This window comes from Alosa pseudoharengus, unplaced genomic scaffold (assembly GCF_046254945.1).
Source record: "Alosa pseudoharengus isolate Yale_2024_CS ecotype anadromous, Long Island Sound unplaced genomic scaffold, YU_APseudo_1.1 YU_APseudo_1.1_scf_11, whole genome shotgun sequence".
In the NCBI taxonomy this organism is placed as follows: Eukaryota; Metazoa; Chordata; class Actinopteri; order Clupeiformes; family Clupeidae; genus Alosa; species Alosa pseudoharengus.
Genome location: NW_027468576.1, coordinates 22,053,497 through 22,125,585, shown reverse-complemented (window position 1 = coordinate 22,125,585; position 72,089 = coordinate 22,053,497). Strand labels below are relative to the sequence as shown.

Here is a 72,089-nt window from a genome sequence, read left to right as displayed (position 1 = left end):
GTGTGTGTGTGTGTGTATAGAGTGTGCACTGTATGTGTGTGTGTGCTAGGGGGGAGCACTGAGCTCATTCACAGAGCTGTCAAGGCCAATTGTGATAGAAGATAATGTAACACAGGCTCGCCTGGCTCCCTGGAGTCGAAGGGGTGTTGAGACCAATATAACACTCCCAATCACAATGTTAACGGCTGGCACCTGGCCATAATGTTTACTCACACACTTACACACACACCTTCACACATAGCCACAAATATGCACACATGCTCTCTCTCTCCCACACACACACACTCTCTCTCTCTCTCTCTCTCTCTCTCTCTCTCTCTCTCTCACACACACACACACACATCCACAATGTACAAATATTCAAACAAGCTCACACACACACACACACACTCAAAGAAAACATACACCCCTACAAACTACTACAAACCCATACAAGCACAGGCACTGTTTTAAGCACACAAATTGTACCCTACAAACGTTTGGTTAATCCTTCATCCCCCTATCTCGGTTTCACTCACCCTATGTGATAAACCCATTGTAAAATTTTGAAATCTGTTCTTTTTCATGTGGATAATTGTTGCAGTCCCAACACCTCGGCCTCTGGCAGCGGACCTGCTCATTCGGAGTCAATGAGCTGTGATGTTGACACACTGCAGAGAGGGACACTGTCACATAATTATTATTGTAGCCATTCCTCACGCTGGCGTTAACTACAGTAATTAACCCTCCCAATCGCATGCTCCCCAGGTTAACTAGTCATTACTCAAGTAAGAGCTCACAAAATTGACCACATGCCAAATGCACATACACACGTGTGGATACTCTCTATCGGTCTCTCTCTCTCCCGCTCACACACACACACACACTCACACACTCACACTCTCACACACACACACACACACATAAATAAGCCAGCTGGACCCTTTTGAAAGCTTGTTCTTACAAAAATCTGCTCCTTCTCATATTATTAATATCTAGCTGCTATCAACACTTAAAATTGCTGTGGTCTATTTGTTCTCTAATCTCTCCCTCTCCCTTCAAAAGGACAGGTTTAGCCCTGTGAAGTATTGAAGATTCCTCAGCATTGGCTCCCCCTTGTGGCGCTATGTGGAATCGAAAGCTGGGAAATATTATTCGCACTCTCCGAGTCGTCTCCTGCGCCGGGCTGACTTGCTGCGCGTGAGTGAGCCTGTCTGCCATTTGTCACCACACCAACAGCTCCTTGACTGCTCTTGTTTGATAGTAGATCAATGGAGTGTGTGACTGCTTTGGCATCCTTCTTGAATATTCGACGACAAAGGGACACAATATTACCCCGGAGCAGAGTACCTCTCTCTCTCTCTCTCTCTCTCTCTCTGTGTCTCTCACCCCCACTCTCAATTCTGTATAGATTTGTTGTTGTTTTTTCAGTTGGCTATTCATCAGATTGTGTGTTAGTCAGTGTATGTCAGTGTTATGTTTTGTCTTCTAATGATAATTTGATCACAGAGTCCACAGTATCAGACTCAATGGTGAAAATTGAAAGGATGAGATATGATGTGCCTGTTAAATGAGGTCAACATATTCCTAAAGGTCAAGGCATCTTTAACCCAAAGTGTATTTAAAGTGTATTTAAATTCAAATTTAAACGTAAGCATTACTTCTAGGTCAATGTGTTTTGAGGACAAGACCCTGTCCATTTCGGAAGAGAGGGGGTCATTGAGATCAGCTACATTCATAGCCTTCAACACAATAGCAGCTTATGTCCTGTGAAATGAAATGTGAAATGTTCTGTGGGTTCTGTAGCTACTGTGCATGTGTGAACAGAGAAATGAGCTCCCATATCATTATTATATTTGTTCAAATTATAGCTCTTTAACCGATTGTTTGCTAGATATAGAAACCTGATGTGACCGGTTCATACCGGTGAGATGTGCAGACTACACTCTGAAGGGTGCTTGTACAAGTAAGACAGACCACTGACAAAAGCCAAAGTCTGCATTCCTATGCAATGCTCTCCAGTTTAGCAGTACAGTACACACAGACACAGACTGACACACACACACACACTGACACACACACACACACACACACACACACACACACACACACACACACACACACACACACACACACACACACACACACACACACAGCATTTTTGCAGCTGGTTGTACAGGAAGTCACTTGGCTTTTTGTTACTGCAAACCATCCCAGTACGTGTACGTGTGTGTGTGTGTGTGTGTGTGTGTGTGTGTGTGTGTGTGTACTGGAGGATTTGAGCCGAACGGTAGGGCTGAAGGTAAAGTGTATGTATACTGCAAAAGGAAAGAGGTGCCCAGGAGTGCTTTTCTGAGAGAGGTCTATTCAACAGGCCAGGCATCTGAAGATCAACACTCTGTACTTACAAACAACTACAAAAGAAGGCCCTTCTACAAATATTCTCACACACCACACACACACACAAACACACACAATAACACAAGTTCTCATATAAAGACACACACCCACACCCACACCTAAACCAACACAAACTGCAACAGACACTCCAACAGACACACCAACACAGACACACACATGCACACACACGACTGCCGCCTGGGCAGTAAATATTCTCCCGCTGTGCAGAACCTTGTGCTCTCTTTCTGCCTAAAAAGGCCTGAGGATGGCCTGAAACAGGCCCCGCTCGTACACAAGTGCACTCCGGAATCCCAGCTGGATCGTCTCCAGCCAAGGCATTCCGGACCTCCACTAAACAACTCCCGAGTAAATATGTTTTCCAGCGAACCATGTAAGGCCTGTGTTTGTTGGTTAGGGAATTAAAAAAAGGACACTGAAGAAATAACATGGCCAGTTTGATATCTATCGCATATCCAATTATCCAAGTTGACAGCTTGCTTGTGTACTGCAGGTCTGCACTGTGGCAAAACTGAGGGCCCTCCAAAGGATTAGAACAATATAACGATGCTGAAATGACTGAGATTACGTGCTAAGGCTCATGCGTCAGATCCACCAGCAGCAGAACGCTCTGCCAAAATGCCCGCTAAATTTCGTCAGTTCTGGAGAATCATTAGAGCGGTCGAAGAAAGCCGAACGCGACATCACTAATTTCCCTGTGGAGTGATTCAATAAAACACAACAAACACCCCCCCCACCCCCCAAAAAACAAACACGCAGAGCCAAAATTAGAGCATGCATGTGACATAACAAAAGGCCTCAGATGTTGGCGTTCTAATTATTTGTGTCTTTGCACGCAATTTGGCAAGATTTCTTTGTGGAGTCTTTTTGTGTGTGTGTGTCATACAGCAATCTTTTATCCAACCTGTCAAGGCAACTACATCAAAACCCCAAACCCAAATGGCTGCCCCCCCCTCCCCAAGCCCACCCCTCTAGCGCCTAAAATGCAGCATCTACCAAAGGACTCAATTTGTTTGACGGCCTTGGCCACTAAATTTCCGCCAGCGGTCTTGTTTCGGACTGGAGTCGGCTGGAACAGCAGCCCAGAAGCCCAAGTGCACCCTACCAGCATCTATTATTCTTTTGTAATAATACATTAAGTAGAAAACAGCAGTGGATCATACCCAATTCTCTTTATAGCATCTGCCAGAAAAGCACAAATAGGTTTATTGAAATAATGAGTGTGTATATTGGGCAGAAACACACACACGTTCACACACACACACACACACACACACACACACACACACACACACACACACACACACACACACACACGTGCACACACACACACACACACACACACACACACACACACACACACACACACACACACACACACACACACACACACACCAAACCAAAAAAGAGGAGACAAATCACAAGATATTTCTCTTCCTTTTGAAAGAGAACAAAGAGATTAGTGAGTTTTGAAAGCATTCGGCTTACTGTTTTACCAGAGTTGGGTTGTTCTTCCTCAGAAAGGCTCTTGAAAAGAAAAGAAATGGAAAAAAAAAGTCTTTAACAAGCTGCACTCATTTCTAGCGAGCTAAACTAATCAGACTGAGAAAGTCGCTCAAGGTCTCTCATTTCTGATGAGTATCATTCAGCCCCCCCAAAAGCCATGAAAGGCCAACATGAAAGAGCAAGCCAGTCAGTTAAGAGGACGGCCCCCACTCTCTCTGTAATCCAGCTCAACCAAGTGAGCGCTAACTTGTTTACTCGAAGATCAATTCGTCCTCTTAAAGAAACAAAACAAAAATAAATGACACAGCCATGAATTATTTACTCTGTACAATAACTTTAAACTTGATGTAATTTGGCCACAAAAGGCCTCACTTAATTTCTCTGCTCTGGAGAGCGGTCGCAGGAAATCAGTCACAGAGCTGTGGTGGGACCTGGCTAAAGGCGAACAGAGCGAGCTCCATCATTACAACAAAGTTGCCTGTGCCTCTGGCCCCCTTCGCAGAAGTTTACACAAGTTTTTAGAGAGGGTTGCTCCATTGTCCTTCTCCGCTCTGGCTAACCAGCTCCATATAAGGGGATGAAATCAGCCCCATGTCGGGATCAATACTAGTGGATAAAACAAAGGATTTCATCATGGCGTTTGCAAATGGTTTCAAGCCCGACTGGAGTCCACATGCATAGACGGCTGATCGATTGCTCGCTTGCTTGTTCACATCTGAAACGATCCGAAACAAAAATGGAGGCTTCAGACATATAAACTGTTGATTTTTCTTTCAAGGGAGAAAAATGATCGTTTGAGGAGCGGGCTGAAACTCAAGGAGCTGAAAAAGCCTCTGGCCTTGATACAGTGGTTTGAGCTTCCATACAGCTTAGAGACAGAGACAGAGACAGGGAGAGGGAGAGAGAGAGAGAGAGAGAGAGAGAGAGAGAGAGAGAGAGAGAGAGAGAGAGAGAGAGAGAGAGAGAGAGAGAGAGAGAGAGAGAGAGAGAGAGAGAGAGAGAGAGAGAGAGAGAGAGAGATACAAACTTAATTTCCAGAAAAGTCTGGGCTATGTAAATGTAAATCAGGTCTCTAGGCCAAGTTTACTGGCATATACAAGGAATTTGGTCCCTGCATTTATCTAATCCGTGAATTAGTGAACACACAGAGAACAGAAGCACACACTAACCCGGATCAGTGAGCTGCATTGCTACAGATGCGCTCGGAGAGCAGTGAGGGGTTAGGTGCCTTGCTCAAAGGCACTTCAGCCATTTTACTGGTCGGGGATCGAACCGGCAACCCTTCAGTTACAAGCCCGAAGCCCTAACCAGTAGGCCACGGCTACCCTAGGAGGCCAAGGCTGCCCCATGTAGAATATTATAATGACAAGAATGTATGATTTGTTAATTGTCTGTCCCTTTATTAAGCTAATAAAAAAATTAATTGTTTTGTCTTGCCAATTTGATTATATTTTTTGTAAATAAACATATTTTAACGTGATGCCTGCAACACTCTCAAAAAAGTTGTGATGGCCAAAGTAAGAGTGAGATGTTTATGCAATATCCAAGTTACACCTTTTCGAAACATTCCTTAACAGGCAAAAAGGTAACACGTAAGAACATAATGTTTGGGTGTTAAACAAGCATCACAAGCTCAGTAAGTAAAGCTGGGTCATGGTTCACCAGTTTTTGCCAAAAAGCTAGATTGTATGTCTTTCAACTAGATAATACTGTGAAAAGACTTAGGGAATTCAGATAAATGTCAGTCTGTATGGGGCAAGGCTCATAGCCACTGTTGATGCACATGACCTTCAAGCCCTCAGAAGACGTTGAACGAGGCACCGTCATGCTCTTATAGAGAAATCCATCACCTATGCGGAAACTCGGCCAGGTTCTTTTGAATTCTCCTATCAGATGGATCAAAATACAGTGGGCACATGAGTCCATGTTTCAGATTGTTTTTGGGAAAGAAAATGGCTGTTGAGTTCTCTGTGCCAAAGATAAAAACAAGCCATCCAGTATGTTATTAGCAAAGAGTACAAAAGCCAACATCTGTCATGGTATGGGGTGCATCAGTGATCATGGTATGGGTGACTTGCATAATATGTGAACCATTGGTGTAGAAGTGTATATCGGGATTTTAGAGACATACACTGCTATCATGGTCCATGGTTATTTCAGCATGACAGGCCTCAGTTTTCATGAGCTACTACATGTCTTCATAGACACCGCGTGCATGTGTTTTGAAAATGTGTAGCACATCATGAATGGAGACCATGGCCAGCTGAGCAGCTTGTTTCAAGCAATAATGGGCAAAGATTCAACTTGCAAAGGTTCAAGAGAATTCTTGCTTTTATTGCTTTATATAAAATGTCCTTTTTTCAAAAATGGGGTTTGTAGATTCTTACTGTTCAATTTTCACTGACATGATCCCTCTCCTGGTGCATTTCCCCCAGTCTGAGGCCTTTGTGGACACTGGGGAGTGTTGGAGCAGGCTGCCCCCCCCCCCCCCCCCCCCCCCCCCCCCCCAATATTCAAAAATGCTCAAAGCCCACCATGGAATTACTACAGATTCATAAAAAGCAGTTGTACGGATTGATAATTATTTCTGAGAAATTGTGCACTGCCTTCTCTCTCCGGCCTTCGTCACCTGTAGCATTTTATCAGTGTTCTTTTTACTTGCTAGGGTAGTGCTTAACTACTAGCTACTACAAAGTATTTTGAACTATTGTCTTATGTTATGGAGAAGGCCATACATGATCTTATGTGGTCATGTAAACAATATTCAAACCCAAACAACTGCACCCTAGACTAAGCTATGACACTTTTTAATAAGTCAGTTTTTGTTCCTTTACTCACCCCCATACCACCTTCATTTGTAGATATAATAGAGTTGCTGGAACTGATTTCACCCACCATGCACATTTGGTCCCCCTCAAAGTTAACTCCATGGCTACAGGCTTGTCACCCACTGATGCAGAAGTGGAGCCAAGAGTTTCTCACTTGCTCAATGGGACAAACTATGTTGGCGAGTCATCCTTAGTTTGGGGTAAATCTGATTTGCTCCAGCATTACCCTGACCAACAACATAAGCAGCACTAAGCCAAAAAAAGCTCCTTAGATGGGCTCCCAAACATAGCCCGAGTCTACTTTCATCTTTTTCCCCAATTCACTTTCTTGGCATTAGAATTCCACCAGACTCACAGGGATAGCGTTAGATGCAGACAGGTGAGCCTTTTTCAATGTCATCCGATCCAAGTGGGTACTCACTGCCCAAGGGTCACAGAGAAATAAACATACTTTTCTACAAATACGGTTCTGTTACAAGAACTAAGTTTCCCATACAGTACATTAGCCTCTTACATAGCAAATCCACATTGTTTTCTTTTCGCCTGCGCATCACTTTGAGGCAGAATCAGAAAGGCTCTTCAATACTTTCTATACTAGTAGAACTGGAACTACAGCCTTTAGAGGCAAGCCAAGACAAAAGCATAAAGACCAGGTCCTGAAAGGGAAGTAATTTGAGCAGAAACTAGTGCACAGTCAAATGGCTCATCAGATGAGAAAAACAAATGACAAAAGAAAAAATCTCAGAAGAATATTTGAATGAAAGTTCAGTGTCTGAGAAGTATTTGCACCCCTGGCAAATCTCTACAGAATGATACTGCCAGTAGGTCACTGAACCTTACAACAGTAAAGTATCACTCCTAAAGATGTAGAATGCAGAAATGGAGCGCCTATGTAGATCCAACTACGTCAGCATCATATATTTCATGAGATCAGCAAAAACAGAAGAGAGTGGTCACAGTGTGGAAGCAGATTGTTTAAATGGGATTCAGATCTGTTCTCACTAATAACACTGTTGGAAACATTTTCATTCTTTTTACAGATGAACTTGATGAACCACAACACAATCCTGGCCTGAACCAGACTTGATGATGACTCCTGATTTCTCCTCAAACAAGCTTCTTCACGTCCTTTTTAAATGAAGAGGAATTATGAGAAATTGTATCACAAGACAAAACATGCCATCAGATTGCAGTGACCCAGTTTATCCCGTCACAACATACACTGTGAAATGAAGAGATACAATGCTAAGACTTAAACTGAAATGTTTTAACGGCCCTTGGACTACATAACAGGGAATATTAGACAGCGAGTTCAACCTTAGAGGTGTGGAAATTACACACACATTAAAGAACCTCACACTAAAGAAGTTAGGAAGTTAAATATTTGATGACACAGAAAAAATAATAATTGCAAGACATGGCAACCATTCTTCAAAGGAGCAGAGTTCAATATCTGTGATACAGAATTTCAGGTTTTAACGGATTAAAGCAACCACAGGTATTACTGAATATTTTAAAAGAGATTTTGCACACTTGCAAATAGTATATGTATTTTTGAAGTTGGTTTTACGGTGGTGAACGGTCGGGGCTCTTTTGATCAGTTTTCATGTGCCCCCTTGTGGCTTCACTGTCCACTGCAAAGGATGGCGCCAAAGGGGCATTTGTCTGCAAAATCTCAAGTGTGCTCAGGAAAGAGAAGTCTACATAGCGAATTGCTACCTCAAGGGAGAGTACATTTGCTACTTTACCTATTATGTTTCCAAAGATAAGAATCTGCATGGTGAGCAGTGTCTCTTTGAAATGTTAGCAAACAAAAAGGCTTGAATAGCTTCCAGACTTCCACTATGGCACTCTGGTATGACTGTTAGATTTTAATGCACATATAAACACAAATTGCAGTTGCAATTTGTGCAAAGCAACCTCAGCAAACTATAATGTCTTTAGGCAGAAATCCATGAAAGGTAATTTGCGGTCATGTTCTTTACTTTAGTGTGTGCCTGCTTGATAACTCCAGTGAGTTTGCCCACAAAGGTTGCTTTGTTTTTTTTTTATGTTATATAGGCTTGGTTGTTGATTGGCCACTGTGAGAAATCTACCTACAGTATAGCACAAGGAATTTAACACCTATCATGTATATCTGAAATGTGGTATCAAAAGTTAGTTAGTAGAACATACCTCCTTTGAGAATGTGTTCATCTCCAGATAGACATTAATGGCTATGCCTGTATAATGAATAGATTTCATTGGTTCCAGGTACCTTTAGCAAGTTACTTATTTAATGAAATTAGTTTTATAGGAAACAAAACTAGGAACTATGTGAGTTGTGAACACTGAAGGATGCCAAGCAATCTATTTGAAAGCTGTTGGGTGAATACGGGAACTCTCTCTGACAAGGTCTCCCGTCCTTAGCCAAGGCCATGTCCATTTATCACCACAATAACAAGTCTCCAACAAAGTGGCATTTACTGTCTTCCTCAGCACATCCCCAGAGCATTCAACACAGCTCAGACGGTTTAAAACTCGCATTTACAAGGCATATGACTGCATACGTCTCAAGGACCAGCTTTTAACCATTCAAAACTGGGGTGATGAGCGGTCACCAGCCAATCATCTCTCTTCCTCAGCTCTCCCTTCATCATTTTAGTCAATTTGAAGTGTAAAAAAAGCAAAATGAGGCAACGTGTTTGGCCCTTGGCATTGGATTTGCAGAAGCCTTGGAGTCACAGGATGATCAGAATGTGATGAGGCCTGGCGGTGCCATGGTGGACTACATTTTTTTTTCTTTGAAAGGCACTAGAGGATTCCCTGGAGGACAGGTGGAATATGTACAACCACACACACAATAATAGTGAGACCTTGTATTAACGTGGTACAGCCAGAGAAACGGAGCAGGCTCAGAGTAACTGGAGTGACTGCTGAAAGAGTAAATCGTGCCGGGGAGAAGGAGGGAAGAGAGGGATGAAATGCACGAGCATAAGCGTGCTGCTCTTCCCCAAACGCAGCATCCCGAGGAGGGCACAAAAAAAAATAAACCCTCCGCAGGTCAGAGCAGTGAACTCTGTAATCTTTTGTGTTCTTTCGCGTGCCCCCATGATTTAAACGGCTGCTCTGCCTCCTCTCTTTGTTAACAGGCTGCAGCATAATGATGTGGTTTTCTGTGATGTTCCAACGCCATGGCTCCAGGCTGCAGCTTAAGTCGGCAGCACGCGGGATCAAGAAACACAAAAAAACGGGGGTGTGGAGGTTGAGTTTGGGGGGGGGGGGGGTTGAGGGTACGGGGGAGGGGAGGGGGTAAGACAGTGAAAAATGGAGAAAAGTGGCTCACTCTACCCCAAGGTAGGAAATAAATTGCAGATGATAACTAGTAGCATGAGGTACAAACAGCATAATAAATCATCAGAGGTTTTCTCTCCCCCCCCCCCCTCCTACTTTTCTGTCGGTAAAAAAAGAAAAAGAAATAAAAATCAAACTTGGGGCATGCACGCTTGGCAGGCAGGCCATTAAAAAAATTACTCTGTGCTCAGAAAACAGAAGCCCACTGTCACTTCATATCCCTCATTCCCCCCCAAAAGACAACACACTCTTCACTCTCTGTGCACTGATGCGCTCTGCTGTTTCTTAGCGTCACACATTGTTTGATACGGACATGAAATTTCATTATGTTTAATTTTATCTGCAGTTACTTGGGTGAACATTTGTGCTGAGAGTATTGTCATATATACAGCAGTTCCTCTCTGATTAAATGTTGTTAGGGGTCCAAGCAGTGAAGCTGCTGGATCTCTTTTGTTTTTGTTCTGATTCTTCCTCATTATTATTTTTCTGCAACAAATGTGGCAAAAACAGACAGAACATTTTCACCATAGGTCCCAAATCAGTGCATGATCTCACACAACTGAAATTACCCATATTTGTACATAGGAGGCGCTATAATAAACATGTTTACATTTTTGCTCATATCTTGGGAACCCGATGGAATTTTTGAAATTTATTTGCTCTTGTTCCTTGAGAGCCATTGGCCAATGACATTTCTGTCGGGTACCTGAAAAGTTTGAGTGTTTAATTAAGTAATAAGCCCCGAGAGGCCGAAGGTTACACTGATTTTAGAACAGCTAAGAGGTGTTGTATGACGCACAAGCGGACTCGAGCGGCTTATTGCTTTTCTAAAACGGTTACTACATATATCTGGCAAGATTTCATAAAATAAAGGCACAGCAAAGAGAAATGTAATGATTTATTCATATTTAGTTATTCTTCTGCCAAAATATATATTCCTCAATCAGAATGGTTGCCAAGCAACGTCAAGAAGCAGCTACTCTTTTTTTGTCAAGTTGTGGTAGCACAGTAGAATATAGAACGAAATGCGCTCTATGTTTATGGTTAGGTGTATGTTTGTATGTATGTACGGCATCAAACGCGATTTAGCCAAACAAGGACCGGAACTATCTAATTTAGAAACTCTACAGTGGTCTATTTGCCCTGACTAAGTATGTGTAACATATGGACCAGAATCTGTATTGATACAAGCACCAATGTTTGTCTAGAAACCTTTTAATCACATACATGTTTTCATGTTACAGCTGTGGCAGCCTCCCCAGTCTTACACAAAACACAAACAGGCTGAACTGATTGGTTCTTGCATGATTCTCATTTAAATAAAGTTAAACTTTCGGCAACTCTGTTTCGCATGGCTCCGCAAATTCGCTCATTTCACCCAATCAGAGCGATTTTTGTCTCCATTCAACCTCAATGAGAACGAAGCGAAATTTGTGTAAATGGAAACGCACCGTTATACCTGGCCTCATTTCATCAAGTCTCAATTGATTCACTCTTCAAAATGTCAGCTAACAGCCAATCAATTTCAAATTTCAGCTGACAATGCCATGTTAATTGCTGATCCCCATGAAACTTCATATGTTAATTTCTAATGCCTGACATAATAGCTAATCATTGTAATCCAGCATAACGGCCCGGTGTTGGCTCAAGTAAAACATCAATCAAATTTCAGGATGTGGCCCATTTTACCCATATATTCCCATATTACCACTATCCTATAAAGGTCAAATCATAACCAAACTTGGTACACACAATTACCAATACACACCATGGACAATACATTTTGTGAAATTCCATACATAGGGGATGCTACAATTGCCACGTCAATAAGTCAAGAGCCGCTTCACAGATACATTTGGTGTGTTTATATTTTGTCTCATTTCCCTTAAAGCAACACCAAAGAACTTTCCCTCTGTCGCACACACGCTATTTGTTTATCCAGCACCGGCTTTGCAAATAACAATGTCCACAGACAAGGTAGAATATGTTGCATGATTTATGAAAGTACGATGTATTGCGACATCAAACGCAAGTCAAATTTGTAGTTTCTTATGTCTCATTCCATCGAACTACAGATCCGCTACCCGATCTGGCAAACTTACATAGTGCGGTTATAGCCGATAGAGGGCTGCGAAGCGAATGCAGAAGTGCCGTTCACCCTGTTACAAGTTGATGAACCACTGAAACGATTTTGGAAACCTTATTTTAAGGTACAAAAAACTCTTTGGTGTTGCTTTAATCCTTCCATTCTCCTTGGACCTGGAAAATCACTGCATATGGTTATATTTACTTACAATTTTCTCTGTCATTTTGGAGTTCATCATTATCATATATGATCAGATTTTCATTTAAAAACACTCCACCAGGGTACATTCACACAAGAGCCTATAGTACACAGTTCATTAAAGGTGCAGTCAGCAATTACACATGGCATTCATTAAAGGTGCAGTCAGCAATTACACATGGCGTCACGTTTGTTTATGTTTGTGTTTATATTTAAACTTCTTAGCAGACGCTTTTGTCCAAAACAATGTACAAAACATACCAGAGAGGTAGCTCACTCCTCCGTTCATTATTCCCAGAGAAACTCCACATAGGGTTTTGGTTTTGTTTGGGGGACAGGCTGCCCCCACTTTCTTTGTTTCCAGTTTTCGGAGCCTGGCCTGTCTACATGGACTGTTTTTTTACAGTGTACTGACGGGATGGGCAGCGAACAGATTGTGAGATGTCCATTGCATGTGTCAAAAAAATGGTATGGGCTTGAAATCGCGTACAATCACAGATTACCTTTAACTTAACATTATATTAACTTAACAATGTGAAATGCAAGTGCACAGTAATGACTGAGACATACTGTATATTAGTTAAATGCATATTTATAGTGTCAGACAAACATACTAGAAAACATTACATGAACTGGCTAACAAATGTTTTAGGAATAGTCAGCTACAGTATTGCTAGAACACTTTCAGACTGATGTCATGTTGCTGCCCTATAAATTAGGACCAATAAGTGCTGTAAAATAACTTGTCTTGTGTCTACAGCTTGAGCAAGGTGACTGCAAATGAAAGAGCTCAATGGCATTTCTCATCAACAACTCCTTTTTGCAGTAGGGAACAACCAGCCAAGCACCATACTGCTGAACTATATGATGCACAAACACATAAAATATTGGAAAACAAAAACTGTGATAGCATGGATTCAAATCCCCAACTAATTTCAACTGTCATCCATATGCTAATTTGGTGCCATTTTGTGATATATATTTAAATGACTAAAGCCTTCCACAGATTAGACATTTGAATAGGGATTTCTAGATCCATTCTGACCTGCATGAGTAGGGGGAAGATGTGGGATAAACCAGTAATTTTCTTGGTATTACCGATGTAATTGCTCATGGCAAATGCTGTGATGGGGATTGTTTAACGGTAATTGAGACACAGTAAGACATATGATATGACTATTGAAGAGAGAGAGAGAGAGAGAGAGAGAGAGAGAGAGAGAGAGAGAGAGAGAGAGAGAGAGAGAGAGAGAGAGAGAGAAAAGGAAAAAAAAAATATTAAAATACTTTTCTCGAGTAGTGATAAAATGACACCAATTTGAGCTGCAACCTTGCCACTGTGGTTTAATGATGAGACATGAAGCTGCCTCAATGGCTACTGTCAAAGGAAGATTTACCTTTGGAATCCCGACTAATGAGGTTTAACGATCAGGTAAATATGACTATCAAGGGGTGAATGATTAAACATGAAATTCAAATGAGACATATGAAATCCAAGAAAACATAACTAATTTATCTAGCCTATGTTACCGCTCTACCTGAAGACCTTGTCAATGGCTCATTTAGGGGGGTTTATTGTATTTTCAATTTCTCTTTTCCATCTCTCGTTCATTATTCCTTTCATCCTTGTCTGAGTGACAGATCTATAAATTTGAGAGCATTGAGAGCACTGCATGTACTTGTGGACTTATGGCATTTCATGGCAGACAGCATACTGCTGTATAGAATACGTTAATTAAAATGAATAATGTTTTGCTGTCTTACAAAGTGGGTCATCTGTGTAATACCAGCTTGTACATAGGCCGTGATCTGACACAAGAGGTTTTCTAAAAAATATCCAATAGCTTAAATGTGAAAGCACTCGATGCACTGTTTACTTATACATAACAACGATGGGATTGGGGGCATCTGCCTAGCAAATAAATAATGTAATAACATCAATAATTAACTGACAGTGTGTTATCATTATACAATTTAAATGAGGGTTAAAGCTGTCTGGGATGCCTGTTTGAGCGCCTCCTTCACAGCTGAAGCATATGTACATTTGTTCACTATTTCAATACTCAAATTTTTTCATATGGAATATTGAAGATATGTTTGAGAACTCACTAGGACAAATAATTTTGTTCCTGCTCTGCCCCAAAAGATGACAGCCACCCCATGCTACATATTTTTCTGCTGGTTGCTCTATTGTGCATTGCAATTTGCAACCTTTTGGCATTTACAAACCCACTGCGTGGGTAGTGTGGGTTGGTGGGACGTCTGTGTTTTCTCTGAGAACGGCCAACAATGTCCATCTGTTACACCATAAGCGGCTTGCTGAATAACTCCCTGCAACCAACGTAATGCCAAGGCACATTCGCCAGTGCAGCGTGACTCCCTGTCACTGGGGCCTGACAATTTTGACAGTCATTTCCTGACACCCGACTCTTGACATAATTGGTGTTAAAAAGTTCTGTCCCATTCAGAGGGTGCACAGGTACAGCAACAGTGGCCAGTAAGGGACTTTGGCCCTGGCTCTTACTACACGTTATACTTATATCAGAGTCTCTCTCTCTCAGACCTCCAAGCACCTGATGTGGACAGAGCGCATCGTCTGTTTGCCCTCACCCCAATTAACAACATCCGTGTGACGCAAGGTCTGGCCAGCCGTATTGCATCAGAGTGATTGCCTCACACTGACCACACCGGGCAAAAGAGGGGTAGAAACACTGATGTGTCCAATTAGAGCCTAATGGTCACAGCCAGGGCAGGGGTAACCATGGAGACCCAAAATGGACACTGACATTTGACTTGGCTTAAAAAGCATCACCACCTGAGAACAAGGCCTAACGTCTTGCAGTGGCATTGCGAGAGAATCGCTTGTGTGCAGTCAGCCTCTAATTTCAATGCTAAAACTTTTGGGCAATTATCCAACAATTAAAACATGTTGAGGTACCCAAAGTCAATTGCTATACATTTTACACCACTGCAAGGTGAAGTGGTCATTTCAAGTTTTAGGATTTGCATATGAAAGTGGTGACAATGGGACTTGTTCACTGTATGTCAATTTTACATACCGAACTGCTGGTAGTCAACTACACCAAGGTAAACAGTTTTACATTTAATAACTTCTTTAATTGTCAATTCTATTCAGTCAGTTGCTATAAACATTTACATCAAGATTTATCCTCTACATCGGTAACCCACAGAGCAGGTTGGTAGGGTGGAGATGCATCCAACTTTTGGCCGGACAGCTCGGCTCTGGTGCCCTCTGTCCATCGTCTGGCCAGAAGTTGATTTTCAAACTTTTGACATCTGAAATATTTTCAGGCTACAGCTCAAAAGAGTTAGCCTGGCCCCGCCCGCCTAGTATCTGCGCTCGTTTTCATTACACTGAGATATTATCTGGCTCCTATCAATGCAATAACGTTTCCTGGATGGTGGGCCAATCAGCGTCAAGAGGGGAGTTTAGAAATAGAAAATACTTATCCTGTATCACATGTAAAAATGCCATGTCATGTTACTGGGGGATCCATATTTGTTTTCCGAGCTGTTCTCATGAACACACTTTTTTCGGAGGTCGGATTTTGAAAGTCGGGTCCTCCAAGTTTACTGTTGCCATGAAGGCGGTGTGCCAGTTTGGCTGGTGATCATGTTAACTGGTGATATTTGCATAAAATCAGTGAATATTCAACAAGGCCATGCCTACTTCTTAAGAGCGCTCTGCTCTGCCTCTGCCCCGGAGTGCCAGAGGTTCACATTTTCACAAAGTGTTTGCAATTGAGACAACATAATGGATATCGCTGAAAACATCACCAGTTTATGTCTAATACATGCCCGTTCAAGCATTATCCACACAAATACTGTGTAGAAATACAAGTCAACTGATTAGTTGTGTTTAATTTCATTAGATCCATATTAGGGTATGTCTGTCCCGACCCAGAATTTTGTCCTGTTTCAGTCCTCTCTAATTCCAACTACTGCTGCAGCCCACATAGCCTAAATTAGACACTTGCAAGGCCATTTGCAGGTTAGGCTACTATGCTCGTTCAGCAGCCTGGTGCAAAACATTCACTTAGGCTATAGCCTACTTGCTATAATAAATATAGATCTTGGTGTCGGTTGACAAAAAAGCTGTCACAACAAGACAACATACACACTAATTTAATGTGAAGACAGGCTACAGAGAGAGAGAGATACAACAATGACTTCACTACTGTTTGATTGAATCAGTGGCACTACTGGTAAAAGCTGTGTCTGAATTACTGATGACTGTTCAAAGATTGCAGTTTTAGTTAGCGGTTGGAGTCCCACAAGTGACTTTCAGAATTTTTGCGCATTATAATCATGATTAATGAACCCCAAAATGAACAACGTCTGAAGTTGTTCATGCCAATTTGTTGTAGGCTAACTGTTTTGGTGTGAGGCAAAGATGAATCTACACTGTATGTTGAGGCTTGCATTCGATGTGTTTGCTCATGTCATGGGCTATCACCAGTTAACTTGGACATCAGGATATCAGTACGTATAGTAATACTACGATAGACTATGTGATGATGTCAGCTCTCCATGGTGAAGTGATATCACTGCTTATTTAGAAGAATATTTTGCCTCCGCAAGACTCCCAGCAAAACCTTTGTTGCTTTCCTGTTCGCACAGCATTCTGTGTGGACAATGCTTGAAGGGGAACTATGCTAGCCTGGCGGGCCATCCTATATCATTGAAATGTATAGTCTGGCATCGAATCATTCACCTCGTTTAATCCAAGGGGCGGGCAGAGAATTGTCTTTCAAACTGCCTAGGCATGCAATAGGCCAGCGCTACGACCATATCCGTATCCGGTAGGCAAAACGGCAAATACATCCTTCCACTTAAGTGCATTGTGTTGCTCAACTTTCAAAGAAAAGCACAAGTCCAACTCCTCCAAACTTGACGCCAACGCCGATTCAAACAACCGCTCTTCGTTCGCCATAGCCACCTTCCTTGTTGTTCACCTTCACAGGACTGTCGTTATCCTGTTAAGCCCGCCTTAAGACTCTCTAACGAAATAGAGCGCTGTGATTGGAGAACATCCACGGTGTTAAGCCAATAGAAATCCCTATGGTTTGCTACTAGACGTACAGGCTGAGCAAATTAATTTGCCGCCGCTAGGGTGCGTCTAGATTTCTAGGCTAGAACTATGCAGTTTTTTTGGTTTAATTTACCTTAACTGAACAGCTTCGGAGTCATTGGAATGGTTATATGACTTTTTTTCGGGTTGAATGGTGGCCGTCTTGCTTGCCCCTAGCGCCTGTAGGCAGAACAACCACTCTTGCAACTTTGGGCCGGCAGGCCAATGGCCTCAGAGACAGAAAGTCTCGCAGCCTCGCGATGTAACAAACTGCTTTACTGCACTAGACACAGACACGCTAGGCACCGGCTAGAGCAAGGCAGCGATGGAGTTTCTCACACATTTGTCATGGCAGAACCAGCGGGAAGAAGCAGAAATCAAGTAAATCGTTGTCGGAGGAACAAGGGAAAGAGGAAACGGCAGGCTGACCAATCGAGGTGTATCATATAATATAGCCTACTCTGAAGCTGTAGGGGGAGCTCTGCAGAGAAACCTCCGAGCAAAATGCGAGAAAACAGCGAAAGAAATGGCTAAAACTGCATAGTTTCTCTTTAAGTGGACATGCATTAGACATGAACCGGTGATGTCCATGTTTTCGGTGCTTTCTTCATATTTGTCACTCACTGCAGGCTTCGTGAAAATGTGAACCTAGCTCGGCACTTGAGGGGCGGAGGCAGAGCAGAGTGCTCTTCAGAAGTAGACAGGGCCTGGTTGAATATTCATTAATTTTATGCAAATATCACCAGTTAACATGATCACCAGTCAAACTAGCACACCGGCATTTTAAGGGACGTTCCCTGAGTATAATATGTTTGTTGAGTTGTTAGGCAGTGATGAGAAAAAAATGTTTCCCATAACCTTTGGAAAAGACCGACTAATCTGTCTTATGTTTTTACCTCTAATGTGCATATTAGGCATTGTTTATTCAAACAAACTTGTTCAAACAGGCTGAATGGACTCTTTCGCAATAGCTCAAACATTTTTTTTAGTTCAAAGCTCTTTGTCACTATCAGTTGAAGCTATATCTCTTTCAACTTTTGATCCTCTAAACATAGTAAAATTCTAACCTATAGCTTTAGCCTAATTATCTCCAGAATTAATTAACTTATCAAAAATCAAGTTATAGCTTATTTCATATTTAAATAACAAAACATTTGGCTACATTATCAAGTCAGTGTATACCTATGCTATAGCATTAGGGTAGCCTACATTACATACAGGGAATTGTTTTGTTTTACTGACCCTCCAAATACACCGTTCATTGAATCCCTTACAACCTTGGATATCGTATAAAATATAGGCTACAAAAAGTTGCATGTGCATACTGCACTGTGCATGAGGTAGCCTAGCATAGGGACTTCTGTTGAAAACATTAGTAATAGTCAGGTAGGCCATCTAGGTTTATGGGCAATTTCAGGTCAGACATTTTCAAGAGCCTATGTATCGAAACACAAAAAAGCATGCATCCAGAATAAATATGACTATTGCATTCTCAGGAAAGTAGGCCTAAAGGACCAGTTTTCTTCCCTCACGTCTAGCCTACATTTCCGCCTCATTGTACAGACATAAAGCTATTCGGAATTTACAGTGCATACAATTCCACGATAAGGCGGTCGCCCAGACTGTGGGTTGTCTGCCACCATTGCTGTGATCTTCCAAACAGCAATTTAGGGGCAAGAATTTTTGTAGCGTCTGCCTGGAATAATCCATATTGTTAGTAGGGGGCGTATGATGTGGTTACAACAAACTCTGATAACAAACGAATGCAAATGAAATCACAACAATGCCAATCGATTGTAATTCTAACATCTACTTGTCACTGGAAAGTGAAAAACATTGCTTGGCCATCACAGTTTGCGCATATGTGGATTTTCAAGTACATGTTACTCCGGCGACATCCCCACCCGAGTTTTAGTTCAACCTGCAGAATTTTAAGCAAAATGGCGACAGGGTAATGGATGGAGGACGAAAACGAGCAGTAATCAAATGTAATGACAAACTTACCTATTATTATCAATTTCTGCACTGGAAAGGTAGGTATCTATCTGATACATATGCTGTAACCCTGTCGATACAGTATTAGTGCTTATCGAGGAACGACAGCATAAGGCGTGCTATTTGAGCCCAGGTTTGGGCATTGAGCGTACCTAAGGGGTTTACTCAACGTAGATAAGAAGCCAGACATGCATACACTGTTATTGATATCTGCTTAATGGCATATTCGGACTTTGTACATGCTCAGTTAACGCAAAACATTTTGTCACCCTATGTAGACGTTCTGAGATTGCATTGCACTTTGGAAGAAAGTTAGTTAGAGCGATTGGACAAGTCAATGCACTTGCTAGCTTTGTCGTCTTCCACCGAGCAAGAACTTGGCGTTTTATCCTCTTTTTACAAGACTGTTGTCAGGATCGATCCAAAGCAGTGTCAATCACGAGATAAGGCAAACCGTTTCACCGTGTCAGCACCACTCTCCCCCTTTCTACTTCCCCCGTGTAGCAGCAGCTGCTCCTAGTTGGAGATTTGACACTTCAAGCATGCAAGGGAGAGAAAAGCATTGGCATTCTCTTACAATCAAGGTCGCTTTCGGTTTCTGCAGTCAGAGCATCCCACTCAGGCATTTTGGCAACGGCAAACAAAAATTGTTCTGTGCAGCTGGCACGGTGTCAGGCTCAGAAGTTCACTGTTACCGAAAAGGTAACCTTAATTTAAACATCATCGCGGTCTGCCGGTGGCATATTAACAGATGGCGTGCAGTGAACAGGATTTGATTATTTGATTGAAGGCCTGCGTTTTGTTGCCCTTGTAGGCCTGTGTCTTTTAATTGCAAGAATTGTATCCAGTGTTATCCAGGTAGGCCTACCTGAAACCAAACAGGTTACAATGAAATGTTTTACCACTTTAAGTGAATTGAAAGTGTTACAGAATGTTTTTTAAGACTGTTTCAAATATGACACTTCAGGCTGTTTAAAAAGAAACCACAACAATCTCCTTTAGGGCGGCAATCTGGATTCATTGCTTGTGTGAGTCTACTCTAATTGACCTCCTTGACAAATAGCCAAATCCTTTTTAAAGCAAGCATGCTTAACCAAGCTGTCAATTTGGGTAGTAGTGATGTTAGCCTACTACTGAGGAGAACTCTGTGGAGTGGTGGTATGCTTTGAAATGGTGTTTTGGCCTGGCTATATCTGGAATGTTTTGTTTGAGAATTTGAGTACATTCAAGCCTAGTAAGCCTACATAAATAAATCTTAAAATAATCTGCAATTTTGTGGTTGCTCGCAGTAACCTCACTAGTATCTGCCTAGGTCTTGTGAGGTTCCTGTTTTTCCTGTAGAACTGATTCCACACAGAAAGGTGCATTATATTTGTGGTCATATTTTGTTTTGCCCAAATGATCATGTGTATTCTGAAGGCACTATATCAATAACTTACTGGACCCAAAAAACCTTGGTGGGCCCCAGTCACTGACAAAGTTAGGCCCACTTACTCTTTCCATCAATCCATCAAAAAAGAAAAAGACTCTTCACAAGTACCCAGTATGTGGTTTTCTTTTCAGTGGAATTACACTACACAGCCTTGGCTATACCCCCATAACTTCTGTTTACAAGGATAAATCTTTTTTTTCTTTCTGCATGGAAGGCACTAGTGGAAGGTTTACACACGTAAATGAGTAACTAATCATAATGGGGTGTAATCGGTGCATTAAAATGGGCCAATTGCTCCTGTCTAATATTAATGGATGTATTTGTACACTGAAGGTAAAGTAAAATGAAAGTTTTCTATTTAGCAGACGAGATTCAAACCCAGGCTGACCAACTGTCAAACGCTAACATTACTGCTGCTTCACCATGCAACATGAACGCGATTGTACTACTTTGTATATTGATACACTCAGATGAACTCCTTATGTGTAGTCACTACTAGACAGTTAGCATTCATTCAGATGGCATAGCTGTCACGTCCCAGTCTAGGGGTTTTTGTGGGACATAAACATAAGATAGAAGACGGCCAAAATCGGAAAGTAACTGCGGAGCATCAATTCAAAAACATTTATTTAAAAAAAATATAATAAGGAAAAAAGTATTATAGAACAAAAACTAAGGCTGCAAACAAAGTCCAAAAGGAAAGGCCTCATTCAATCATATGCAAGCATTTTTTGATTAGGCCCAGCCTTCTGAAGCAACACTTCAATGGATCGGTTCCAGATGGATGAGTGGAGCTAGGCGGAGCGAAATTCATCTGGCTAGGGTCAGGTTAACGTAACATAGCACAGAAACCAATATTTTGGGGCTTTTCCCACAAACTGACAAGTTTACCTCTTTTCACTTTTGTGAATCAGATAGGAAAAACTGTTGAGATTTATCCTTGCAGGCTAACAGCCAGTAGCCTACAGTATGTTTCATTCTTTACAACTTTTCTAGCGCATATATAGCCTGGGTTTTCCCATGCTGCCTTGGGCGCGATTTTATTCACGCTGCTAGGCAGCCTGGATTCCATGGGCTTCGTTTTCACCTCAACGAAGGAACCAATCACAGAACGGAGGGGGGACAGCAAGACTATGACGACACACTGAAGCGGTTATGAGCTACGTACAGATGCATTTGATAGACATTCGTAGCGCCCAATAAACGGCTCTGGGCATTCGTAAACCACGTTTCAAATTTGAGAAAATGAACTTGTAGTTCCCAGACCCCATCTCAATGAGATGAGGTCTGACGTTAGCCAGGCTAACACATATGCACATGTAGATATAAGAAAAAGCAAATAATATGCTTAACTTGGTGTGAACTTAGTCACACCTGGCCTTGCCTTAGTGAAATATACAGCCAGGATGCACTGCCCACATTAGATCAAGCCTCAATTTTCCTGTTATCTGGGATTTCTAAATTCTGCTTTTGTGAATTAGCTCTCAGATCAGCACAGCAGTAACATATTGTGCAGAGCTCCACCATAGGACTACATAAGGTGTCCATTGTATGTGCCTTTATTCTGCTGCATGGTAGTGTGGTCCTATCAGATTGAAAACATCAGTACAAGTGCGTGGCGTGAGCGTGTCAGCTGCGTGGCGTGTCCGTTTTTATTTCGGCTCCCATGTTAGCAGGTTAGAGCTACAGGAAAATGTGTGCATGTTAGAAATAGGGCCGACACCTATTTTTCACACGACACGCACGAGTGTTTGAAGCGTTTCCAGAAACGTTTTTCAGTTGTTGAGTGTTGGAAGCGCTTCCAAAATAATTTAATAGGCCGAGAGGCCGTCGCAGCGCAGCCTCAGACACGTCTGGTGTGCAAAGACAAAGAAAACGCCACGCAACAGACACGCCACGTTCACGCCACGCACCCAGTCTAAATCAGCCCTTAGAACTCCTGAATTTAAACACATACAGTACATTACTGTAGTTCAGACAGAAAACTTTCAGAATTAATAATCAAGATTTTTATTAGTGTAAGTACAAGGTAGTATGCTTGGTCGTGGTGGCCTAGATCTGCTCAAGATGCTGCTGCGAAAGCTCGAAGCTGCAAAATTGAAGCTGCATAAGAAATACAAAGTTACACTGAAAATTGCTGCCACGAGAAAATAAGAGACAAACAGAAATTAAAACAAAATCCCCCCTTATCTTATGCAGATCTAGACAGGTGGAGCTGGGGAGGAGGAGGGAGCAGTAAAACGCCGACATGGCGCAGGAGCTGTGTGAGTCTGCCCGCAGACCACAAGAATTTAAACTAGCGCAGTGTTTGGGAGCAAAAGCTGATTGGTTTACGTCATGGCCAATTAACAGCGTCACTAAAGTTTCCTGTATGAACTTGGTCATGTATTAATGTCCTTTTTAATTAGGCTAGATAATCTGATGGCTTTGGTTTATGTGCAAACTTTTAACATTTAACATTTGCATCTGAGAATTTAGCATCATTACACTATGAACACAGGCTCCCCTCCCCAAGATCATCATGAAAGCTAATTGTGATTGTGTGGATAACACTATGGGCCCTATTTTCGCGAAGCAAAACCCGGCGCAAAGCGTATTATTATCACGACGCAAAGCGTATTCCTATCGTACACTCGAGTTTTTCGCCATGCCCTTCTCTTTTATTACACGATGCGCTCAGGGGTGTGGCAATTAACGATATAAGGTGTGGACTTGGTGCATTATCTAAAAATCGCTATCTTACACTATCTAAAAAGCATTACGCCACTGACCAAGAAAAACCTGGTCTATAGCGAAAGGTGCATATGAAGCACAGCTGAAGACACACGGTCACGAAAAGTAAGCAGCAACTCCTCTGCAAGATAAATGTCCTTAGGTTTTTTATTCAGTCATTCGAACATCATTGGGGTAAGTGTTGCTTTTATCAGGCCATGTTTTCGATGGTAACCCATTGTCAGTCAATAGTGAAAATAATTAACTGTGTATAACTGTTTTGTCTTTTACTATGACACCACGGAGAAGTTTCACTTTGCCTATGAGACAAATAATAGACGAGTGCAGATGCGTGTAGGCTATTCTGCTAGGTTTTAGTAAAGCATGGTTTAGTGCAGGGGTGGGCAACTAATTTCCTCAAGGGGCCACATGACTAACTCGGACTGTTGAGGAGGGCCGGACCCAAAATACCAAACTCAAGTCTAAACTCACTGTTTTTATTTTCAGTTTTCAAAGACTGATACAAAAAGTAGTACAATATCTATAGGCTAGGCCATGAAAATGTGAAGGAGTCAGTACAACCATAGGCCTGTGCCACCATTTGATCAACACTCAGCAATATTTCAAAGACTATCATTAAATTAACTCTATGCAGAATTAGACTGAAAACGTGGAGTAGATAGTAGGCTGTCACTAGTTAATCAACATTCATAAAGAAAACTATTTTGAAAATGTAGGCTATGTTTTTGCTTTAACTTTATACACAAAACTGTGATTGGTCAACTCACCCTGTGTGTTGAGCCGGCTGCTTCAAGCAACCTGTGGTAGTATCATACTAGTTAGCTAACATAAGCTTTGCAAATAAACTCAGACATATTTTGGTTACAATGACGGGGTTATCCGATTGTAAACTGTCTATCTGTCATTAACGTTTTGAAATGAACACTTCGTATCCCCAACGAGAAGCAGTAGGGCATAAAAAAAAAAATTCTTGGGTTCCGGTTTCCGACCGACCCTGTCAATTTATGTGCGACCCAAATTTATTTTATGAGCTTGGGGAAGAAATAACACTAAATAGTCTAGGCTACATTAAATAAATCCACAAATAAAAGGCGAACTATAATTACATTAATTACCCCTTGCGTTATGTATAGGGATGAGCGTATTCTCTCTGTTACAAAGTAGCCTATGCACAGTTCACGAAGACGATTGTTTTCGTCACTTACCAAGGCACTCGCAATTTTGTCCAAACACCGCAACTTTTTCGCAAATTTGTCATCGTAGTTTCACTGTGAAATGTCACCTACCGCAACAGTCCCTCGCGCAGAATATTGAGCCAGATGGCACACTTACTTCTGCACCTTCTGCATATGACACCAAAGACTGCCCTAAGTGTTCGTTCCTCTGCAGTTTTGATGACAATAAATAGAAGGCTAACGTTAACGATCTGCTTACTTGCATCTCTCAACCTGGTGTTGCTAACCTACCTAGGCTATGAAAGTAAGTTAATTAAGGCCTACTTGTTTTACTGACATTTGAGTAGGCTATGCAACCCATTGGCAAACGTTTACCTGGATATGTGCTTTTAGCTTGTGTCATGTTTATGTCAAGCTTATGTTTGCTAGCTTGTGGGCTTAGTTTGAGTAGTGCTACCAAAATCATAAAAATTTATAAAATTGCAAGACATTTAAACCTCTTCTATGATCCAAGAATGATTTCATTCGAGTTGTTTTTTTTAACATTTATTTTAACTAATGACATAGAAGACATTCCCACTTGCATCCACATATGGTAATGCACTATGCAAAAAGTGATTTACACTCCTAGCCGAACACAGTGAGATGCAAGCCTTCCAATCCACTCAGAAATGTAATTAGGCTACTCTCACGTCCTTAAAGGGGCAGGCAGTCAATTAGACGTACACCACCAATGTAATGACATTAAACAGAAGTGTAGTCAAATAGTTTAAATCAATATGAAATTACTAGATACTTACTTGGATATTAGTAATTATGCAGGCCACAGACTATGAATTATTAAAAAGATATGAACTTAATATGAATTACAAAATATATGAATGTATTGAAACATGACATGATGCCATCTCTTTAGGTGACTGTCTTTTTTGGGCAGTTCTACTATAATGCTTTGTGAATTACCTCAGTCAAAGCATTTTCACAAATAAAGTAGGCCTACTTTGATTTTCTGTAATCCTTACTGTTTACCTTTGATTATCCTTTTTAATAAGCATCAAGATTATCAGTGTGATTTTGGTCTTACTAACCTTAATTGCCCTAAATTTAAACTATTTTTGCAATTTTCACTTCCTCCCGCAATTTCTCCACAAGAAACAGCTAAAATCACCGCAACTTCCATCCAGGCATTTTAGGTCGCAACAGTCTCAAAAAACCTCGCGAAATCCTGGTGGGATTGATTTTCTACCTATCCCTTACTGCCACTGGGAAAAAAAAAAAAAAAATCCCTACCGACCCATGGCCTCAACTGACAACCAACAGGAACCAAACCTTTTTTTTTTTTATGCCTAGGCTAGGAGTTTGACATTCTGATAACCGTTGCGTTGGTGAGCGACGCAGACACAGGAGACACAAAACTTTGAAAAGTTTACGCCGACGTAAAGGCAACTGCATTGTGTCGACGCAGAAGCATAAACTCTATTCACCAGCACATCAGTGAGGATGTTTACGTCGTATGCATCCACGCACAAATGCATGGGCGTAAAAATAGCAGTTGCTTTCAAAATAAAAGCAACATTATTGATTTGCGTGATTATGTCTATGCTAGGCTCTTGTCTCTCTGTTTTTTCACTGACCTTTCGCGGGCCGGTCAGGGAACGCCCACGGGCCGTATGTGGCCCGCGGGCCGTATGTTGCCCATGTCTGGTTTAGTGGAATACCTGTTCAATACGGTCTCATGTGCAAGCAGATTCCTTCAAATGTGCCGTTGACTATCAAAATACCGATGCGCTGTGTAAAGTTGCGCTGCTTGCTGCTAAAGGGAATGACAGATGTCATTTTCATTGGTTTAAAGGATGTTACGCTCAAAACATTTTTGAGTGTAAGAAACATAAGAACCGCCTTGTTGTGCCAGGCGTCCGACGTTTGATAACAAAACCACCCCCAATGTGGACTGGATAAACCCCTAAGCTATTCACAAGTGACCATGCGTTTTAGATCGCCGAGATGGGGCCCAAAAGTTCACAAAAAATAGTTGAGTTGACATACAACAATTTGATATTTACCATATGACTTAAGTTATTCCATGGGTGTCTGCGGTGTGTTTTCGAAAATGAAGCGTCGATTTTCACTTGTATTGAAAGTCAAAGTCTCATTAGGTTTGTCTGTGAACTCCAGTGGAATTTGGTGGCAAATTGCCTGATTAAATTTCCACCTTTAAAGTCATCTTGTGGTGTTACACGTTCCACAGCTCCACTGGGTTGTGGGCAAAGGATTGCGAGTATTGTTAAAAAGTCTATTCTCCACTTCACTCTGAAATGTGATTATTATAGAAAAGTCATTGATTGGCTGCTGTTAGTGGCGCAGTATAACACATTGAGGGGGGTGCATTGTTTTTTATCATGTTAGAGATGGGAAACAGGCTTGTGTTTGTGTGTTTAAATAAACCAGTCTTAAAGCAAAATCCACAAAGCACCAAATAGCCCTTTATGAAATGCACCGTTAAGGCTTTTTTTTTCAAGGTTCCCTTTACACTTAATTAAAATGTTACTGAACTGAGAATGTTGGCTACCTCAGCATTATTATCTCTTTTTAAATGGGTTGCATAAATCAGGTTCAAAGGACACATGATTTTCAAGACAGTCAATTTGTTAGCCATTACCTTGATGTTATGTTGAAGTACATCACATTGAATTCTGCACACATTGCCCCTCTCACACACTTGTGTGCAGACAGCACTTACAGATCTGCACCTAAATCCCTTGCAGATAGACTTCCTGGCAGAGTGATGGAATAAATCAGTCCAAGTCGCTCTCACACAAATTGATTATGTGTCAGATGACAAGGTCAGATATTGCTAACGGGGGGCTCATTGGTTCGGTGCGGCGGGTGATGGGAGAAGGGTGCCACACGCCCCAGCCTCCACGCCTGCTTCTCAGCACCACATGCAACAAATGAGGACGCAGGGGAATGAATTAATGGGACGATGCTGCCCTGAATTAGCAGCTACGCTAGAGAACATCTGTGTCGACAAGCTATTTCAGATAGCTCTTGATCTACCTGAGAACACTGAGACCCGCAGAGGAGAAAGTGGAATAGGGACATGATGATCTTCCCTCCATGTTTTTTTGCACCTCCAAAGTAATGCCAATATTTTATTTTGTGCAGTGGGTAACCACATTTTTTTGTTCATTGCAGTTAGCTATCAGGGACACACTGTAATAATCTTTCTTTCTTCCTTTCTTCGAATAAACAAGTGCATCAGCACTTATTCATTCGGGCTAAGAAAATCCAGGAACAATGTAAAAGCTGAAAAGTGTTTCCACAAGGTCAAGCGTTCATTGTGAGTGGGCACGGTTTGCAACTCTGCTGATGCTGTAGCATCATGAGGCTTAGCTGAAGGTTTACTTCTCTTTAGAGGAGCCCATTTAATCTCCTCTCTTGCCCTTGGGTTTTAGAGCATTCAGTTCACCACTGTCTGGGAATGCTCTTCATTGCAGCATTTTTTTTGCTCGGTTTGCCTAGACAAAGCATGGGAGACTTTCATGTTATTCTGAACCACTGGGCTGTATGTGGTCGCCTTGTGTCTGTTCAAGAACTGTAGGTGAAATTGCACCCATTGCATTGAACTGTCCTGCTGAAATCAAGTCGAGTCAAGTTGAGGTAATACACAGGTAATTCAGGCTATGTTTAGACGGAAACGATCTGAAGAGAAAACACAAAAGTGGCGTTGTGTTCTCACTTTTTATTCCGCTTTAAGACAGGGTTTTTTGGGGGGGAAATCTGCGTGCATATGCTTACGCAAAAGTGTGTGAAATTCGTGTGTTTTTACCCTTTAGATGGGAATGCAACGGTGGAGTGTTTTTAAGATTTCCACTCTGGAGGGTGATTTCACTTTTTAGCATTTTTAAGCCCCCAAAACGCTGTTGCCGTCTAAACGAAAGGCACATCTGATAAAATATTTTGTAGTTTTGTGTCACCTGAAGTGAAGCTGAAGTGTTGAAAACCTTTTACTTTCAGGCTTTCACTGGTCATAGAAAACAGTAATCTAAATCATAATCATTTGCCTTGCAGGAAGGATTTCAGGAGACGTCCAGGCAGGCCCGATGCTGTGGGACAGAGTGGTAGGGAAACCTTTTTGCATACCTATCCATATCCGAGTCCACATGTGACCTCTGACCTCTTGTAATGATGGGGTCCTCTCTTTTACCCACCCTTTAAAGATTAAATAATTAAATATTATATTAAATCATTGAATTTTGGAGACAAAACATGAACTAGGGGTGTGCATTAAAACTACAGTTATTGGTGAACATAATCTAATATTTAAGCATAACTTCCAACACTAGTATCCTAGAAAATATGTGACACTTTAGCAAATACTCACTTCAGTTAATGAATGGTATGCACAAATAATGAATGTTATGCACACTCAATGTTGGTATGTATTTGTGCAGTGAGTGCCCATTCCTTATAAATATTGGGTGCATGAGCGCTAGCCAATTACATAAAGCATGTAGGCCTAATAATAATTCACATGATGTATGAGATGTATATTAAATATTGTATGTCTACTCTACAGTAATGATTCTGTGTGCCTATACATACAAAACTATAAAGGCTGTATAGGTAACATGTCTGACTTGGGTAAAACCATGTAATTGTATGGGAAAACAGTAGTGTTACCTTGCATTAGCAGCTAGGTAGCAGAGACACATTTGGATGAATGATAATAAAACCATACATGATAATAGTGAAGAATTCTTCTGTGAGGTGTAATACTAATAAAATAAAATAAATAAAATCCAAACCAAATGTGAAGTTTAATGTTTTATATGAGGCTAGAGACTCTCAATAAGTTAACTTGCCCTGATAGTCTAGGATAGACAGTCATTGTGTAAAGCATATTGCACACCAAGACAACAGTTGGATGTCTGATAATGTGGGGGTGATCGAAGAGCGTCTGTGGCCCAAATCAGTATGGTTGCACACCACCGCCGACACACAGACGGACCTTTGTCGGCTTTTTTGTGCCTCTTTCTTTTCATGCCTCTGCACCGGCGATAGCTGTGGCTGGAGGCATTATGTTTTCAGGTTGTACATACCTATGTCTGTCCGTCATGATCTTGTGGACGTGATATCTGATGATCACCACAAGGCTCATACTTCAAATCTTCAAAAACGTTCAAATTTGGCAAACAGTGGCGAACGTTCATGGTGAACATGTTTTCTCAACAGTCAAATTTGAACAAGTTGGTGTAAATATTCCATTGTAACGGAAACACTTTTTCTGGCTCACCTCCAGCTCCGCTGTATGTTCGCAGAGAACTACCTCCTCAGACTGCAGTGTTTCCCAGATAATTGAATTTTGAATTTGTGGTGGTTGGTTTGCAGAATTAACTTGAACACTTTTTAACAAATTAGCACAGCTGGTTATGATGCTAACCAGATTTAAGCACAATTTAGTACAACCTGGAAAATCATTGTGTGGTGGTCAATGTTGATATTGTGGTGGACCGCCACAAATAAGTCAATGTATGGGAAACACTGGACTGTTTGCAAACAGGCAAACAGAAAACCTGTTTGCCTTGTTGCGAATTTGAACGCACCTCTGGTATGAACATCTGGTTGGATTTTATAGGTCAGATTTCACAAAGTTGACTTTATTTACATATCCCATATGCCATATAACATATCAAACCTTAAGTCATCACCTTACAAACTACCATCTAATCAGAACAAATGAAACCAGTCATGTGATTCCGCAACAACAAACCTTAAAGGGACACCAGGCAACGTTTTCGTGTTAATTAATCATCTTCGTAAGTCGGTATATGGTTAAATGACTCATTACGGGGCGAATGAAGGCTCTCTCGCCCGCCCCTACTGCCTGTAGAAAGAATATCCCACCGCCGACCGAAGCATGATCAGTTTACAGCACAGAGGCAGGCTAACGAAACGCTAGAGATTGTTGCAAACGTGTGTATAATGGCAGAGCCGGCGAAGAAGCAGCGAAAACCCTTGACGGAAGACGCAAAGAAAAGGAAAAGAGCTTCAGACCGAGCGAGGGGGAGTTTCGTAGAGAAAAAGCATCAAGCTTGTCTGGTGTCCCTTTAACCTGACCCATATATCATCAAAAACATGTCCCATATATGGGCCATATATATATATATCATTAACCGTCCATTGTATTACTCAGCTAGAAATACTCTTTCACTGAATACGCCGTGTTTCTGACTGCAAACTATTCTATGGAATCATAAATGTCTATGCTGACACCTCACAATGCAACTCTTTCAAATCTATCAGGGCTCCAGACTAACTTTTTGCACTGGTTGCACTGGTGCGCCTAACTAGGCAACGATAAACTTGATCATCATCTCGGGCTCGTCTGATCGGTTTGCTGCTGCCAGCCGCCGAAAGGCAGTGGGGAGAGGGGACATTAATCTCGGCCTATGTGACCACACTGTAATGCACATATACAACTACATCCACACTGTTTATCTGACGGGTCACTGACCTCTCTCTCTTTCTCTCTCTCTCTCTCTCTCTCTCTCTCTCTGCAGCACACCTATTTTCAAATTTACACACAGGCACTGGGCCACGGCCAATCAGAGGGGAGGTCCCGCCCTTCTCTATCTGTGATTTGTTTAAACCACGATATTGGCCAAATATGTGTCTGTTATTGAACCAAAGGTAGAGAGTTTCAATGTGCGCCTAACTTTTTTTCTTAGGTGCACCAGCACAAAAGTTAGGTGCACCCAAATTTTCAACCACATCGCATTTAACACCGCAGCAGGTTCCCTTTTCTCCCTTTATTACTGTCCTATATAGGTTGTCCTATGACTTATGATTTACAATACAAGAAAAGTAACTTAATGAAGTGTTGGTGCTTTAAGTGCTTCACTGAGCTGAAATGTAAATTTAAAACATCTCAAGATGAATTAAATAAAAATAACAGTGAGTAAATTAACAGTGCATGTCTTTTAAGGGCTTCAAATCTCATGGCTCAATGTCTTACATACTATCCTTCATGATCTTTAGGCCTTGGCTAAACCAGCTTGCCATGCTAGCATCTTCCATAGAAATGTATTTGAGCACAATTTAAAGAGATGTTCCAAGTAGCCTGGGGGATTTTTATGTGATTTTGCAATGATGATTGCAATAATCATTTGACAGCCCCACAATGCAATTTACTTTTTAATTTTAGTATTTTTAATTTTTCAATAAGAACATCACTATGGTTAATGCAGTAACGAAATGGTAGGCCTATTATTATAGGCTATTGCAATGACTTGCCATGCTCGATCTAAATGTGTCCATTCGATTCACCGTACACAATGACCACAGTTATACATGCAGGGAATATTCGGGCTTTAAATGTAGCAGCGATATTCGGTTTGCGCCAAATACCGGATTGAATTGATTGATGCCATCAGAATGAGTTTACACAACTCGCGCGCAAAACGAATATTGCTGTTGAAAACCGGGTTACTCCCTGCATGTAACTGCGGTCAATGACGCACTCCTTTTCGGCGATATCTGTATTTCTCGTTCGGGAAGGCCTTGTATGCATTGTTCGCAATTTTAAGACGTCTTTTCATCTGCAATGACTCCTATAAATTTGGCGCAAGTGGCATTCCTGTACGTCGGGTTTACGTGCAAACTATTTTTCTGATGAATAATTATTTCGGACTGAACTTGGTGAAGGGAAGTTTCACTAGGCCTATCGTAGGCAACGATAAACTTGATCATCATCTCGGGCTCGTCTGATCGGTTTGCTGCTGCCAGCCGCCGAAAGGCAGTGGGGAGAGGGGACATTTATCTCGGCCTATGTGACCACACTGTAATGCACATATACAACTACATCCACACTGTTTATCTGACGGGTCACTGACCTCTCTCTCTTTCGCTCTCTCTCTCTCTCTCTCTCTCTGCAGCACACACATTTTCAAATTTACACACAGGCACTGGGCCACGGCCAATCAGAGGGGAGGTCCCGCCCTTCTCTATCTGTGATTTGTTTAAACCACGATATTGGCCAAATATGTGTCTGTTATTGAACCAAAGGTAGAGAGTTTCAATGCGGACACGTTTTCCTCTCTCGAATAGCTGATCGCACCGGTGCGACCTCCGATTTTTTTTAGTCGCACTTTTGAAAAATTAGGTCGCATATGCGACCAAATTGGTCGCACTCTGGAGCCCTGTCTATAATCATATAATACATATAATGTATTGCATGCCTCGCCACCTGTATGTTGACCAAAAATTCACAACTGTGTGGACAGGGCTATAGTGGAGGCTAAATTCACGCAAATGCGCAGCTTATATAGCGATTTACGCAGTTTATATAGCGTTTATGCACCTCTAAATAGTATTTGTGCATCTCAATACACTTTACGTACCAAATGCAACTTTAACATTCAAGACAAGCTAGTACAACAAAAATCCTGCTGCATGATCCACATTAACATTATGTGCACTGTGACACAAGTGTCGTATCTTGCAGCAGCACACAACAGAACTGAATTGGGCTTGCTAGGCAACTGTCTGAGGTTGATCAGCGTTCCGTGTCTGGATTCATTAATACTACAATTTCATATACTGGTATGTGAAAAAGCAAGGCCTTTCCTGCAGATGCCAGCAAAAGATAGTGCCTCCAATTATTGTGTGGCGGTCAGTGTTGATCTTATGGCGGCCCACCAAAGATTAGTCTTTGGGAACACTGAAACCACATTGGTTGTTAGCCTACCTTTGCTGTACATAAATTTGCATATTCTTCTGACTGCAAGAATGTTTGCAGGTGTTGCTGCTACCGTTTACCACAGTCACGGTCGACTTTGAAACACGGGTCATCCCTCTCGTCGCTGATTGGCCCGCCCTCCCTGGTGTCTGAGGGAAACGGTAGTGTTATCATTATCATATGCCAGACTAGTGTCTCACTGAAATGAGATTCTAGGTAGGTGTGGCCAGGCTATTGGGAACCTCATTAGGGTTCTAAAAGAGCCACTAAAATTATTCAAAACGTGTGTCCAGAACAATGCAAAAATGGTTTACTTAACAGAAAATCAACTTCCTGCCATTGTTCTCTTAGTTCCCTGACCTGAACTCTACAGAAAACTAGTGGGATGAGAACATATCAGGGGACCTAGGAATCTGGAGGATCCAGAGATATTCTGTAAAGAGGAATGCTCTCAAATCCTCTGCTTTGCATTATCCAGTTTTATGACATATTATAGGGGAAGACTTAAGGTTTTTTATTTTTTTTTTATTTAAAAAAGACTGAAATACAGAGATGCAAATAACTGAGGCATATGTGTTTTGTTAAAAATATTTATGTATTTGAATTTATCAGAATACATTTGCTTCCTTCAAAGGTTTTTCTATATAATTTGTATAACTCTTTTTACTCTTGGTACTAATCTGGGCTTTGAACCAGAATTGTTTCCCAATTGGTTCAGTATTTTAAACGTTTCCGGTTTTTGGTTCAACCCTAAAATTGACGTTCCTGAACGTTTCGGTTAGAACAAAAAAATAAAGTTCCCAAACCGGTTAATAATGTTCCATGTCAGCTGTGGGACATACAAATAAGTAGGCTGATCATTAGGACTTCAAAATGATATTGTTAGTCTACATAGTCTCTATCCTGTCATCAAACATTAAAAAAGGCTACATTATGTAAGCGGCATAACTGTAACTCTGACGTGCCTACATTTTTTTCACTATTATACATGAATTAAGACAAGGAACATTTCTGCCATGTTGTTTATTGGCAAACAACTGAACACGTCCATTATACTTCTTACATAGCTCAATTGGTGTAAATGACAAATAGGGCAGGCTAGCTACATAGCTGTCATTAGAACTTCAATCGACCAAACCTGGTCAGGGCCCAGTCAGTGCATTTGTTTCTCTTATGTCATCAAACAATACAAAACCACAAAGCATTACAGAAGCATCACTGTCCTACATCCATTCAAAAGCCTATGCAACTCACATAACTAAATCTGCAAATAACTGGAATATGGTAGGCTACATAGCTGCCATTGTGAACATCAATTGGCCAAACCTGGTCAGGGCCCAATCAGTGCATTTTTGTCTCTCTTATGTCATCAGACAATACAAAACCACAATGGTGTGTACATCGCTGCCATTGTGAATATTAAACTTATAAACAAATGCCCAAAACCTTGTCAGGCCCCAGAGGGAAATGAAAAAAGATTCTGCCTGTACAGCTGGCGGCAAGCTTCTCTGTTACATTTCTCCTGATCGGAAGTGAACCTCACCAAGTAATATTGCACAGAAATCTTGTCAAAGAACGAAAAAAATAACGGTACTAACGGTTACCATTATTTTAGATAGATAGATAGATAGATAGATACTTTATTGAAAAGTTTCATTTTAATTTTTGTGTGTGATGTCTGTATGCTACTGAGACCCTTGGTCTCAGTAGCATACAGACATCACACACAACATGCACTTACAGCAGCAATGGTAAACATAAGTATAAGTATAAACATATAACTAAACTCCACTGTACAATAAAGACAGTAGAAGATAAGAAAGATAAGAAAACTAACAAAACTAAATACTAAATACACTATATAAATTAAATTAAGAAAGTCCAATGTGCTTGAGGGTGATCAAGCATAAGACGCTTGTAGTGACAGGGCCGGGACTGGTAAGGTGCTAAAGGGAGTGAGTGTCATCAGGGCCGTTTCAAGGAATTTGGGGGCCCCAAGCAAAATGGACATGGAGGCCCCCCCCCCACCACCACCACCACCGCACGCAAAGCCTACAGGAACCACCGCATAGCCATACAGTTTAAGTTCACCCACAGTTTATATAAATACAAAATTTTGACAGTGCAATACTGCATTTGTATATATATATATATATATACTGTGCATTAGTTTTGAACATTTGAACATTTGCAAAAACACCACCGTACCATAAAATCCAATATAAATGTAAAAAAGTGCACAATAACTAAATCCAACATACTTAAACACACACACACACACTCACATTAACATTTTTCAGTTCTCACAAAGTGAGAAAATAAAACACTGCCATCTTATGCAGAAAAAGGATGCATTGTTCAAACTATAAAGAGTGCAGGTTGTATAGCAATTTGAAAATCCAACATAAATACAAGTACACACACACACACACACATACACACACACACACATAAGATTAACCTTTCAGGCCATCTTCATCAGTGGAGGTATCCTTAGGAAGAGCCTGAGGGCTGAGAAATTTAAGCAAAGCACCTTGAGGGAGAAAGAAAAGATATGTTAGAATTTCCATATTTTGATATTTAGAAGGGATGCAGCTGCTTTCACAACTACCAATGCTTACTGTAAAAACATCCCAAGCTAATGTTATACATTGACCTAGGCCTACTTGTAGCTTAACATAGCATTTAAAGGAACCATATGTAAGATTGTGGCCAAAACTGGTACTGCAATCACTTTCAAAATACTGAAGAGCGGTGTATCCCCTCCCCCTCCCTCCTGACTCGAGGTTGCCAACGCGGATGGCGAAACACTACTGACTTCGTGATTATTAGATAGGTGGAGGGTGGCGCATCAGGCCAAAACACAACATGACCTGACAAAACACAACATCAACAACACTTGAGGGCTGCAACTTCACTTTTTAAATGGCAATATCCTGGCTGGACTACTGTTGTCAGTGATATAAGTATTTGGAATGAACATGATTTCTTAATGTCTAGTGACATATCAGGGCCATTTTATGATTAATTGAAATATTTTTCTTACATACGGTTCCTTTAAGCATTCTGCTGTTTGATAATTAGACAAACGCATCTGATGCTTTAAAGACAGTAAACAGCTGGCGTGCATGAATACTACTAGACATGAATGTTCCAGTCTGCTTTGATGCACGCAATTTATCGTGTGGTTTTCCTAACCCCCATTTGGTAAATAGATTATCACGGTCGAATAGTTAGTATAGCAGAGAAGCTATGCCACTTTCATCAAAACCTATTACAAAGATAGCAATGTTATGTCATTATATACGATAAACAGTGATTCTGGAACAGATCTGCGTCTTCCTTATCCTGTTAATAAACATATTACAGTATGTAACCATATTCCGTCCGTTCGAAAAAAAGTTGCGCTAACTGTTCTAGTTTGTTACAAGCAGCATGGGCGTCAGGCAGGTAGTTAACATAAACATTTTTTGCTAGGCTAGCCTTCCTGCTGCGACATTACACCATTTGTACAAGACAAGTAGAGCTATTTTATCCAGTGTAATTTATCACTTACCACTATCTTGTTTTTTCTTGTCATCCCTTCCTTTCTCTTCTGGCTTCCGGACGCATAACTCCGCTTCATCATGACTGCCTGTTTTATATTTTCGCGGCAGCAGCAGAGACCACAAACCTGGCTGACTGGCTGCTGTCAGCGACTACTGAGAGGGGCCCCCTTGAGGGGGATCCCGGTATTGCTGGTAACAGTGTCGTTGCACTTTACTGCATTGATTATCAAAGGGGCGCTCACAGTTTGTCGTTGCATTTTATTTTTAACCAGTCGTTGTCTTGGGGCCCCTGGCCAGCTCGGGGCCCCAAGCAATTGCTTGGTTTGCTTGCCTTCTAGCGACGGGCCTGAGTGTCATGGTGAAGGTGCAAAAAGTAGTCCAACATTAGTCCAACAGTGCAACAGTGCAAGAGTAAGGTCTAGAGACCAGCATAAATAATATGGACAAATAGGAGAGTAAAGTATAATGTAGACAAGGTAAAATAAAAAAACTATTTCAGTGCAAGAACAGGTTGAGGTAATAGGATTCATTCATTCATTCATTCAGTATTGTAGCAGAAGCCTGACCGCAGCCATTGATCATTGAAAAACAGTGTAGCAGTAAAACAGTAGTGAAAACATTAGGCTGTGTGCATTAGTAAAAACAGTAGTAAAACAGTAGTAAAGCAGTGGTGGGCAGTCAGTACTCAGACATGGAGAGAGTGGAGAGGCAGACAGACTAAGCAGAGAAGTCTATCTCTCCTCTTCCCTTTAGTGAGGCATTGAACAGTTCAATGGCCCTAGAAATGACTTCCTCAGCCTTTCAGTTGTGCATGGCAGTGAGCGAAGTCTCCAGCTGATCAAGCTCTTTTGGTTTTTGATAGTGCTGTAGAGCAGATGACATTCATTGTCCAAGATATTGATCAGTTTGTTTAGGGTCCTTTTGTCAGATATTGAAGTGATGCACTCCAGTTCAGCTCCCACTACAGAGCCAGCCTTCCTTACCAGCCTGTCAAGTCGCCCAGCATCCTTCTTCTTTGTGCTTCCTCCCCAGCATACCACTGCATAGAAGAGGGCGCTGGCCACAACAGACTGATAGAACATCCTGAGGAGCTTGCTGCACACATTGAAGGACTGCAGCCTCCTCCGGAAGTACAGCCTGTTCTGTCCTTTCTTGTAGAGTGCATCAGTGTTGGCTGACCAGTCCAGTTTATTGTCCAGGTGGAGACCCAGATACTTGTAGGTGCTTACCACCTCCACATTGACCCCATCAATGGAGACTGGTAGCAGAGCGGGCTTAGACCTGCGGAAATCCACCACCATCTCCTTGGTCTTTGAAGTGTTTAGTTGAAGGTGATTGAGTTTGCACCACTGCACAAAGTCCTCCACCAGGCTCCTGTACTCCTCCTCTTGCTCGTCCCTGATACACCCCACAATTGCAGTATCATCAGAAAACGTATGCATGTGGCATGACTCGGTGTTGTAGCAGAAGTCAGATGTGTACAGGGTGAACAGGACTGGAGAGAGCACAGTTCCCTGTGGCGCTCCGGTGCTGCTGATCACAGTGTCAGAGAGGCAGTTCTTCAGTCTGACGAACTGTGGTCGCTCGGTCAGGTAATCTGTAATCCAGGTTACCAGGTGAGCGTCCACACCCATCTGCAAGAGCTTGTCTCCCAGTCTGAGGGGTTGGATGGTGTTAAAAGCACTTGAGAAGTCAAAGAACATGATTCTCACAGCACTTTTCCCCTTGTCTAGGTGAGAATGTGTCCTGTGTAAAAGATCATTTTTCGATGATAATTAATCGTCCACGCCCACTTTCTCCTGGGGTCTAGGGTCTAGTGCATGGCGTACCTGGGGTCTGAGCATAGATAACTGGTTCTGTTCTGGAACATAAAAAAATTAAAGTTTCTAGATTCGTTTCTGTTTCTAGCAAAACATCAAAACTTTCTGGTTTTTGTTTTCGTTCCGTGAACTGGTTCAAGCCTTGATACTAATATTATAGAAACATTGTAAAGTTATTGAATAACATTGAGAAAGTTGTGAGATTAGCTTGTGAATCTATGGGAGCCAGTGTGAAACATTGGTGGGAAAAAAGTTGTACCACTTTCCAGATAATGTGTTTTCTACTTTCTGTAACCTTATGGTTAGCTACAAATAACCAAATAGCCTTTTGTGTCAGATATTAATATCAATAATGGTTTAGATAAACACAAGCTAAAGAACAAGCAGATATATCCATACAGATGGTATTGTATTTTTAGATAAACTCTCTCATACAAATAAAAATCTGATTCACACTAGCATCGTTTACATGGACACTTTTTAAATCTGATTACAAACGGAGTAATGGCTCAATCGGAATAGAAATACCTCATGTAAACACCTCAACCGATTGGATTCAACCCGATCTGACTTAAATTTCCAATCGGATCGAGAGAGGTGGTGTACTCCGTTCTGATAATCCGATCGACTGAAAAATCCACTCATGTAAACAGGTACTCCGATTGTTGGAGTACATTTCTTCTTTCTGCGCTAGTGTTCCCTATGTGGTAATGATGCACAGTGACGTAAATAGCATTCATGTAAATGGTTCGATTGAAATCTTTAATCATTTAATCATCATCAGATTCATTTCAATCTGATTGGAAAAAAAAAGGTCTGTAAATGTGGCTAGTGATTCAGTAGCTGCAGCTGTAACCTATACAGAAACTAGTTCTGTCGTAGACTGTTTGCCATATAAGAGCTTCAGGATCTTTGTGAAGCTTTGGGAAGAACTGTTGCACTGAGAAGAGCGTCAGCTCTGATGAATTCCTCAGAACAGAGCACAGAGCTTGTTGACACTGCTGTTGTCTCTGTCTCTCTGTCTGTCTCCACCCTTGGATGTGACAGCATGGGAGTGCACACATCTTGTAGTAGACACTCAGCATTTCTCCCCTCATACCTTCAGCTGTGCTTTCGGGGTGTGTGAGCGAGCGGCCTGTCACAAGCCTCGCCGTGTCTTTTGTGTGTGTGTGTGTGTGTGTCTGTGTGTATGTCCGCAGGAGCGCAGGGGACATGAGAGCGCATAGGCGCCGGCAACCTTCACGCTGCTCTAATTTCTACAAAATGGGCCAGAATATTAAATGTGCCTGAGCTGAGGCGAAGTGAGGTGCAGCGGAGTCATCAGAATAACACAGCGCAGTGCACCCCCATGCCGGGTTGGTTGGACGTGGGAGACAGAACATTTTGTGGTCAGAATCAGTCCTCTGTCTATAGTACCGAATAGGTAGCAAATGTCCCCAGGTGTACAGTATGAACTGCTCGCTTTCTACCTCACTCGTGAAATGGGGGGCATTTGTTCTATCTAAAACGCAGGATGTAACTAGACTAGTTTAAACTAGTAATGCTGCATTCATTGTAGCCCTCAAAACAGCAGCATTCAGAGTTATTAACACTGTGCAGTTTAGTAAGAAAAAGAAAAAAAAAGTCAGAAAACTAAATATTTTTGCAATAATGATTAAGGCTGTGTCTGGAAGACTAGTAGCTTGAGTAGTTTCCAACTATTACGCATCATTTTATGAATCATGATTTAAAAATGTATATTTTCTTGATACTTTACGACTCCAAACGTGTAAACAAATATAGTATCAGGTCTGGTACATGCACATATGAATCGTAGAATAGACGGCAATACAAAAATACTGTATTCTCGCTATGGCTTTAGAATTACATTATTATTATAATATCCAGAAACTGTATCATGTTATGACAAAAAGAACTGTTGACCGCACCTTTACTGTTGCTATTAAGCAGAAGAGATCTCTTTATAGTATGACGCGACGTAGTTAATTACTCACAGTAGTGTGCCGACAGAGTCCCCAATTCCCCAAAACTCATTACCACTCATTAATCTCCTCTTGCATTAGGCTCCTCATTAAGTCGTTAAATCTGTAATAAGTGGCCTCACCTGCCTCTCCCAGGTGCGAAACAGACATTGGCTGGGGCTGTAACTTTTCGGCACCTGTGTAAGCAGGTGACAGTTTACCCTCCCCCTACCCCGCTCACTGTAAGTAAGGTTGCTAATGGCAAGCGTCAGTTCAAGGGTAGGAACCACCACTTTGCCTCTTTCACCTTTTGTTGAGGACCAGAACACCGTTGTATATGGCATATGCCACTAGGGGGCAGAATCTGACTGCTGATGCCTATGACCCTTACGGTGAGTCCTCGTCAGTGAAAATGCAACAGTGCCACTCGTGGTACATTATGATGGATTTTTTTTTACTGGAAATGCAGGTAAATAAATGATAAAAAGGGGCAGTTTTGATTATAATTAAATTGTCTTTGGAGTTCTGAAAATGGTTCATGAGTTAGACGTGTCCCATAGTGTACTTAATTGAGGTCGGTCTATCACAGATGTCTGAATAAAAGTGAATAGGGTGCTAAAGTGATAAGGCTATAAGGTTAAACAATAGGGAAGGTGAACTGCAATTATGTATAAATTGCTGTAAGCTATTTGTTTCAGTGTTGGTTACCCCCCCCTCTCCAGCAGTCACTGCATTGTCTGAATATGAATGTGTGTGTCTGTACCTGTGTTGTCTGACAGGAATGCCAAAGCCGTAGCATTCTAATTAAAATCTGACCAAAAAAGGAAAAAAAAACTACAGAGTCAGAGAAGACATGTTTGTAAAGCGTGTACAAGCAGTGATTCCTCAGGAATCGATGCGACCAAGGCTGCGGGAATGTTCTATTGACGTGCCGAGCGTTTGCTCGCTGAGCTCCAATTAACCAAAATTAAATCCACTCTTCCCAGGCACTGAAAAGGGTAAAGGCAAAAAGTTAGCCACAAAATTGTCTGTGAGGCTACAGAGCCATCCCCCCATCCTTCAGTCATCCCCTCTCCATCTCTCTCCGTCTCTTTCTACTTTTGCGATATCCATCAAGGTAACGGTTTGGACGGCACTGTCCTCATTAAATCTCCCTTTTATTCCCTGCGCCGGATGTGATATTTGAGAGATTTGAGCCGGGGTTGCGCAGGTGATGTACAATTATGCTGATTCGGCGCAGTCGGAGTGCCGTGCCGTGTGAAATTTGGCATTCTCAGATGAGTACCGGCGCTGTAGCTGGTTACACAATCATTAACCTCCGGCCCATTCTCTCTCTCTATCTCTCCCTCTCTCCGTCTCTCTCTCTGTCTCCTAGCTGTCTCCTGCATACAGATCCTCCAATCCCCCCAGTACTCAGCGTACGTTGCATACATTCTGATGGATGACCTTCAGAAGCATAGATTATTGGTCTTTTCCAACCCCTTTTTGCTCTGCTTTCACAAGCTTGGACAGGCATATATAATGAGAGAATATAAAGTATATATGCTGTTGATTGTTTGACTTAAGCGTGTAATTGATTTCATTCTTATACCATCAGCATGAAATAACAATATATAAGACCTCCTTTTCTATAGACAAATAAGCCTTGAAGTGTGGGCTCTGTGTTCAGGCCTTTTCCTTCATGCATATCCCAACCCTCAGTACAGTGAGTGCAGAACTAGAAGCGCCAGTGTCCATTAGTCACAAGGTGGTACTGATAGTTGATTCTGTCTTCTCTCTCTTTCTCTCCCTTTTTACCACTTTCTTTTGCTCTCACTACTCCTCTATCAATCTATCACAGTCTGAAAACCTGCCCCGATTGTTGATCTCTCAGCACTGTACTGCTCCCATGCTTAAGCCTTCAATCCTTGGCCACATAGAGCACATACCGATAATCAGCTTTGATTTGGGCCTGGTTGAAAACCTACAGCGCAGTTGCTAAAACGAGACTATCAATGCCACGGATGGCAGTTCGATTCATGCTGGGAGCATGCATGTGGCGGAGGGTGGGTGTATTGCTGTACTCTTGAGGTCCTCTGGACAACTGTCTGTTCAAATACAGGTGTATCACATTTTAAGAAGGAGCTCGGCTTGTTTCAGAGGTTACCGTTCCTCTTGAACCTGTGAGCTGAATTTTTATGCCTCTTGTCAAATTTGGCTGTGTGTAGCCTGCAGCACTACAGGGGTTTGTAAAGACGCTGTAGAAAGTGAGTCTAACCATTGAAACACCATACCTATTGAAGAATATTCTTTGAGAGGAAACTAACTGCGATGGTCCCAAATATGGGGTCTCAAGCTACAATGCATGATAGCTAGATTGTCTTTTTAAAAGTGCCAGGTATATCATCTTTACAGTTTTTTTTTTAACCATTATAATAAATGTTTCTACCCACAATGCCTCCCACACAAAACAGAAAACATCACGTACAGTAACACAATCAACAAAGTGGTGTTGTCTGTGTTTATTAAATTGTTTAATTGATCAGATTTCTGCATTAAATAATACACACCTGATTGTGGTGACACTGTATGGCATTTTTGGATTCTGCTTCCCTTCTGCAGACATGTGGAATATGGAATGCACAAAATTGTGTGAGTGTGCTAGAAGCCTATTTGCTAAGAAGTAACACTGTAATGTGCATTGATAGCAGTCTTGCATATTTAGAACTACTACCCCCCAACTACCCCGCCCCCCAACACCATATATTAGCAGAGAACATGACACATTACACCGACTGTAAGGTAGATAGTTCAAGTAGAAGTAATGTGCATAGGATAATCCATATGTTTGCTCCCTTGGAAGTAAGCCCATGATTTTTGTGTTATTAGCACCTTCAGTGTATAAATTGATTTGCAATATTCAGACTACATCAACAAACACATAGTTACATATTATCAAGGTATACAAGGGACATAAAAGTTGTGGTTTGTAACGTCCAAAGTGGGAAATTATTGCTTTCTAGGCAAGATGTAGAGCTTGTTTTAACATTCCAGGTTAAGGTTAGGGACCAGGAATATTTAAAAAACAGGAGCAGTTAATATTTTCCCATTGGTTTTCCTTGTCCTACCCTGGTTATAGGCACTAATCACTGATATCTGTGTTGATGTTCTCAACCTCTGCTCTATAGTTCTTCTGTCCAACCCGTCTTGTCTTTGGTCCCACAGCATCAACATGATCTCTTTTCCCAGTAGAATAGGAGGGGTTGAGTCATGTAACTATCAAACCATGCAATTCCAAGCAGCTTTAATTTGCTCACTGTTTCTGTAATCTAATGACTGGCTGTCTTTTGAACCATTCTAGTCCTTCCATCACTCTTCAACTGCGGATTGAAAGTGGACTGAGGCTGGAAAACCGAGGGTGATGATGGTGGTGGTGTGGAGGGGAGAGGGAGGCCTCCAAACCCCCCTCCCCTTCCCCGTCACCAAAACTCCGCCATTGATACAATTACATCAGTTTGAGTGAAGAGCGAGATAAGAGAGATGGAAAGCTAGAGCACAGACATAGACAGAAGACAGACAGAGAGAGAGATGATCTCTTCCCCCTCCTCTCCTCCTCTCTCCCTTCCCTTTTCTTCCTCTTTTGTATACATTTACCATTACACTCATTAGCTTCCCATTGCCTCCCAGCAAGCAGCTTTTCCACATCCCCTCAGGGTCCCTGGGGAGGCAATTTGCATCTCTCTGTGGAATCCCTGGCAGGCCGCTGAGGTAACAATCAAACCCCCCCCCCCCCCACCAACACACACACACACACACACACACACACACCGTCCCTCCCCAGCACCAGTCCCTCCCCAGTCCCCTCTGACATGCCCCCCCCCCCCCGACACCAGTCCCTCCTTTATCTCTTTGATATGTTTGGGGGCCAAGGCTGATTGAGTGGCTCTTGGATGTTAATGACTGACAATGAGCCTGGGTCCACCTCTTCATTTAGGGCTGAATTGATGTCATTGACAGTGGCATTGAATACTGATTTCCACACTCTCCTCCCTCTCGCTCTCCCTCCCTCGCGCCTTTTCCCTCCCTCATGCCTGTGGCGTGTTTCTGAAGCTGGGCTGGACTCGAGGGTGCTCGGGGGGACACCGGTCCTCCAGGGAAGGTTGGCCTCTTTAAGATCACCACGGCCTGGTGTCTGGTGAGGAAGGTCAGGCGTGCCATTTGATTGGAGATTTGATCCTGTCTGATTTTGCTGCGAGACATGGCCTCCGACCGTCAGGAACAGAGATGGGGCATATTAGGAGATAGTTTAGGCCAAGAATATGTCTTTTCTATTTGAATGCCGTGGTCTGTGAGAATGGATTTGCGTTTTTAAAAATGTGGGCAGACAGTTTTGTTCCATGTATGGCTTAATCTGTATCGTGCATATTCTGGTAGTGTGGGGAAGGTTTTTTTTGTGGCTTTGTGGGTGCCCTCATGTAGTTTTGAAATGTTCCTCCTTGTAAAACGTTAAACACTAAAGCCCATTGGCCAAAATGTTTTGTGTTATATGGGCAAACTCAACAAGTTTGTTTGTTATTGTGACTGCTTTTTTGTTTGTTGGTTGTATCTGTATTAGAGTCTCCTCTCAGTCTGCGCATACCACCTAACTTTACAAGGGCGCAATAGAACATTTTGTAGCAGTATGGCAACCAGGCAACCCCGACATTAGTTACTTTTTATTTCCTCTAAAGGTTTTTGTAATCCATTGACAAGTGCGCATACTGTACTTTTCCCTTTTAAAAGCAATATATTCATGTCTGGATGCATAAATCTGCAATTTTGAAACTTTTGACGATATCCTGTCCTCAAGAATTGTTATAGCCATTAAGTGAGGCCACAATTTCGCTCCCCTCCCTCTCCGCCTCCTCTCTTCTCTTTATCTCCCTCTCTTTCTGTCTGTCTTTCTCTCGTTCTCGTGCCAAGAGCACGCTCGCCCTTCACATTATGCCTTGTAAAGAAAAGGCAATCGTCGATGTTTCATCTTGATATGTGCGGTGCCTGACACTCCTCTAAATTTAAGCGCACTGATGTCTGCAGCAGACTGGATCCCGTCCTCAATTTGGAGAGGAGGTTTGACACGGCTGCCTTTCATCTGCGGGGGGTCACGTGTCTACTGCAAAGCGGCAGCGACAAAGATAGTTTTTTTTTTTTTTTGTTGCTGTTTCTCTTCTACTCCCCCCCCCAATTCCACCCCCCATGACACCCTGCCTCCTTGCAACTCAACCTGAGACAGATGCATCTCCTCACGCATCCCGATCACAGAGCTTTCTTGTAGCCCATGCAGCCCCCATCGTATTTATACAAACTCTGGTTATCATCGCATTTAATAAAAAGCAGCATCGAGGCCCTACAACTTCATAAAAAAAAGTCTGCGCCACAGAGGAAACCATGCTCCATATTTCCATGTTTTTCTTTGAACAGATGAACTGAGATATTTTTTTTCTCTCCTCTGGTCCCCCATTCTCTTCGATGCAATAACGCATGCAAATTTTTCTTTCCACTTTCCACACAAAACCTGGAAGAACACAATTAATGTAAATTTTCCTCACCGGGTTTTTAATAAATGCACAGTTAAGTTTCCATAGTAAGTGGGTCGATAAACTCGACAGCCTTTGTAACTTCTGTGTTTTTTTCCCTCTCTCTCTCTCTCCTCCTGTGCGGGTTCTTCTTATTCCTTCACCCCCCTTCTTTTTTCTAAAGGCAGATCCTAAGACATGAACTCTGTATGTCTGACTCCTCATGCTGCAGAAGGCTGGTGTTTATCAGGCGGACGCTCCGCTCACTAGGGGAGACTCTCTGGGGCTTACCGGCCTCCACATTGTGAGAGCGTTCTCATTAAAAGCGTCACATGCCTGAGAAATTTCAGACCTGCTGTTTTTTTTTCTTTCCTCCACTCCCCTCTTTGTATCTTTCTCTCTCTATATATATATATATAAAAGATGGAGCAAGAAGGAGAGAGAGAGAAGTTTAAAACTAACAAAGCCCCTGGAAATCCCCATCAGACAACCCTCCCCTAATCCGTTTAATTTTGAAAGGTATTGTTTAAAGCTTCAAAGTTTATATCGTTTAATCCTCCCTCCTCACCCCCCCCCCCCCCCACCCCTCCATCAACACTACAGGCCAGCAAATGAGGCCGTGTCAGCAGCTTGAACAGAGCTAATCTGCTCCGCACAACAGAAAATCCTCCTTCAAGACAAGGTTGCGCGGGTTTTCCTGTGAACTCAGACCGTTTGATGTTCCCCTACCTGCTATTGAACATGACTCCCGCCTTAACCCAACTGTCACTCCTGTGCTGTCCCCTTTTATCACACCCCTGAGTGCTCCCAGTCACCCCCCCATCCCCTTTACCCAGCCAACCCCTTCTGCTATCCACCAAACTTCCTCCTGCTCTGCGCTCTAACAGTGCTGGCCCCAGAGTGCAGCCATTTTAGGTGATCGCCCATCTATCTTTTTGGAGGTGTGTGTGTGTGTGTGTATTTGAATGAGGGGCGATGTGTTGGGTATGAGGAGTTAACCTTTCCGAGGATAAATGTGCTGGATGTGATTAGGATTTGGGTTCATCTTGATGAGGAGAGGGTAGGCAGGAAGTGTCTCTCTGGCTCTCTTTTCAACCTGAAAGCTTCTCACTACCTCATGGGCTTAATTGATTGGAGTTTGGGTTTTGGTCTTGGCGTTGCAGTGTGTTTGCATCATGGCAGTTCTCACTGGTCGGCCTCAGGAGAGCAGTCTTCCATTTTAAAAGAGTCATTTAGTTGTTGTTCATACCCCTGTCAGAAAGATACACGGTAAATCCAGAGTAATATCCTATGCAGGAAATGAACATCATCTCACACTGAAACTAGATACATAGGTAGTCATCGACTTTTTACAGTAAAATATTCAACATCTGCGGAAGAGAGCAGTGCTGAGCCTTTGAAAACAGTCCAGCTCTCAAGTCATTCCAGCAGAATCAAACATCTTTTCAGACTTTCTCCTGGAAATATGAGCTCTGCAAGAGCAAGAGTTATGAGACTCTTAAAGCCAGTTTCCAAGAAATAATCTTAGTCTCTGACCTATTTATCCATAGCATCCTCCAGACATCCAGGGGTACAATATGACATGGAGTTTTTGTTGACAGAATTGTTGAAAGCAGGTGTTTTACACACAGTAGTAGGACAAAATAGTCTACCTCATGTGGTGGACATTTTAGAACATTAGACAGTGCTTCTAATGATCAAGAGGGATCTGAAAACAGTGCGGCATTCAAAGTGTTAACCAGGGAAAATAACACATGCAATTCATGCAAGTTATTAAAGATTAGAAATGGTTTGACTAATAAAAGCCAGCTGAAAAAAGTTGGATTTGATCACAGAGTTTGTTTATTGTATAGTGCTGTGTGTTCTTGCCAACCCATGCAATGTGTTTAATCTGTCCACAAACCATTTTACCAGTAGCATTGTGGTGTGTTAAGGTTCTCTTGAGCAAATTTCTGGCACACATCAATGTTTTTTGGAGAGCACTGCTTCCACTGTGGTGTCCTGCTGTGGACACCATGTTTGTTCAATGTTTTACCTATAGTGAAATATGTATATAACATATACAAATATGTTAACCAGTTCCAATCGGTTTAGCAGTTTCGCTTTCAGTTATTTTTAACTCATTGATGATTCTGCATTGTGTATTTAGTGTCACTAGCCACTTTCCTTGTATGATATGGTATATGTTTCTTGTAAGGCGTGGTTCGCATCAGAACGAGCTTTTAATGAACAGCAAAACTCTAAATGTTTAAGTTTTTCTATTAGTTAAAGTAACTCTAAACCACATGTTCAAACTTTGGACTTAAACAAGCTTTTGAAGCCATGAGATTTGGGGTTCACTTACTTTTCCAACCAGCATTGTGAAGGTTTGAATGATGTATTCAATATAGTGTAGAAAAGAACAATGCAATATTTTTTGAGTTCTTAGTGAAAAGGGATTTTGTTTGTTCATTATTGTAATTCAGATGAAGATTGGACAATAAAGACACATTCATACCTTAGTGCAGGTTATTCCAAAGGATTCACTTACTTTTTCTTGCTACTGTATATTGAATTTGAATTTAGTACCAAATGAATCATTGCTAAAAATCAAAGGGACTTGAAGGGAAGAAACCACTTTGAAAAAGATGAAGGAATATTATTACATTGTGCAAAATTCTAAAGAAACATTCAAGCAGTATCAATAACAAACCCCATATAATTTCAATTTCTGAAGATAACAGGCACGTTCCAATGAACAAATGAAATCACAAGTATAAATGAATGACGATATGTTTAGCTGATGTGCAAATGTAGTCAGTTAAAGTTCTCAATTCATGCACTGAAAGTACCTGGTGCACACCTCCGTTCTAATTTAACCATCTGTGTGATGCTCTTAATAAAACATCTCTCAAGCACTATATGGTAATGCAGGAGCCGAGAGCATTTTCCACACTTACTCCTAAAAAGTAGGCTAAATTAATGTCTTCTTGAAAGTTTGATTCTTGTTGTGAATATCTTTGTGCATACAGCTCAACATTTTCTCAGGGGTGTTATCAATGGTATCACTGTTGAACAGTTTTTGATTGTCAAGACATTTCAACAATGAGTCAAGACATTTATGCATTGTGACAGCAGTTCCAGAATGACTCCTGTCTTTCTGTTACAAAATAACAAAACTTGATAAAAATTGGTAACTTGTATGTTTGAATTTTGGAAGTTAGATTAAATTCCAGTTATGATGCCTCATAGACATTGAGTTATCTTAATAGCTGTTGTAGCAGTTTTCTTTGTAACAAATCAGTCTTGAGGTCATATTGCCCCCATATTTGTATTCAAATGAACTAAATTTGTGGTAGAAAACAACATTCTCCCAGCTCCCATTTGTCAATGTCCAGCCTGTATCAATTAGGTGTTTCTTCTCCATGTGGTCTAACCTGGTTGGAATGAAGGGTAAAACATGAGGGGTGAGAAGGAGTGGTAGAGAGCAGGCTGAAGGGTGACGTGTCTGGACTTGAGTGACGCTGGTCCCAGCTGGTCCAAATGTCTACATTGCCAGGTTGGGTTAGAGACCATTAGCAGAGAGAAAGAAGTCTACCTGACATACACCCCAATCAGATGAGACGTTGAGTCTCAAACCTTCCCCACTGTCAATAAATCTCCCTCTTCTGGCCTCGTGATACCTACTTATCGGCTGTTTTCTGTGGTTAGTATTGTTGACATGTGGTATTGGATGTAACTGCAGAAGTCAGTGAATGGAGGTATAGGGGTGCAGACACACATACACAGACCACCACATTAGGCTATGTCTTTGCATCTTTTAATAGTTGTTTATGTTTTCATTTTCGCTGTAGAAGCTGTCAGATATGAAGACAACTGGAAAGTTTTATTTCTTTTAAGTTCAGAAAAGGAAAAAAAGAAGAGCATTTGCTTTCTGTGTCCTTGCATGCTTATTTAATATACCGGGAGAAAAAAATCTCGATTTATGAGGAACTGGAGAATAATGTGTAATGATAATAAGCAATTATCACCTCATATTTTTTCCAGCGGTAACCTCAAGATGAGGTGCAACAAGAGTGTTAGTGCAAGTGACAAAAAAAGAGAAAAAAATGTGATCCAAAAAGCCCGGCAACATATGCACGTCACAGACATGTGAAGTGCTTCTCTAGCTTGTTCTGACTGAGGATAATAGGACCTCCTCTGTGATAATGTTTTCACATTTCTCTCAGTATTCACATTTTGTATTTGTGAACCCTGCTGAATGAAAGCAAGGAAAAATAAATAGTAACATTAGTGTCACAAGAGATGAACAAGAGACCGACAGATTGATTCAGAATTATTTAAGTTCACATAGCTTGTAACACTGCATCCAGTCGGTCAAATTCATCGTTTATACAGCTTAAATGTAAAAGGTCGTAATGGAAGATTAAAAAAAAAAAAATGCTTTGCAGTTGAATTTCCTGTTTTTTTTTTTTTGTACATGGAGCATTGCAGTGAGAGTGGCATGTGGCTCCTCGTTAATGAGCCTGCCGTGAACGTGAGACCTGAAATAGGAGTCTGCCGGCCGAGCTACCCCTGCTGTTCTGGGGTGTAAGCAGTGTAAGGTGGCTTTTCAGAAAAACGTGGGGCATATGTTCTGCCTCCAAAAAGACCCCCACCCATCCCCACCACCCCACCCCAATCCCAGTCACTCTTTTACCCCCTCCTCCCAAACCTCCTAACACCGTGGCAGATGGGTGGAATATGGAGCTGGGAAAGGTTTTACCTCTGAGGTGGTAACAGTGAGGCCACTCATTAACACTGAATTTACCACTTCGTTAGCGACGAGGCTTCCTGTTGAGCTCAGTCCCACGTCGGTGATGTCAGATCCATGGAGCATACACTTGTGGACTTCGGAGACACACTTGACTTGGACTCCTTGAAATGCACACACATTAAACGTGTACGCACACATTCACACACACACACACACACACACACACACACACACACACATATACACACACACACAAACTCACACTCGTGCTGGCATTGTTTAAAAGTTGTCATAACTCAAGTATTATACCGTAACTCAGAAAGAGAGAGGTGTGTGGAATTAGATATCTGTCTGTTCCCTCTATTTAGAGGTGTAAGGTGGGGAGGGGCTAAGTTTCAGCTGAGCGAGGTGTGTGTTTACTTTCAGCAGGCAAGCTGGTCCTGTGTGTGTGTGCGTGCGTGCGTGTGTGCATGCGTGCGTGTGTGCATGCGTGCGTGTGCCTGCATGCGTGTGTGTGTGTGTGTGTGTCTGTATGAGTCAGTGTGTGTGTGTGTGTGTGTGTGTGTGTATGTGTGTGTGTGTGTGTGTAAACCTTTGCGATGACATGAGTTTCTGTGTGTACACTGGCACATGTGTACCAATTTGTCAGGATTGAATCAACAACGGTCTCGTGCTGGGATCAACTTTGGCACCATCTGAGAGTGCTAAGACACAGCCCAATCTCATTGGTGGTGCACTTTGTTCCCATGGAAATTGGTCAATTTTAGCAAGAAGGCCGAGAACTTTTGAGGGTGGGGGGTGAAGATGGGGGCCAGGGAATGGGGTGGGGTGTGGCAGGTTCCCTCCCTGGTGTGTGCACACATGATTAAGCCCCCCAACCCCCCAACACACACACACACACACCTTCTCCACAGTTTCCAAAAGGGAGCTGTAGTCTGGCTTGTGAATAGAGGTGGTGGCAGAGATCTTATTGGGAGGGGGGGGGCACTCTGACGCTCAGAGTGATGAATGCCCCCCCCCCCCCTTGTCACACTTTCACTCCCACCCCTTCTCCATTTGGGCGAACAGTGGGGGGACTAACAGGGCCTCCGCTGTGCAGCCACCGGTTCTTTGTGTTGGGGAAAGTTGTCATTTCACACGTCGGCAGTCGCCAAGATAGCACCTGCATGAGGTGATGGCGTCTCCCTGATACGCACATTACTGTTTTAATTCTGCTGTTGTCAAATGGTCCCAATGTCATTTTTAACCTCTTTTCCCCCCTGTAGGCAGACTTAAGGAGCGATCTGTCACTCGATCAGCTCGTAGAACTAATCATGTTCTCTCTCTCTCTTTCTCTCTGACTACCCCCCCCCCCCTTTCCAGACTATTGAGCCAACATGGCTGACATAAAGCCTAAAGCAGAGGAGGACAAAGAGGGGGACACAGCATCTGACAGGCCTTGGCGTCGGCTGAACACTCCCTCTCCCACTGCCCAGAGCAGAGCCGCGGCTCTCTCTCCACATCCTGAGTACAGGCCTTTCAATGGACCCCTGCCAGCGCCCGCCTCATCATCAGGAGAAATTATTAACAGACCTCCATCACATTCCACCCAAGAGGGACATTCACAGCTACAGGAGGAATCCGATGGTGATTCGACCAGTGGCAATGGCCCTAACACAATGGAGGACATCACCGCACGGGTCTCTCCAAAATTCTCTACATGTCCTCAGTTAGACAACATCAGCTCCGGAAAACACAGAGTAACCGAGGAGTTTCTGTTTGCAAAAAACAAAACCTCTCCTCATATCAAGTCAGAAGAGGCATCAGCATCTGAAGCTGCATCTGACAGTGAGAATAGTGATTTTGAGCGACCACACCTGGAAGCGCAACGCAACCGCTCACTTAATGAACCCTCTGGCCAGAACCGTGTGGGCAGAGGACCAGCTGGTGGGAGATCCTTGTGGGACTTTGGCTCAGAATCCTCGGAGAGCTCTTCAGATGACTGTGACGAAGACTCGACCTGGGAGCCGCAAAGCGAATTCATGCACTTACTGTGGACCAGTCCCAAGAGAACGGAGTCCTCGTCGTCATCGGTCAGTCAGAGCCGCAGGAAGAGGAAGCTGAACGCCATGGACAGGGCCGGAGATGGCAGCTTTGGTCCCTTACCCAAACAGTCCCTGACTTATGATTGTTCTGATGACAATGACACGTTGGTTAGCAAAGAACCCAACGTCAGGAGGAAGCCTAATGCCAAATCACCTGTGCCCCCCCAGTTAGACTGTAGTGACGAAGCAGTAGGCACGAAAGAGCACTTTATCAAGAATAAATGCCACGAGGAGAGCGATACTGAGAGCGCCAAACTGAACCATGTGAGTGCGGAATCGGTGTCCGAACCCGGTGGCGAGCCTTTGTTCTTTCCCTGCACCAAGTGCAATGTCAATTTCAAGGAGAAGGCCCACTTGCACAGACACATGCTGCACCACCAGGCACCCCCCAACATCAACGCGCCACGGCCCTACATCTGCCGCGAGTGCGGCCGCTCTTTCCGTGACGGCAACGCCCTGCAGAAGCACATGGTCATCCACCAGGCGCGGCGCGAGCGGCTGATGGAGGAAATCAAGGGCCTGAGCGAGCTGCAGGACGAGGGCCGGCAGGCCCGGCTGCAGTGCCCGCAGTGCGTCTTCGGCACCGAGTGCGCCAAGACCTTCGTGCAGCACGCCAAGACGCACGAGAAGGACAAGCGCTACTACTGCTGCGACAGCTGCAGTCACATGGCGACCTCCCCGCAGGAGCTGGAAGCACACCGGTGCACTGCCCACACCGCCAACCACGTCCACACGGGCTCAACTCACACGAGGCCCGCCGAGGGTCTGGAGGAAGTGAAGACGGGGACCAATCGTATCATCTTGTTACACTGTAAAATATGCCCCTTTAGCACACCGAATAGGACTATCCTGAAAAAGCACACAGAACTAATTCACCGACAGCCATATTTTGACAAGAATGAGGAAGAGGCGGAGGAGGATGACGAGGAGAAGCCAGTTAGTAGATTTGCCGAGCCGAAGAAGCCAGGCTTGGACCTGCACAGGTTAAGCAGCCAGGCCAAGCCTGGCCACTCTCGCCTGTCACAGCTGAGGCCAAAGCTGAACTCGGAGACGCAGGCTCTGGGGAAGGGAGGTGCGCCGCCCTTTTGGTCTGGTGGCATCGCTGACCTCTGTGTGCGAAACCGAGTCTCGCAACAAAAAGACCGGGAAGGTCTCAGCTTGCCGCTGTTCAAATGGAGCTTCGGCAGCTCAACAAACAAGCTGTCATCATCTCTCCCGAGACTTGACAAGCCAGGCAAATTATCTCCCCCACCGACAGCCAGAATAGATGTGACAACAGGCCACCTGCATGACAAGGAGGGCAATCAGGAATACGCAGCACTGAGGCCAGGAGACGGGGAGAAAACAAAACATATTAGTGACTCTGAAATGCGCTCGAATGCCAAAATGGACAGATCCGGCGAGGAGATCCGTCAAAACCACAAAACTGACCGCGAAAGCGGCAACAGTGACACTCCGAGCAGTAGAGAATTGCCATCCAAACCTGTCCCCCACAGGACGCTGTCCAAAAGGAAAATGTCCATCCCATATCATAACACGCTTAAGCCAAAACCAGAACCAATATCACCAGTGCTCACAGAAGATGAAGATGACGATGAAGACGATGATGATGATGATGATGATGACTGTGATTATGATGATGATGAAGATGACTCCTTTGACTTTAGAGATTACTCGTCCACGTTCCTCAATAGCAGTGAGAACAAACTGAACACTTTCATGTCTCCGAATCCCCTCTACCTTCCTAGATCGCGGCTGCCCATCCGAAAGGACATCCTCCATTCCAATGGCTCAGAGGACGAAGAGGAGAGCGATTGCGATGACATCCAGGATCTGGTCATCAAGGAGGAGTGTGAGGAGACCGCCGTGAGCCTGGACGACGGTCCAACCTCAGAGTCAATGCGAGGGCCCTTCTCCGGCCACCAAGGCCCGCCTCATTTCTCCAATGAGAGGAAGTCCTGCCCGTACTGCCCGGCAGTCTTTGAGTCTGGAGTGGGATTGTCCAATCATGTGCGCGGACACCTGCACAGGGTTGGGCTGAGCTACGACGCCCGGCACATGGTGTCGCCTGAGCAGGTGGCGTCTCAGGATCGGCAGCCACGGATACGGAGGAAGGCTCCCTCCACCCTCTCCCGCCGACTCAAGAAAGGTATCTACAAAATATCCGTTACTGCTTTGTTATGTTCTCTTTTTACGCCACCTCTTCTCTCTCTTCTTCTGTCATTTTCTGTCTAATTGCAACTGCATAAGATGGTGAGCTGTCATAATTACATTTCACAGTAATCACCGTGAAGTCAAGTATGAAAGTCAGCCTCTGTCAGCTTTTTATTAAACGCATGCATACTTTTTTTCAGTTGCTGTATTATAGGTCAAGGGGTCCTCCTGAACACAAGTACACACCATCACACACACGCACACACACACACACACACACACACTTACACATGCATGGAAGCCCCTTGTTTTAGGCATGTGACTGTCTAATGGACTTGATATGCTGTATTTTTCCACTTGAAAAAACTACACAGTGAAACAATGATATGAACCAACTTTTCATATCCTGGGGAAACCATTGTTGGCCAGATGCGTTTTTTACAAGCTTCTATAGACCAGATAATCTCAGCAGAGAGTCAGGTTTGAATATTGAACAGAGATGTTCATAGCAAATAATGCAAGAACTAATCGGGCTCTGTATTTTTTGACAGTCCCCAGTGAAGTCAGACATACTGTCATTCAAAAATTATATAAGGTCAATATCAATTACGGATCAATTATCACACCAGCAGTACAATGCATTCAAGTGAGCCTGAAGCAGAATTGAACAGGATTATTATAGTTCCCATTCCCATTGACTTAGCATACTGAAGTGACACTTTCACCTTTCCTTCCTCCTCATGAAAATGTATCTAGGTTAGCAAGTTGAAAAGACCAAATTATTGTATTATTGTGTTTTGAAAGAAAATTAATTAGCATTTTAAATCACACATCTGCAATTCCAGAATAATCAAGTGATATTAATAATGAGTTATGCTTTGCCCTTTTGACTCATTCCAGCTCTATAACATAATTATTGCAGAATGAGTTAACTCACTCTTGCGTGCATGCCATCATTTGGCTTTTAATCTAGCCTTTGAGTACAAAAACTGGAGCCCAGAAATGGCCATATACCATAGTGCAGCAATTGCAGTGTTTTCAAGCCTGTAGAAATCATTTAATGAGCACAAATGACCTTTCACCTTGGCCTCTGCTAATTTAACAGCTGTAGAATCACAGGAGTATCAAAAAGTGATAATCAGTTCTAGTTAGGCATTTTTTTCGCCAATCTGCAAAAAAATGTCTAACCAATAGTTTTTTAACTGTGTGTTCCTATATGTGTCTAGTAACACCTCCCAATTTTTCCACGGCCAAATCCTCTGGGAACCTTCTGCAGAGCCAATCAAGTTTGGGGTGCCCAGAGGGTTTGGGCGAAAATGAAAAATGAAAACATTTTTTTTTTTTACCAATATTAGCTTTTGAGATGTCTAACTAAGGGTTTTTAGGGGTGCTGAATTTATCCCAGCCATTAGTTTGGAGTAAAAATGACTCCAAGTCCATAAAAAATCCATAACAAGTGGTTTTATTGAACAATTACAAAGCAAAACTTCCTTAATTAGTTTAAAATTTAACAAACCTCATCCCTCAACTTCCCTGCACTCCCTCACTCCTGTTTTCATCTTGCTGGTTGATGTTCTGGCAAGAGTTACCATGACAGTTCCCACAAGCAGAAATACACTTGACTCCTTGCTTTTTACAGTTGCAGCTGACAAACTTCAGAAGGTAGTCCGGTGCAATGGGATCTGTGTACTGGTCTGTGTACTGGTGCATAACCATGTTCTCCTTGTTTCTATCCACACTCAAGGACATCTAGTGATGGACTTTGTAGCAGTAGCATATCTCTGGTCTGGAGATATGCCCGCAAAGTGCTGTGCTGCAGCTCCTGTATGTAGTCGGAGGTAGTTTCTAAGGTTTGATACTAGTTATGTTGTCCTCATGAGTTTTACATTTTGTTGCTCACTGTCCACACTCCACGTTGGACAGTCTTCTCTCTCTCTCTCTCTCTCTCTCTCTCTCTGTCTCTCTCTCTCACTCTTTCACACACTCACACTCACACTCACACACACACACACACACACACACACATTTGTGTACATTGACTTTCTCACAAACACATTCACAACCACCCACACAAACCATGCAAATAAAGTTCACACCTTCACTGATACTGTCTCTCTGTCACGCTATGTCTCGCTATGTCTCTCTATCTCTGTCTCTCTCACTTGTGTTGCCAGCTGTTTAGACATTAATGGCTGCGTGTTGTTATATTGAGGGGACAGTAAATTTACAGTTATACAAGCTGTACACTCACTACTTTACAAAGTGTCATCTCTTCAGTGTTGTCCCATGAAAAGATATAATAAAATATTTACAAAAATGTGAGGGGTGTATCAAGCCTGAGCAACTGCCTCAGACTACAGGAGCTGCAGTACAGCACTCTGTGGGCATATCTCCAGACCAGAGATTGGCTACTGCTGCAAAGTCCATCACTGGATGCCCTTGAGTGTGGATGGAAACAAGGACAACACGGTTATGCACTAGTCCCTACACCAGATCTCGGACTACCTTTTGAAGTTTGTCAGCTGTAACTGTGCAGGGGACTGTGACACTCTCAGGTGCTGCTGTAAAAAGCAAGAAGTCAAATGTATTTCTGCTTGTGGGAACTGTCATGGTAACTCTTACAAGAACATCAACCAGCCAGATGATAACAGGAGTGAGGGAGTGCAGGGGAGTTGGATGAGGTTTGTTAACAATATAAATATTAAAATAATCGGTTTAAAATTTTTGTTTTGTAATTGTTGTTATGGATTTTTTTTATGGACTTGTAGTCATTTTTACTCCAAACTAATGGCTGGGATAGATTCAGCACCCCTAAAAAACAGACCCTCTGGGCACCCCAAACTTGATGGGCTCTCTAGGTGTTCCCCCGAGGATTTGGCTGTGGATACATTGGGTGGTGTTACTAGACACCTATAGGAACACATAGCTATTGGTAAGAATTTTTTTTGCAGATTGGTGAAAAAAAGCCCAACTTTACCCACAAAAGCAGCAATACTTCCTCCAATTAGCTTGGGCATGATGTCTCTCTCTCCTTGTCTACCTACCTTTCTCTACATTGCTAACATTCATCACCATTAAAGTTTGCCTTCAACCCCTCTCTACTCATTGTGTCCCTCCTCTAGCTGCAGTGGACAAGCCTGAGTCTCAGACTGAGCACACGTGCCCACTATGCTGGGGCTGGTTCGACACCAGGACGGGCCTGTCCAACCACGTGCGCGGCCACCTGAAGCGCATCGGCCGCGGCCTGGGCTCCGGCGGGCCCGGCTCCAGCAGCCGCTCTCCACTCTGCATCCTCAACGAGCTGCTCAGGGACGAGACGGAGCACCGCAGCCTGCTGGCCCTGCTAGGCCGCCGGCCTTCCCACTCGCGCCCCTTCGTCTCGCAGAAGTTTGCCAGCAGCGACGGCCTCTTCCTCACCCCGACCGGCGTCCCCGTCAAGGTCCAGCACTCCAGGGCTCGGGTCGGAGCAGGAGCCGCAGCCGGGGGCGATGGTGAGGGAGATCCCAAGAGCAGGCTGTGGACCGGGGAAGTGGAGGGCAAGAAGAAGGAGAAGAAGTTTGAGGAGGAGGAGATCAGGGTGGAGGACCACAGGGGTGGGGACGGAGTCCCATCCAGCACGCTGGTGGAGCTGCTGCGAAGGAGGAAGCAGGAGCGGGAGCAGGAGATGAGGGAGGGCCCGCAGCAGGTCCATGGGGTAAGGCGGCCGCTGCCCAGCAGCCCAGCCAGGGAGAGCGTCGCCAGGCTGGCCGTCCTCAAACCAGACCCATGCTGGAGCCAAGGTAAGGACGGGTCACCATGGAAAAACAGATCAGATAAGCGCGGCCCACCGACTTATGGATACTGATTATGTTGAATGTCACAAACATTATTATAGGCTATGACAGCCGGGTGTTCTTTCTCATATGCCCATGTTTACTCTATACATACAAAGAGTTCATGAGCTGAGCACTAAAGAAAGGCAAGCTATGACGTTATTCACAAATTGGGAAATAAAGGTGATTTTATTCTGTTGCACGACAAGGGATACATTGCTGCCAAAATCTCTTCAGATTGATAGCTAGATGTGATTTATTTTGTTGTTAAAGCAAACAGGTGAAAAAGTTGCTAACAACCTAACATTCTAACAACTAGGTAATAAACTAGCGAGTCAAGAGATGGACCACAGCTTCATATCATGAAATCTAACTAAAAATGCTACCCTGCTAAAGACCAGATATACATTTTTTATAAATCCCTGACTACCTAAAACCAGTCTTATTTAAGAAACTGAGTCATTGAAGCATTTAAAAACACTTCTCTTGCTTATTTCATGAGCCTGTACAAAAACACATTGATTTTTTCAAAATTCCACGGCACACCACACTTTTATTCCACGGCACACCAGTATGCTTCAGCACACCGGTTGACAACCACTAAGATAAGCAACCTGCAGTGCTGACGGTTAATCATCAGTCTAGACCAGTGGTCCCCAAACTACGGCCCGCGGGCCGAATACGGCCCACCACCTCATTTTGGGTGCCCCCCCAAAACATGTCCGTGGTATATAGCATCTGGCCCGCACGAGAGTACATCGTCAGACTATGACCTCCGTAATTACCCCCATTAATTCTCTATGGCGAGTCTTAACAGTACACGTAATACTCTTTTTGTCCACTGGTGGTTGTTTTGGCGCCGTTTCACGTTTGCCATTGAAAACGGAATGAAATGTAGGCCTACCTGCAAACAATGTAAGAGGCCTATGCTGACTGCATCAGTGCTCAAAGTATTCTAAAAGGTTATCAATTAATTGTTAATAACTAACTAACTTCTATTCAAGTCATATTTCTGGGACTTTCTGGGATAGTTATTTCTATTTTTTATTCACTCGTTTAAATGTTCATAGAGTTCAGAAAGTTCTCATCAGGTGATTTCAGATGTTTTTGCCAGCACTTCATAAAACTCTCATAGTTTGAGAACTTTAAATTATTTGTAGGATATTGCTTGTTCACAACTTGAGCTGTGTATGCAAAGACACAGAGTTCAGAGTTCACACATTTTGAATAAAATACTTTTGGAACTCTATGCTAATACTTTTGGGAATGCTAAAGTCTTTTTTTTAGCATTTTACACTGATATGGCATGATGGCAACATAAATACAGCTAACAATGGTATTAAATTGCAGTAGCCTATGATTAAATGTAATGAAATATTCAACTAAGGTAGACTGCTGTTGTTCACACCACTAAGCTATTTATGGTTACTGATACTGTTACTGATACTCCGAGTCTCTGGCCCACTCTTAGAGCCAGGCCTAGTGAGCTGGCCCTCGGAAGAAAATGTTTGGGGACCACTGGTCTAGACCATCAAACTAAATATTCCCTTGTTCTTAAACTCAAGCCTACCTCAGGCATACCACTCCTGAAATGATTATTGATTGGTTTTCTTTGGATGTCTGAAAGTTGCCATTGTTATGTTGCTAAAGATTGCTATGTTAATATTGTAGACCAAACTAAATTCAATTGAAAGTGTAATGGATCCTTCATTCAGATATGCAAACTGAGCCATTATTTCAACATCAATCAGTGCCAAAATGACAGACAACTCATCTGTTCTACTCTGTGAAAACACAATCCTTTGTCATAGCAAACACAATCTATCTCTCTTGTAAATGACAGCTGAGCATATGATTGGCCTTGTTCCTATTGATGTGGAATCAAAGGAGAAGAGCTACGACTACGTGTCTACTGTGTGATGCATGAATCATGCCGTACCCAGAGAATTCTATCACAGGTTATCTTTAAGAACTGTCATATCATATAATGTGCCAACCCCTTAGCCATGACCTTTTAACATGTGGTGCATAGGGTCAGGGCAGTGACTGGCCATGAATACAGGAAGAGATAAAGGATGGTGTTAAGCCCATCAATCTATAGGCTTGATCAGTCCACCACCCCAGGCAGAGCCTATTCTTTCCCCTTGTGTCCCATAAGCTCCTCCGTGCATGTTCCACCTCCTCCCCGTAGCTTTTTATTATTTACAGGAGCTCATTTGAAATCACACCATTTCAATCGCAGCAAGGTGCATTAAATACGAATGCACAGTGTCTGGCTCTGCTGTGCAAGTTTTCCAGAGAAGCCTAGACGTCTCCAGGCGCGGGTGCTAACCAAGCCACTTGTAAGGGTACAAGGGCGGGGGGTGGGTGGAATGGTTGAGGGAATGGTTGGAAAAAAATGAAATAGGGGGGAAAAAGTTTGCCATCGGTGGAATTATTGTAACGTGCACAAAGAGAATAAATGTCACCAAAAGTGCGTTTGAAATTGAAATGAAAAGCCACGGTGGTGCTTTGATGTGTGAGCCGTGCAGCGCGTCAGCTGTGTGTACACACCTTTTGTTTCATGTCTGTCCAAATAAAGAGTTGCGCTCCCGTGCGCTGAAAGATGTTAATGAAGATTTAAAATGTCGCATCATTATTTATTAATTTATTTGTTTGAGGGTTTGGAGCATCCATCTCAATTTCCGCATGATTTCTTTACATCGATTGATTCGTTCCACCACATCCATATAATCAAATGTTCAATTCCTGAAACACTTGCGATTCTAACAACATGATTGTGTGTGCTGAGAAAGGTGACAGGAATTTCAAATAGTCTACTTTTTTAAGTGACACTTTAAATTGGACAGTCCATCAAGCCCGGTTCTTTCTTGTTAATTTCTAGGCAAAACAGAAATGCTTTCATTTTTGAGAGATTTTCTGACAAGCATTTTCCTTTATACCCACTAGTGTTGAAAGGCTCAGAGAAGAAATTTGGATGTTATGTTTTAAAGAAATTACGATAATTAACCAACAAAACACTTCATTTGTCTCATTTTATTGTCAGTAGAACAATTCACAACTCGTTTGAATATCCTTTAGCTTGTCACCGTGGTAAGAGGGAGTGAGGTACAGAAGCAGATGTTTTTACCGATTAGGTGTGAAACAGCACAGTAGTTCTCACTGAGGATTTCGCACCATCACTGATAGCTACTTTTTTCTTTTTCTAACATTTTTTTTTGCTCCTAAGTGACAGGTTGTATATAGTGTTGGGTATTAATTTTAGAAAAGGCCATTTTGAAGTCCCTGTTACACATTTTTTAACATTTCTCCTTCATGTGTTTCCAGAATTCATTCAAAATTGCTCTTTGTCTTTGGAACTTTTTCACAGTCTGCCATTCTTTAACACGGTCATGACAGAGTGGATCTCAGGGCAGGATTGTTCCATGACTAGAATGTTCCATGACTAGACTACCGCTTTCTCTTCATCTCAGTCCTTTAGCCCTTCTCCAAGAAGAGGTGATATCTCACAAGTATTGCACAATGACCTAAAACAGCTCGTAATTAAACAGCTTGGCACTGTCGACCCCACTGCACTCTTTAAATGGAAGTTTTCGAGAGCGAGAGGGAGAGGGAGGCAGCACACTTGCCCGACTTGTCTCCGAGTCCTTGACTCAAGGTGAAAATAAGCCCCCTGGAGTCATTAGGTGGTGATAAACATTGCCTTCAACAACACCTCCTGCGATCTCTTAGATATGAAAACAGATGGAGGGCGAGGTGGAGACTCTGAGGGGAATAGCAGTTTTACACCAGCATCTCCATGCCTGCAACCACATGCTACAGCCAATCTGAACTGAAGATGACTCCAAACGCTTCACTTGTGCACGTTGGCTCCATTGTGCACCAGTGCTAGCCTGACGTAGCCCTACTCAAAATTTTATTCAGAATTTGAGTCTGGAACCAAAGCAGTGGGATTGTGAGACGTGTTTCAACCGATACAGGGGAATAATGCCCTGACCAATGACCTGATCAATCAGAGCAACAAAATAGCCTATCGTGAAATCCTGCAAAGAACAGTCAGAGCATCCTTCTTCTGACAAATGCAATAAGCACTCTTTTCTGTTCGTTTTTTAAAATTATTGTGTCGTCAGTATCTTGTACAGCCGACACAATATCGACATAAATGTATAGATGCTCTAGCGACAAGCTTTTTGCGTAAACAAATTCAACTGAAGCAAGCTCAGGTCGTGAATGATAGACAGATAAGCAACGGTGCCTATTCATTGTATAAAGCCCGCCCGGACGCCGCTTGGACAATTCGATTGGTCTGCACGATTCTCAAGTTTTCATAGAGGCTTGTCAATGGACCAAGTCCAGACCGAACTTCCTTCCAGACCTCAAATCTTGTGGGCGTGGCTAAGTTCGGGCTGGCTTTTCAGGCTGCACCAGTGCAATATACGTTGAATACTTTTCAAATACTCCAAAGCATGAGACTGTTAGTTCTTTTGACCATTGAGGATGACCACTGTGAGTAACAACATGGCAGAGCTCATTGTGACTGTATGTTCGGTCCCTTTGTCCATCTTCATGCCTGTATGCAAGCTCATACATTAAGAACTATTATGGTTTTCGTGCAGACTGGCTAGAGATGAAATATTCCTTCAGTTCAGCTTCTCTGTGCGACGTAGTTGCAATTCATCATGGTATGGTCTTTACTGTACTCCATGTATGCTTAAGCATGTCTGGATTTATTTCTTTGTCGTTTATGATTATTAGTGCGATTACATATATAAAGACGCCTTGTTAATACTTTTCTGTTGATTATGCAATTTTTTTTTTCTTGTAGGGAAGACTGACGTGAAGAAAGTTTGCATTCACTGCAACACGACCTTCCACAGTGCTGTCAGCTTATCCAATCACCTTCGAGCGTATGCTCGACGAAAGAGAGCTGCCCTGTTAGAAGGGACAAGTATGTTTTTCATTCTGTTAAAGACAATCACCCTACAATTCCATAATTTTCTATTTTCTATGTTTTGTTTTATTGTTTTAGTTGACACAGACTATCTGATCATTCTAGTATACTACCTGTATAAATAACTGATGTGCAGAACTGTACATTTCTCTGTTGTTATTCTCTTCCTATTTTTCTCTGTCATTTCTGTCATTTCCCATAATATTTCATTCATATTTGTTGAATCTGCGTGTATGACTCTGTATGCAACTGTGTCTCCCAGCCTATGATTGCAAACAGAAGAAGCCAAGATCAAGGCCAGGGCCAAAGAAGAAAATGTTCTCATTGCCACACACACCGGAAGAGATCTACAGACTCACCTGCAGGTACAAATCGCCCTCTCCTCGTCAGTTTATTCACATGGGTTGGACATACTGTATCTGGATAGAAGAATGAGTTCATTCATTGAGTTATTCATTATTTAGTGGATGGTGGAAGGAATGTCAAATTTTGAAAATATTATTTGATCAGCTTACTCAACGAGATCACTGTAAAATAAAGACATGTCTTTATAAGAGGTAGGTGGAAATACCATTAACAAGGTGGCTATTCATCCTCCTGTTAAAATAATGAATGGCCTTGTCAACTAATATATTGCTCAAAAGCAAGGTATTGGAAGCAAGAAATATGTAACTCTTGAGAATTAGGTTGTCCATGGAGTAGACTTTAAAGAAATCTTGCAGTGCCATCACCTTTTTCTAAACCTGAAAGAGATCAATGTTTTCATTCCAAGTCATGCCTTTGCCTCCTGTAAACCATGTAAACAGAAAATAAAAAGATAAATATGTTTCCGCTCATTTGCTACCAACTCAAATGTGCTGTATCCAGTCCTAGGGATGTGCTGCTGACCCAACAGGGTGCCGTTGTGATATTTTGTTGTTCTGCAAGGGACAACTGTTTTAAATAGTCACAGTAGCCTATTGAATACTGCTGTTGTGATTTAGTATATAGGCTTCATCATCAGGCCATTACAGCATGCCTGCTGTTTGCTACAGGCTCTTGTATCTATTAATTACATCTATTAAACCACCCCTGAAGTAGTAGGTCAAGGGTATAACTTGATTGTTGGCAATGAGATAGTCGGTCCTGTGCCAATCATTATGCTCCCACACCAGTGGCCATCCCACACCATTTGAACAATAAACCACATTCTGCCAGCTGCTGTGCATATCACAATTGTGTTTAGAAATTCAAAGTCCTTTTAGTTTTTCAGAACACAGTGATGACCGATGCAGTTATTACTTTCTGAATGGGTTCTCTGGGCAGTTCATTTAACATCTGTTCAATTGGTTTATATCATGTTACACAACATATAAGTGGAAAATATTGAAGGCAGCAGCTAATAGACCAGATGCAGGTCAAAATTATGCCATGGCTGTTTGATTGAATTCTTGGCTGCTAAAATAAACAACCGGCAGTTCATATATTCACATAGCCTATGTGTTCATATAAGTCAAACTGAAATTATTCAACTAACTAAATTATTCAAGTAACTTTGACTTGTACCTTCTGAAATGAATCCTTCTAATACAGAATACATTTGAATAGTCAATAGGCGTAAATTAAATCCCCACCAGGCTTAGTTTGGACTGTTTCCGAGCTATATTATGTAAACAAAAATCTGGTGCAGCAATTGTGCTCTTTTTCTACACAACCGAATGTACAAGATCTACACATTTTTGATGTCTCTCTCTCTCTCTTTCTTTCTCTCCCTCTCTCAGATTCTGTGACCTGGTCTTCCAGGGTCCACTCTCCGTGCAGGAGGACTGGATCAAGCACCTCCAGCGGCACCTCATGCATACCAGCGTCCCGCACACGGGCGCCGCCATGGTGGAGGTGACGGCCGTCTGCAAGGAGCTGCCCCCACCACCCCCTCCCGAGCGCCTGGTCCTGCCACGCCAGCACACTCCCCTTCAGGTGCCCCCCACAGTCTCCTAAACTGCCCCCCCCTCATAAAAACCCTCACTGTCTACCCCGCTTCAGAAACCCTGCACATGTATATAACTACAGGACAGATAGATATATATTATATATGAAATATATATATCAGAGGTATATATAAATATATACTTAAGATGGATATATAGAGAGGTAAGAGATTTTTTGTCTTCTTTCTGTATTGCACATCTACCTTGTCAGTCCATCTGTTTTGGTATGGACAACTGTTCTGGAAGCCTGACACCACCCTCTTCACTTGGGTTGGTGTGGGAAGCAGCACCACTTACTCAGCACGATAACTACGACGAGATTATTTTCACCAGGTTAAGGTTGGCGCGACCTTTGCCAACCTCTCAGAGAGTTAAGGGCTGGGTGCTTTCAAAGGTGCCCTCCGATCATGATGCAGAAGTCCCAATAGGTTCAATAGCCAACCAAAAGCGACAACACAGACCTCAGAAATTGTGTCAAAAGACCCTGACCGTTCTACACATGACCTCGCCGGACCTAAATGAGAACGGGGTCATCTAATTAAGAGTGATCAATATGGCTGACCTCACGGACACAGGCCCTGCTAATGCCTAGCGGGCTCATCGATGGCGGTCACACTGATCAGATGCTGTCTCGTGTCTTTTCACATTGCCAAGTTTCTCAGCGATGAAGGCCCTCAATCTGTACTTGTGCTACATTTTAACATGTAAATGAAAATCAGTGGGAATCCCTACAGATCCTACACATACCATTCACTGAACAAATGAACTGTGAACGTGTGGCTAGCTGTTTTTCTTTTTTTTTGGTCAAGCCTCCAATGGTGAAATAGACTCTTCAAACCCTCAATTGTAATGCAATACATTGAAAAAGGTCAAATCCGGGTTTTCTTGTATTTAGAATGTTTATAACCTTAATGAAGCACATTGTAACATGTAATGTTGTTTGATGCTGTAACTCTTCCAAATATTGCTTTAACGGAAAAGAAGCTTTTTCTCACTGGAAAAATAGATATTATTGCTTTAAAAAGAAGATAAGCTCATTTCTTAAGATTGGTTTCAACGCTGATCACATTTTTATGGTGCTGATACATAAAAGCTGACATAGTATTCAGAGGAACAGATTATATTTTTTCTTTTCCTTTAAAAGAACAGTAACGTGAGAATACTAGAGACCTGTTTCCAAATAACAACTAATCTTACATTGACTTGCTCATTCTAGGGGATCATTGGGATGATCTGTTACTAGATTTGTCCCATCTTGACAATCACAATAACATTGTCTTGATTTCATGCTGGTCTGAAATAAGATCACCTTCCAGACTGCCCTGTGTTGTGATATAGAGATGCATTCATATTGTGAATGTGTTCATGTTTATGCCCTGAACTCTGTACGGTGAGAGGACACTGTAGCGGTCACATGGTATGTGGTATATATATATCATGTGCAAAAGACAGTGGCAGGTGTCCCTGTCATCGGCTGTTATCTAAAATAACGTTTTCTCTGAGAAGTTTGTGAACTTGGTAATACATGCCTGTACAATCTGTATGTTTGTTATCTGTTTGGTTGAGCATAGGACAAAAATCTTGTTGTATGCAGAGTCTCATACAATCCACATTGGTTAGAACTTGAAAAATCATCTAGTCTGGGCCAGGTCAACTTGTGATCCACAGTAATTTTCCATAGTGCTTTACCATGTTTAGCACTTAAATGCACTCAACAACTGTGTGTGTTCACATCACGGTGTGGACCCCACAGAGGTATAACATAAGGTTAATTGATTTGATGTTAGCTGGCTCACTAGTTTTGCTATGTTCAAACTGTAGCTAATTGTGTAATCTAAGAAAACCAATGGAAACCCTCTAGTCCATACTCTTGTAGTGTTTTGGAGGCGTACAGCACTGGTTCCCAAAGGCAGGTTCTTCAGGGGTGGGGCAGAGTTATACCAAGCGGGGCATCGGCTGAGGGTCCAAAAAAAACCTAAACAATCAATTACAGGTGACCGTGCTTGCACAGAGCCTATAACTGATTTTACAACCGACTTACTTGGTGAGGAGTTAGCCTACATAGCATACATTGTACTTGGCCTAAATGTTAGAAGTGATAGCTAGCCTAATCATGAATGCAACTGGCATGCCTCTAACATGGACACTATATGGACTGATGCACTTTTTTTCACTGTCAAAAAGGAGGCCTGCCATGAAGTTTGGGAACCACTGATGTACAGTCTATTTTTCAAACCTAACGTAATTGACACTCAAGCCTATTTCCTTAAAGTTACTGACTACAGAGAGAGTGTCTAAGATGAGTTGTTATAAGGAAACAGGACCTTCATGTGTAACCCTAACCATTCTATAGGGGATTCATTTTGACTGCCCCATTTGCATTGTATCTGTTTGGCTTTCTGTGATTAAATACAGCAGTCACTTGCAGAAATAAAATAAAATCATAAGGTTTATTCACATTTACCTGCATAGTTCTATGTTTTTATATACGTTTACGTAATTGTTGTCAGCATTTAGAAATACCACTTGAATTATTTTAGAAGCACCACTTCTGACACTAAAGCCATAAACATCAGCTTATGGGTGAACAAAAGAGCTCTGAATGGTGATGCTGATGGTCTCTCAAAGCTTTTCTCTCCAGCCTCATGGTTTCAAGGCCTCTTTATGAAATTGTTTCCTAAACGAGCAATAGATAGAACACACAGTGCTGGTTTGGCATCTCTTTTTTTGGATGTTTTCTGCCAGTCAGATGTCTAAAATGTGTGGACGAACTAAGTGACTTTAGAATCATGTAGACGCATCAAGCCACGGGAAGTGAAAAGTGCACACATGTGGACAGTCAGTTTGCTGAACGCTGTTTGATTAGATGCTCATTGCCTGACGTGAGATCTGACAATGTTGTTACCCAGAAATCCAGAAAAATGTGTCAACAATTAATTTGCAAGTCAACCGACTAAAAGTAGACCTCAGTTTCACTTCACTTCCGCAGTCAATCTTCACAGCCTCAGAAGAAGCAACCCTGAATCAGGCCTTAAGCTGAAGCACAAACAGAGCTGCACCAAATCAACTGATAATCGCCAAATTAGCATGTGATAAAGAGCCTTTCAAATGTTGACACAACACGCGTTAACCGCCCCTGCCACAGCTCCAGTCTGCCCCGTCAACAAAAGGTTCCCGTCGCAGGGATGGGGTGGCATTATGTAATCTGCAAATCATCTCCCCTCTTTCCTGTTTCGCTTCTTTGTGTCTGGGGATGTTGCGTTTGGGAGTGGTAGGGGGGCCAGTCCCTTGATCACCACTTTTCACCAGTCCACAAGCAAAGCCCCCAGCCCCACCCCCTGCTGAGGGGCCCCGACTCCACCCAGTAGTGTATCGGGGGTCCCCTAAAGTCCCCCCACCATCCATCTAAAGCTACCATCAAAGCCCCATAAACCAATTGCCATCGGACAGCTCCGGAGGGAACCAGGGACGCCGTACCCCACCAGCACCCTGACTCCCCAAGCTCCCCTCCCCTCTCTTAGAGGAATAATTGTAGCACTCGGCGACTTCATTAGCGACTCCTGGTTGTATCAAAAGGATGCTCTTCATGGAAGTTGGAAGCCGTGTCCTGCACAGACGCTGTCCCATGGGCCCCCTCCCCTCACCACCACCACCACCGCACGCCCCACACACCCAAGAGGCACAAATGAATAACGTAAAGCCGGGGATTGTAATGAGATTGAGCAAACCATGACCAGGATCGGCTGAATCCATTATTCCACTGGCAGCATTATGAATGAGAAGAAGGGCAGCAGTGTGTGTGTGTGTGTGAGTGTGAGTGAGGGGATGGAGCGGAGGATATAAAGAAATGTACTGCTGACGCTGTGGTGGCCCCCACACTAGCCATCTGCCATGGGGATGCCACGTTAGCAGGACAACACATGCTAATCATTAGGCTACCTATCAAAGGGGAGCCCTCTCCAGAGAAGCATAACCATCGACCCCCTCTTCACCAGCAAGAAGAGAGGGAGACATGGAGGAAAAGAGAGGGAGGGGGGGCTCAGTGTGAGCTGGAGAGAGGGGTGTAAGTGTATGTGTGTATGCATATGTAATTCAACCAGTGGAAATGATGGGGAATAATGAGTTGGGATTGCAAAATGAGAGAGGAGGCATAGTGTTTGCCTTTTATTGCATGTATTTTATTTGTTAAATCGAACGCTCCAGAAAGCATATGCTGCGTGAGGAGGCAAAGTTGTTTCATATTAATAGGGCTGCCTTAGGAGATCATTAAAAAGAGCCTCTGGCTCATAAGTACACCCTTAATATTTCATTGGAATGGTGACAAGGAAAAACACAAATGCCTTTTTGGGGAGGAAAGGAGGGAGTAAAGGCGAAGGCTGGAAGGGGAAAAATAAAATGACTTAAAGGAGGATGATGAAGGTTTGGTCTTAATACTTGGGAGCTACCTACCAAAAAACAGCCCAGTTGGCACTGATAAAAGCTTGCTAACATGCCAACTGATGCCTTTTGGCAGTATTTTTGGCTATGTTATACTGTAAAGGCTTCTATTAAATTTTTTGCTGGGTTTTACTAGCCAAACCACAATACTAATAAGGGCAAAAAGCCTGTGAGAATGACAGGTATGTTTATCTGTTCTTCCCATAGCCGTGTTCCATCAAAATTAATTTGAAGATGATGCCAAGTTGGTCATAAACATATACCTCAAAAAGTGGCAAATTATTTGATGTCTTACATTTGTATCTCTTACCACCACTTTTTTTTCTAAATATCGTCATCCTGCATTTGCTTGTTCTTCCTTCCTCTCTTTGTTTTTATTTTTTTCTAAAACTTTCTTCTTTCCACTTTTCTCCAACTTTCTTCTCTCTCTTTCTTGCTTTCTTTATTTCTTTCCTGCACTCTTTCTTGTCCTTCTGTCTACTTTTCTTTCCAAACAGACAGCTGTTCTGACCTGGCAATGCCCAGATTCCTCTCAACTACAGCAGTGGTCACTGCTTAGAAAAAAAAGAAAAGAAAAAAAAAACAGGAAAGAAGGGAGGAAAAAATCAATAGGTTTCCATTATCCGGTTGGGCAGTGTCACTGGCGTGTCAATGATCCCGTTACAGTTGCAGCACAAGGGTGAGACAGGCCTCCAGTCAATCGCTGCTGACAAGAGGAAAACATGCTGACAGCGGCCAGGAACAAGTCAGAACACAGATTTGCACTTCAAGCGGCCGTCCGAAGGGGTGAGGTGGGGTGGGGTTGTGAGGGGTGAGGAGGGTGTCTGGAGCAAGGGTTCCAGTGATGATGGGGGTGGGTGGGGGTGCTGGAAGTCCACGGAGTTGGAGGACCAGTGGAGTTTGGAGAGGGTTGAGGGGGCAGCATAGGGTTGGGAGCAGGGGGGTGGTGCTGGTCCAGCCATCCTCAGTGTACCCCTCCCCAGCCCCCACATATCCTCACCCCATGCTTGACTGGCTCGCTTCTCACCAACCTCTGCTTTTATCTCTACCATCAATTATTTACCCGGAGATGCACCAAAGGGAAAGCTCAGGTGCAGTGATTGTGGCCGAGAGATATTCATCACCTTCTTCCTCATCCATGCTCTCTACCCCTCCTCTCTAAACCCACCTCTCTGTCCCTCACAACCCCCTTCTACACTTCATTTTCCAGTGGCTTAGCATGTGTACCTCTGTATTATTAGCATGTACCATCAGTGAGCGCCATGTGTTTGAGTGAAAACTAGATTTTTACATTTTCAATTATTTTATTTGAAAATGATACCGGATAGAGAGTGGTCATATTCAGCTGTCCTCATATTTGAAGTTTTTTGATTACTTTATGTAAGCCACTGAGTCATACATAATTTACATAGCCTGACAAAACTTGTCTTTTACAAATTTAAATTAAATAATCAAGATCATAATTAACTGAAAGTTAACTAAACACTCCTCCACAAAGTTTAAATGAATGGACAATATCAAGTTTTGCAGAAAGAATGGGACATATATTGGCAATATTGCTGTCTTGATAGACC

At 42.6% G+C, this 72,089-nt stretch overlaps 1 protein-coding gene across 1 annotated transcript; it reads left to right on the top strand.

The window, feature by feature from the left end:
- Positions 1-18,995: 18,995 nt before the first annotated feature.
- On the top strand, positions 18,996-69,372 carry znf644b (zinc finger protein 644b). Its single transcript, XM_076278422.1, has 7 exons — positions 18,996-19,470; positions 28,844-28,893; positions 52,473-55,343; positions 58,471-59,127; positions 63,986-64,108; positions 64,374-64,476; positions 65,872-69,372. The coding sequence occupies exons 3-7, from the start codon at positions 52,487-52,489 to the stop codon at positions 66,086-66,088; spliced, it is 3,957 nt and encodes a 1,318-aa protein (XP_076134537.1). The 5' UTR covers positions 18,996-19,470; positions 28,844-28,893; positions 52,473-52,486; the 3' UTR covers positions 66,089-69,372.
- Positions 69,373-72,089: the final 2,717 nt, after the last annotated feature.

What these genes read in the sequence shown, in the direction of transcription:
- znf644b (XM_076278422.1), top strand. Translation starts at nt 52,487, where the DNA reads ATGGCTGACATAAAGCCTAAAGCAGAGGAGGACAAAGAGGGGGACACA. An exon ending in CTCCCGCCGACTCAAGAAAG is followed by an intron (nt 55,344 to 58,470) that starts GTATCTACAAAA and finishes TCCCTCCTCTAG; the next exon opens with CTGCAGTGGACAAGCCTGAG. An exon ending in ATCTACAGACTCACCTGCAG is followed by an intron (nt 64,477 to 65,871) that starts GTACAAATCGCC and finishes TCCCTCTCTCAG; the next exon opens with ATTCTGTGACCTGGTCTTCC.